The 72,089-nt window shown below is 42.8% G+C and overlaps 1 protein-coding gene across 2 annotated transcripts; it reads left to right on the top strand.

Annotated features, from left to right (window-relative positions):
* The first annotated feature begins 25,258 nt into the window (after positions 1-25,258).
* Positions 25,259-47,791, top strand: pcdh10a (protocadherin 10a). 2 transcript variants are annotated; one of them, XM_069704862.1, is made up of 5 exons: positions 25,259-28,396; positions 29,760-29,818; positions 30,428-30,534; positions 43,739-43,899; positions 46,206-47,791. In XM_069704862.1, exons 1-5 carry the CDS (start codon positions 25,850-25,852, stop codon positions 46,257-46,259), a joined length of 2,928 nt encoding a protein of 975 aa, XP_069560963.1. In that variant the 5' UTR covers positions 25,259-25,849; the 3' UTR covers positions 46,260-47,791. The 2 variants fall into 2 exon arrangements, with proteins under 2 accessions (XP_069560963.1, XP_069560962.1); XM_069704861.1 differs by having other exon boundaries at positions 43,739-44,152.
* Positions 47,792-72,089: the final 24,298 nt, after the last annotated feature.

Raw genomic sequence — 72,089 nt, 5'->3', positions numbered from 1 at the left:
CAACGACTCCTTCACCCCGGCTCTGATTGGATGAATAAAACAAGCAAACCTGCTGCTGTACTGCAATTGTTACTGGTTTAATCAAAAGAAGATTTTCTCTCAAAGGGAGAAAATACTTCTGGCTCACAACCAATGCTGGCAAGCCAGTGAAAACACAATTAGGTTTAGGTCATGTCATAACCCACTAACAATCAGTCTATCATTGAGCTTGACGATAGAGAAGATTTACCTTTTAAGACAACTAAAAATAAAATGGAAAATGAGTCTGATTAAAATTGCAATCATGTCAATAGCTGACTTGGTTCTAATCAAGATTGCTCCTTCTTCCACTTCTGTTTGTAACATGCAATTTCATTAAGTAGAAATAGCCTTGTTTGTTTAGGGGGCACTGTGTGGGCCAAATGTAAAGAAAAGGATGAAGGTACTTTGGGAATTGAAAACAGTATTTGGAGCTATTGTTATGTTCACACTGATTAACAGATGTTTACATTCACAGACTGAAAAGAGGAGAATTAAATGGGAGTCGTGCTTTTATGTGCTAAAAGGTTTTTGTCAGTAATGGTGATAAGTACAGGAGTGAAAATCAGCATATCAATTTGGTCCTACTTTAAAATAAAGTATGTTTTATAAGGGACTTCTAAACTGTAATGAATCAATTTATTGCCAGTTCATCAGTCATTTGGTTTGCAAATCTGTCCGAAGCCATCATTATAAACAATATTTAGGTTGCCACATTGTGGAAAATCCCCCCCCAGCATGACATTTTTCTCGTCGTTGGGCTAATTCATTGTAAGACCCCTCAGATAGATCGATTGACCGCTTAAACTAGGGAAAGCTACATTTCCCATGATTTATTAACAAGGTGACCGAATAACTTTTGGGATGTCATACAGTGAGAAACTTTTATAGCCACATTTTTACTGAATGAAAACACAGGCATATCAATCCTCTGGTCAAATTATATATACAAGTAAATACATGTTTTAGAAATCTTAATAGGCCGTTAGTAAATGGATTTAGGTCCAGATGCCTTGCAGTCAATTTTCAAAATATAAGCAATTAAAAGGAGGAGTCAACACAAAACATGTTGTTATCAAGGGAACATAACTGATGTATACTAACTTTTTGTTTTTTTAAGTCAAACTACCCATGTACGTGAACATACTCACTCATTATTAACCGATAATGACAGACAACCTACATTCCATAAATCACCTACATACTCAACGGGTCTGATCACTTTGAAGCTCGGTCACACAGATCCCACTTTGTCACACATTCGCACGGCAGTTTCTCGAATCTATCTGAGCAATTAGCCTCACAATGTGTGTGTCATGCGGCAGCTGCTCATTTCCAGGAACATAGATCACAGAGATCAGAGATGCGAGCCTGTGTGTTTTTGGTATGTGCATGAAGCTGCGATATAAAAAACGCAAACAAACACAGCAAGCAAACAATAATGTATCGGTAAAGCGACGGACAGTCCCGTTAATGGCCAACTGCATGCACCCACGTGTCCAAACATGTAAACAGACTGCCGCCACATTGAAAGTGATGTATTCATAAGAGGTAAATTCAACAAAATGTTTCTTCAGTACGTGCCTACATATAAACAGTATACATTTGTTCAATTGTTTGTCCGAGAAAGATAAAAAGCCCAAAAATTTGAAACGCACGATTTCAATGAAGTTTGCTTTGGAGACTCTGTTAACTCAAATAACTGGATGGTCCTAAACGCGAAGCAGCAGCCTTGGATCCATAATAATGGTTCTGTGTCGCAGTCATCCTCACATGCGAAAAACTCTTTGAAGAAATTATATCTCTGAGAAAATAGACCATCTCGTTTAAAAAGTTAAGACTTAACGTGGACCTTGACTTGCCAGTTTTGCTGTCGGAATCAACTGTGAAACGTGCTTGCGCCTGTTCGAGGTGGTCACAGGAAATGAAGTACAGACAAATAACACCACTAAAATAAAGGAATCAGGCGGCACCAGCGTAGTGCTGTGTTTGTTGTGAGTACTCTCACCTCCCAGGCACCCTGAACTACCAACTATAGACCTTTTTTAATGGCAGACATTTTGATGTGTAACAGTAGGTAACGCACTGGTGTGTCAACAATGGCCCAGTTCCAATAAGTGTCCCAGTAAGCTATGACAACGAGCTGACATGCACAAAAGCAGAACCGCAAAAGGTTTAGACCAGAGATTGTAAATAAAAGTGGACGTAGCTTCTGGCTCGAAAAAAATGATGGCCTTAAGCTGCAATACCACCGAGTGCCTCAAGAGGTTGGCTCCAAAAAATACTCCGCCTACGTAGACTCCTCAAAAAGATGTGTTTTTGGGGCCGTGTCTGTTTGGTTGACAGGCCTGTGGTGCAGTCAGGTTACGGCTATCGGTCGGCGGGATGTATTATCACCGGGTTTTCAAACAAACCGAGTCAGATCCACCGCTCGCTCCTCCCCAACTCGCCCCAAATACGGTCACTAAACCTCTCAGCACTAGCAAGATGGCACCGACCAAATTCCGAACTCAAGGGTTTATTATGGCCGTTCACAAACCGATGGCTGACGTCACTGCTGGTTGCCGTTTGGTTTAGACACACACTAAGCAGCTGGCTTCTCAATTATTCGGCCTCCAAATAACCAATTGCGTAACTGACATTTTCTGATGCCACCACGTTATAGTTTGTCAGTAATTCAAAAACGTCCAATGGTATAGGGTCTTCTCTTCCTGTCGTTTTGTCAAAATTAATGTGCAAATGAAACTCTGACTGTTGTCTCCAAATATCCAAAGATCCTGGGGCAGGATTCACAAAACTCATTTTGAAGTATACTGTTTGCACACAGATCACAATATGGATGCAGTGTCATGTTTCACAAAAGATTGGCGCTTGCAAGTAGGAGAAACATTTTTCAAATCCCACAAGGTTTTTTCATGTTTATGTATACCATAAAATGACTGTTTGTGTGTAATGTTCATTATAGCATTAACTCCACTCACATTTGCCTGAACAAAACAAACATACATTTTGTAGCAGATGTGGTGTTTTGATTAGTGACAGATGTCGAAAATAATAGCAGAAGAAATAATCACTTGTTTCAACTCACAGCTTGCGTTCAAATTTACTCAGAGGACCCAGATTTACTAAAATAAATGATTAACACGGTTAATCTCTCAGTCTGTTATTTAGTCTGTTTTTAAAGATAAATGTTTTTAAAGATAAACAAAAGACCGATTCCATATTCGAAATGATGCTTTCAACAGTTGTTCATTTAAACACTATTGTTGGATCTTTCCCCTCAATTCCTAACAACTCTCAACTGTTTCCCTTTCAAAATAAAGTTAACAGATGCCCTAGACATCAGGTTTCATTTCAAACAATCTTAATTACCTTAGATGTAAATTCCAATGTCAAAATTGCTTTGAATTGAAAATATTAAGCCTGAAGCTGACTTCTGGTAATGAAACCAAACACACAGTCAATCAAATTCTGTTCCAAAAAAAACTTTTCTTAAGAGCGCTTGTCGATTTAGGCCTTACCCAGCATTCATATCAAAGAAGTTTACAAGTCAGTATGAGCTATCAGCATATTGTCATATACATTTAAATACACATTTTACAAAGCAAAAGGTAACATATTTTGGTTATATTTTTGCTTATATAACATAATCATGTCTATGTAAAAATGTGATTGACTTGTTTGTTTTAAACATTGCTTCCTAGCTAGTGCTACAAGGAGCTCGCGAGTGCTGTTAAATAACTCTACACAATAAATCGACACGCATCACAGGACACAGTGAGTTCATTGCCTGCTCCGAGATGCTTTCTCCAGTTTGGAACTAGCATGTAAGAACTAACCAGGGCTGTCGTTTTTAATAGACTCCGCTGAAAAGACGACTGTGTTGTGCGAGTGACAGTCGGGATAAAGCATGATAATGAACATCCAAAGTGACAGTGAAGGGGCTGATTTAGACTCTTCACAGCCTCGATGAGAAATGCTGTTTATCCGTCAAGTGGACCTGAACATCTGCTCCTGATGAAAGCAGAGATGAGATGAGATGGAAAAGAAAGGCGGGAGAAAGGGTGCGAAGTAGCAACAACGCTAATTCATCTTGATGTGCTGGTTAATTCAGAGGAGCAACATGGCTGCGGTCGCTGTTTGTGAGGGTTTAAGATAAAGCAATTCAAAGGAGGCGATTCATTTCACATCAGTCATTTTAAGGAATTGTTTAAAGCCTGTTTGTTTCTAATGAATAGATCTGTGTAGTCAAATAAAACGCACATCAAATGGATGTAATTTGTTGATAGGAAGTGACGTACGTGGCTATATTGCATAAATACACTCCTCAGATGGGTCTCTTTTGTTTCTGTGAGATAAAGAGTGTTTTTCTTTTCATTTTTAATGGGGTATGTTCAATCCTTTTGATTGTGTTATCCCAGTCCTCCTGGACTTCAGCGCTGCCTTTCAGCCAGTGTGCCAGGCCATGCTGATTTACAGCGGCTGTGTTGCCGACATTGCCTTGGACTGATATGCCCCTTTTATCAGCAATAGACTCCACTCAGCCAACTAACTAACAAACCAGTCAAAGTGGTCTGATCCACTGTGTCAAACAGAAAATACTTTATTTTTCTTTACTTTGCTATGGACCCAACATGATGCAATTTATCTGCATCACTTTTAGTTTATTTTAAAAAGCATGATACTTTTGATATTTTGTTTGGGTCTGAACAAGCATCGCAGATTAAAGAAGATTAAAAGGAACAAAAAACTTGGCATAAAAGAGACAATCACGTTTTCATTACCCCTGTCTGTTACCAGTTTCTTCTCAATTACCCAACTGTAGCCACAGCTCACACTTCAGACAATTTTCACTCATCATTTTCAATTACCATGATTCACTGCCACCTTTTTGATTAAAACGTGTTTGTTTATTTGGCTGTAGTGCAAAGAACAAAAACTATCGGGGCTGAAGAACAAGCCCTTGAAAACAATTTACGCATTTGACCGAGCAGCAATCTCAAACTTCGAGCCAGTGAGCGTCACCAAGAGATAATGACGGTTGATCCACCCTGCACAAACATCGTACTATTTCAACAAATGCTCCAAACAAACTGACAAAATGTGTCTGCTGCCTTAGAAAATGACACATGTAATTTCCAATCTGATGCTTTTGTCTGAAGGACAGCGTCACGTGTCCGTACTGGGAGTTTAAAAAAAAAAAAATCCTGTACCGTTTCCTAACCTTCCACCACGACTCCGCCGTCAAGGACCAAGTTACTGACCATCTCTAACAAATTCTACTGGGAGACTAATTCCCCCAACCTTATACCCCATGCATCAATATTCAAAAAAATGTCTTACCACTATCCAGCCAGTAAAACGGCAAATGGACTGCACTTATAGCAAAAAAGCACTTAACAATTTTGCATTTCATCTCTGCAATCCCACACCAAGACGAGGTGTTGGCCAACCCATCCGGGACCAACTCAGTGTATTGCTCGAGGACACTTTGACTTGTTAGCCGGACCACCAAGCCAACGATTAATGGATGTCCCACTCTGTACTTCCTGAGCCACAGCCACCTCTAATGCAATATATTATCTAAATAATTAATAAGCTGAGAACATAAAGATGAGGTTGGGGAGAGTGTATCAGCAAAGACATACTAAGATTTATAGTAAGAGGAGACCTGCGTGAATATGTGTAGACGTCACCTGTAAACTAGTGAAAAAGCCACGATTGTGGAGGTTAAATAAATGTAATGGTTGCTGTTAGATTTAGAATAATTCAGAATATTATTATCATTATTTAAAGAGGCGCTTCTTGACTAAGTTTATGGCTCGATTGGGTCACAATGAAAAGAAAAAGGAAACAAACCTCTCAGGATTCGTAGAACCAACCGTCACTGACCTCTTTCCAATTAGGTTGTGTGCTGGTAATGTCACACTACTTTGAGCTTTGTGCCTACAAATTACATATATGTTCAAGAATCATGACTCTTGGCAATGAAAAAGTCACGTGACTTTGTTGTTAGCAGCAAATTCTACAAAAGCAGAGGGTTCAGGTAGACGGAAGGGTCAGCAAAAAACTGGACTTTAACATGGCAGACAGCTTCTGTTTTCCATTTGCAGCTGTCAAAATGTTATTCTATCTAACAAATATACAAGGTCGTCATCATCGCTGGTATCCATAGCCAGTAAACATCTTTAAATGTCAATACATTCACTCAGAAATCCAAAATTCACTCAGAAAGCTTTTTATCACTTCAGGAGCAGCAGCAGGAGCGGAAGTTGTTTTCTGTGCATCCTTGGTTGAACTGCACAGGAGCTCTAAACAGCTAATTAGACATAATATTTCCCAAATATTTAAACAAATATAAGGTAAATTAAAAAAAAAAATGGGGGGACTCGAGCTGTAGACTACAACTAATTAAGTTAAAAACATTGGACTTCAAGATGGCAAACTGTTGTTTGGTTTCTGTTTCCAACCAACTTTAAGAAAAAAAATAAAACCATGACCGAGATCGATCCTTGGCTTTCAACACAATGTTTATTACTGTAACCATGACAACAGAGATCCCCTAGTCTGGAGGTACTCTATTGAAATGAAACTTTTATCTTTAAGATCTAAAACCTAACCAAAACGTATAAAACAAATGCATGTAAGACTCAGAGAGAAGACACTGAAAAACGTTTGGTGGTGTCAGATCATTAAATGCTCGTAAGAAGGTTACAACTAATGACTTTGTTGTATAATTTTTAGGGCATGCTGGGAAAGAGGCACAGTAAACATAGGGCATAAGACGTTTGAGCAAATGACAAAATCCTGTTTACTGTTTATTTTGGGAAGAAGAAAAAGTCTCCACTCTTGCAAACCCTTTTTTTTTTTTTTTTTTTTTAAAGTCTGGCTTACACAGCTTGAACTGACATTTTGTGGAGAGCAGCGCCTCATTGTCTTCAGTACTTCTGAAAGCAGAATAAAGTGAAAAACCCTGTTAACAATCTCAGTTGGTGAGGAGAGAAGAAGAAGAAGAAGAAAAAAAAAGATCAGGAGTTATCAAAATCATTGAAGTGTGTCTCTAACCGGTGAGATTACCAGGCTGAAACTACCTTTGTATATTACCTGATAACACCTGGTTCTCCCGTGTATCGCTGACCCACAATCGTACTACTCTAACCTTTCGTGGGAGCTGATGAACCACAGAGCAACAGTCCCCTCATTCTGCCAATTTCAGTGTTTTCACTGAGAATGTAGTCAGCTATGTTTTACTGAGACTTGTTTTGTTTGTTTTTTACTAGTAAGAGTAGAAGCTGGAGTTGCTGCTAATGACGCTCTTAAGGTTGATTACTTATCTGATGGTGCTTTGGTCAGAGTTTTGTTCTTTTTTCTTTTTTTTTTTTTTTTTAAAGAAGCAGCTTGTTTTGAGGTTTCAAAGTCTCTCTACCTAAAATACAAACTGTGTCGGATCCGCAACGAGGCTCTGCAACTCCCCCCGCTCCCCTTCCCCGACCATCTCAACTCAATATTATCCCGAGCCCCATCATCGATTCCCTCGGTGCCGTTTACCGTCCACCCTTCACGCCATTTTCAGATGTCATTGTCACCCAGAAGAATCACAACCACCTGAGGATGAACTCACAGAAGACGCTAAAAAAAGGTCCTTGTATTTGAACCGACCACCTCGGGGCAGGTTGGGCAACCGCAGGGAAAAAAAATTGATATTGGAATCAGAGTTAACTTTGTTTAGTAGTGGAGGGGTTAGGCTTTATTTGGTGAAAGCCTACGGGCTATGTAAAGGAAAGAGGAGCAGGATTGAGGGATTTCTCCGCTGCAGGCCTGAAGGGGTTAAAACGTTCACTCCTCCAAGGTTGAGATGCAGGTTTGATTCGCCCCGGCGAGCCAGTGTGAGTGTACGACTGCCGATGGAAGCGCGTGCGTGTGTGTGTGCGCGCGCGCGCTCGCTTTTGTTATGTGTGTTATGGCAGGAAGGAGATGAAGTGTATCTGTCTGTGTGCGTGCGCGTGTTTTCTGTCTGCAATAAATAGACAGACACTTGAGCATCGCCCCCTGGCTCTTCTCGCTTTAGTGCATCTCAGACTAGCTAAGCCCCCCGGAGCCAAACATCTAACTGGATCTGTCAATATTGACACAGACGAAACACACTCTCTCCATGCCCGCCGTTGCAGAATATAATCCTTCATGTTCAGAAACTTCATGTTGGACTAAACCGCTTAAACCTACATGCACTTATATTTCCCAATACAGACAAATCCGTTGACCTGACGAAACTGTCCGAGGTGTTCTCGTATACAGCGAGAACTACAGTGCTCCTCTTCTGCCGTGCCGTGATACGTATGGTGAAAACAGGGGTTTCCGAGCCTCCCCAGAGGTGCATGGGAGAGTTGCGGTGAGTCAGCCTGCTTACCAACGCAAACCAACAGATGGAGCAGCTGTGACAGAGATCAGAGAGCTGATTATTTGCACTCTGTGTCAAAAAGCTTCATCAGTGAGTCATAACTCAGTCAAATCTAAACGCACGCAGTGTCAGATTCAGCGTGACTACACTTTTACCGAGGTTATCATCATCTCCGATGTTCATGGCGAGTAAACATCCACGAATGTCCATAAATCCACTTAGAAATCATGAAGGGAAAAATATAAAAATAAAACCATGAGTCACTGTCAAAGCCGTGATCTAAAAGAAGCTCCAAACAAGAAGATGCTTAAGGAAATGTCAGCTTGAAAGCCCTTCAAAACAGCCGTGATTGCTGCTTTCACAACAGCCCTGATGCAAAACGGAGAGATTCTGTGTCGGTTTAAAGCTTACCAATTTGAGCGGTCAGTGCACAGTCTGTGTGGTTTTAGAAAATTAAACTTATAAAGTGAAAGATGGCAAAAATCTAGACAAATCACGGGACTCTTAAAAAAAAAAAAAAAAACGACTTAAGAGAATTTCAAATAGGAACCAAAACGCAGACTGAAAAATAACGTGCATTAGAGCAGTAAGTGGTAACAGTAAGCACTTTGTATAATGTAACATTTTATAACTTTGATTTCTTTTATAAAAAGAGATGAAGTTATCCACATAAAGTTGCCTGTCCGGTTACAGTCCAGGCCTGCACACACCGGGATGACATTTACTGTCTCCGCCTGTCGGTCGGAGCATTATCCAATCAGACGGTGACATATGGTGAGCAATAGGGCCTTTGTCTTGTGAGATCTAAAGATAAGAATCGTATTTCCATTAAATCAATGAGCTGTGTGCGTTACTGCAATGAATAATGCATCGCTCCTTCAAAAACCCGGCTCCCGTCCTTTTTCCCCCCACTCTCCCCGTCTCGGCTCGCTGTTTGCGATGCTCGCCGTCGTACAGTGTCTCAAGTGTTTTCATACCTTTGCACTTCATAATAAAGCGAAGGTCTCGATCCCTCTGCTCTAGTGCTACTTCATTTTCTCTTAATGATCCCCCCGCAGGTTGACTGATGGGGACGGCAGGGGCGTGCACCGGAGACGTCGATGACGTGCCCTTTGAAATGATACACAGCCGGAGAAACAAATGCAGAGTGAACTGTCTCCGTTTCCGACTCTGTGGAAAGATATCTCGTGGATTTTGTTTGAAAGAAAAACTTATGTAATTCGCACACACCGGAGAGAAATCCTCGCGACACCCTGCATTAACCCATCTATTGTATCTTTTCCTTCTGCTGCCTGTCTCCTCTTCAACACGCTCACCTTCCCAGATCCATTAGCACCATTAAGTTCCATTCACTATCTCCCCTGCTGTGAACTTAAACCAAACCGACATCCTTTACGCCCGCTTCCTCTGACAGGGCTGCTCGACACACAATAGGCCCAAGTCCCACTTCCTTAATAACTCTCTGTATGGGAGTCTACAGGCGCGTGTAAAGCCCTATTGATCCCCTGTAGAGAGGCGAGACTAGCAGTCCACTGTGGTGTGCAGCGTTGACCTTGTCTCCCTCCATGTAATTAATTAAAACTTCACAGCAGGACTGACAGCTGATGGATCGCCCTCTTGTTGATTGTTACTGTTGTGGTAATCTCACTAACACGCGCGCACACACACACACACACACACACACACACACGCATAGACGCAGTCAGGCACGCCAAGGTGTGTCCATTCACACCATGTTGAGAAGTAGTAGGAAGCACTGAGGGGGAAAAGTGATTGCTGCGGTTTGTTAATGGGGACGCCGGCGCAGAGTGGTGTGTGTCATGTACAGGTGCGGTAACTGCATGTTCAATTGAATACCAGTTTGCTTGCCCTAATGCCATCCTCATCCTCACAGGGACCGAATGTGTGTGTGTGTGTGTGTGTGTGTGTGTGTGTGTGTGTGTGTGTGTGCGTGTGTGTGCGTGTGTGCGTGTGCGTGTGTGTGTATTCGCTCCCGTCCCACACATAACTGCCCTCTGTCTACCTGTGTCTTTGTACTCTATCCCTTACCCTCCCTTCATCCCACTCAGCCAACCAAAACTACAGTGTGTCAGCCCCATTTCATCATTTTTTGCACATTCTTTTTTTTTTTATTCTTTTTTTTTTTTTATTTTAAATAAGCCCTTTTTCTTTTCTTTTTTTGTTTTTACTCCCTCACTTGCTCCCCTCTCCAAGCCACCACTCAGGCCATTTGCACAGCAACTGATCTCATATCATCTTACAGAAAAATTGAGCCTTTGAATTAATATTGCAGATGATAAATTTAACATTAGTCTCCAGCAATCCAGCATAACTGTAGCTACTTGTGTGAAAATATGTGATTTTAAATACCCATTCATGCATTGTGTTTTGGAGGGGGGGGGTTGCTTCCTTTTTTTCTTCACTTCTTTCCTTAATCAGATGTGCCGAGACCGGAGCTTCCTTCAATCACACTTTCTCACGCAGTGTTGCTTTGATAAGGAGAGAGGATATCGAGATCCAAAAGAAAAGAGTCTGGCAGTAAACAGAACGACTCAAGATCTAACAGCCGTCTCTCGGCTTTATTCTTAATCAAAGTTTCTTCACTGTCTCCAATCTATACTAATTGACTGTCTTTAATATAGACGTGAACAGCGAGATTATGAGAAGGACGGCTGACGGTCTTCACAAATTTACTGACTCGTAATATAGGCATGGATGTTTAGGGTGAGAGAGACACCATTGCTGTGAACTATTTTTGATTGTCTCAGAGGAAGACTGTGACAAGATGTACAGAGTTAATTAGACCATCCCTTGGGCTATTTATGTGGCTAATTATGTGTGTTACTGTTTTACAACCTGACCTGCCTACAAGAAAATTGTATATATCGCCATGATACTAGGGATGAGTCAGGATTTTCACGTTTGAATAGTCGTTATAATATACAAAATTGATTAGTATACGCGATTGTCGTTCTTCACGATTTCTCCTGTTTTTACCGACACCTGGTTGGAATGCGTTACTCCCGCCAGAAGGCGGCGGTAATGCACCTAAAAGCTGTTCGTCATCCAACGTTAAACAACACAAGTCGAAGATCATGCGGCGACCAGACTCAAGAGTTTTGCGAGGTAAAACTTTGCGGCGCTATAAGACGAGGTGCGACGGTGACAAACATGCGAAGACGCTCTCAAAAAGTTCTGTGTGAAACTTCTTCGAAATGTAAATGAAGACGAGGTGCTGTGCGAACTCTGCAGGGAAAGCTAGCATTTAAGTATTCCACAATTAAGCACCGACATTATAGTGAAGCACCGAGCAGCCGATACCAACGAATCAATAATCAATCGGCAGACAAAGTGAGTTTGATGATGCACGTGCAGCGCAAACAACGGCCATTAACTCACCGATGAAGCTAAAGACCTGCTTCTTATCAGCACCGTCCAGGGCGACGGTTGCCAAAGTTGGATGGCACTTATTGAGCCTGAGTTAATTATCGAATAGTTCGCAGCCAATTTAGAATTGTATTTTTGCTTGAAATGCCTATCCCAACTTAACACATGATGCATTTATTGTGATAACTTTTTTTCTCCATGTGCCATCATCGGGTTAAAAACTTAGCTTGTTCAATAGTTTGTTTTTTGATTAAATACCATAACCACATGTTCAGTGCTAAATGGTGAGGGCTAGCAAGCTTGTAAGTTAAACTAGGACAAAAAATACTTGTCCTCAATACTTTACCACATTTTGCACGTATTAACCATACAACATCAGCATGTTAACACCGTCATTGTAAGAATTTAGCTCTAAGCACTGAAAGGCTGGAGTACAGCTTCACAGAGCCACTAGAATGGAAATAGACATAAATTAGTCCTGTTGAATGGTCACTAAAAAATGTCTTCCAATCGATTAGTCCAACAATATCGCAGTCTAATTATGGTAAAGAGCCAGAAATTGAACTTTGCCATGATTAGTCTGAAGTATAATTACGGCAAAGTTTAATTTATCAACTCAAATTGCTTGGGAGACGATAACGGGAAGTTCATATTCATGGTCAAACATACTAAAGCGTCAGACATGTTAGCAGTAAGAGTGACTCGTGCTTCCACACAAGTAAAAACATGTTCACACAGGGAATCAAGTGGGAGATCTTAAAAGTTATAAAAAGAGATCAAATGTTTTAGGCACCCGAGATGTTTAGATGTATCCTTAATGCAAAACCACCCACGTGTCTGATTGGTCCCAAATTCAGTTTGCAGCTTGGCAATGATGCAAAACATACAGCAAGGGTCATACAGAACTATCTTCAGATGGTATGAATAACCTGAGACATGGTCTCAACATCATGTACTCAATCTGGGATTACATCAAGAGACAGAAGACAAAGAGATAAACTAAATCCACAGAAGAAGAGTGTCCAGTCCTCCACCATATTTTGAAAAAAAAAATTCTGCCAAGTACATAAAAAAAACGGTGTGTAGACCGTAGACTATGAAAGTGTTCGTAGCTTCCAGGTCTGGAAAATAAGGCCGATGCGGAAGTGTCTTAAGCTGCAATACCACCGAGTGCCACTAGAGGTCGGCTCCAAAAAGCCTTCGGCTCCATAGACTCCCATTCAACTTCTCTCATGAAATTCGAAGTCAATAAATGTCTTTGTCAAGTTATCATGGTTTTGTTAGCTAAAGTCCCTGCTGCTTATTAGTTTTATGTCAGTACATCTGAAAATAATCCCGTCACTCATTAAGAAATAAACCTCAAAAAGTATTTTGGTGCTTTTGGGGGCTTGTCTGTTTGATTGACAGGCCTGTGGTTCAGTCAGGTTTCCGCTATCGGTAGTATCGTCGGGTTTCCAATTCGATCGAGTCAGATCTCCCGTTCGCTGCCTCCCCAGCTCGTCCAAATATGGTCACTTCTGGCTCCGAACTAGGATGGAACGGGTGACATCACTGTTGGTCGGTGTACATGTACTGAGGACAACTGATATGATTTGTCTTTTTTTCTGTTTACTTTACTTTGTATGCAGTCGATCGATAAATACAAATTATTCATGGCATCATTTTTGAAAACATTATCAGTTTACTTTTCGTGCATAAAACTTCTGCATATTTCTGTCTATGACCAGATTACAGTAAGACCCCAGTTTAAACACAACTCCGTGTTATCCGATTTCATAACAACACTGTTGTATTTTTGAACCAAGGCGGACGATTTTAGATACAATATGACTTTGTCTAAAATAAGAAACCCATTTAGTGACATATGAAACTGCAGCTTTGAGAGATTCTTATTGTCGGGAATGTTTGGGCTGACAGTGCAGACACGACAGGTTCTGTCATTAGAGACCACAGTTTCCCCGATGTTACAGCTAACCTACCACGCAGCTGGGGAGCACATCAACATATTTAGATGTATTTATTCTAGTTTCAGCTGACACAAGGTGTTTTTTTTTTGTGAATAGAATTGAGTTTTCTTTTTAAATAAAACAAGGCTTCCCATTGGTATTGCGTTTGAGAAATTGGTTTCCTGTACATAACAGGCAATGATCAGGATACTTAAAAAGCACTGACTGGGTTTATGAAGTATACTCTGCAACTGACAGGCTTTTCAATAAACCAATGACCGCTCCAGGAAACTCAAAGCTAAATTCTGGTCTTTACTTTTTCTTACAAATCTCGGAACAGATAAAGTATGCAGAAAAATATATTGAATTCCAATCATCTAGGCTCGCCTGGGTCTCCGAAAAGACATGCAAGTCGCGACTGTACAAACGATCTTTCCTTTTTTTTCAGCTGCGGAAATGTTGAGGAGAGGATTATGCAGCGAAAAGACTTAAGAGATTCCGCCTGGAATGTCAGCGAAACCACAACAATACCTCGGTGTCTCCCTCTCCGTCTTGGGGGAGCTGAGTTGAGCTAATTAGCCATAATATCAGCAAGCAAACTCTTCTCGCTTCATTGACACACACAACGGCCCCCTAATTGACTGCCAGGAGTTTTGAGGCTTTAATACGGCGAAGAAGCAAGCTGTACCTTGGTGATTATGAGGTTTGGGGATATATTGCATTACATACAGCACATTCTTGCAGAACCAATCCAATGTCACGAAGTTCGAATGCAACATTGCTTTGAACAAACAAAGATGCGCTCCAACATTCACAGAGGCCCAAAGGAAAGAGAAAACATTTGCCATAGTAGTTTGAAGCTGAAGGCATTTGTATTTTGGCAGATGTTCTGAATGCCAACAACACAAGGCCCTTCTGCTAACTTAAAGGCTCTATCACTGCTGGAATTTGCACATCCATTAGACCATGAATCCTTCAATTATCACAGCGGCAAGAGTATCTGGTTATATTTATCGTCGTAGCTTCTTGTCTTCCAGCTCAGATGGAGTGCTTAGCCGATATTATATGGACAGCCCTGAGAAATAGGCCCTTCTAGAACCCCCCCACACACACACACACACACACACACACACACACACACACACACACACACACACACACACAATAGAGATCGATCATAACGTATTATACCAACCACATAACAAAACAATTTCAGAACTGAATGAGGCCGGGGTGGGGGATGACTGGAGTTAGAGTGTGCGTGTGCGTGTGTGTGTGTGTGTGTGTGTGTGTGTGTGTGTGTGTGTGTGTGTGTGTGTGTGAGGAGTGGGGGTGGGGGGGCAAAGATATTGAACATAAACATCTATTTTCTGACTGGGGGTTTAGGGTGGGGCGGGCCGCCAGAGTAATTTAGAGGATTCATCCATTTTTAAAAGGGATTTGATAGAAACCAATCCCCCTTTGTGAATCTTTTAAACATTCCCCCCCTGACTCCGGCGACGAGGAGGGGGCCTCCCTCACATCGCCTCGCTGTCAATCAATCTCGCTGCTCTCCTGTCACTCTTGAGCCCACAGGTGCAAGCGAGAGTGACGTTACAGTATTTCTGCATGAATATTGACCGTTGTGTTTGTCGGAGTTGCCCGTGCTGCCTTCCACCGGATTAAATCTTTCATTTTCTCTTTGAGAGCGAGAAGGAAAGAGAAACAGAGAGAAAAGGAAAAAGAGAGAGTGGGAGGATTACGATAGTTGTGGAGGACGGCGGGGGGTTGGGGGCGCTCACCTAACCTCAGGGGGAGGGAAGGGCCGGTGCATTAGACAGAGAACAGATCAGTTCCAGCTAAAGATGAATACGAGCATATAGATTGGTCGACTGTCTGGGGAGACTCGGATATGCAGTTTTTGTGTACGCCAAAGTTGCGAGGGCCCGGAGGCAGTGAGTGAGGAGGGCAGGAAGGGAAGCAATCACTGCATAACCAAACAGACCCCAAGCGGAGCACATCAGAGCGAAAGGGCCAAACTGAGACAGATACAGATTGCTTATTGAGCTGTTTTTAGAGTGACGGTATTAACAGCAAATGGCTGAAAAGAAAAAAAGAAGTGTTTTTTTTTTCTCAGGATAGCTTTAACAGTTGATAGAATTTGTGTGTGTGTGGGGGGGGGGGTATAAGCAGTGATTGTACAGTAATTTGACTGCAGTGTTACAGTATGATGATATTATTATTGCATATTTATCGTCGATTACAATAAGCCTTGCCGCCGCCTCCGTACTCTCTCGCGCAATCGCCATCATCACGAGTGCGAGTATGCAACACATGAGGTGTTTATTTACCAGCGTTTCAGCATTGTGAGGAGAACAAGGAGGCCCTGAGCCAGTCTGAATATATCATGAAAGATACAGGCATCAATTTTGGGAAGAGATGATGTCATATTTTTAACAGAGTCCAAAAGGCGCCAAATAGGCAAGTGGGGTTGTTTTTTTTACAAGTCGTGTATAACGAGTGGTAACAGGTGTGAGATGTAAACAACAGAGTGTTTGTGTATGTAAATATTGTTGCGTGATTTTACATATGAAATACGGGAGCAAATCAAATCCGTATGCATAATATTTTATATTTTACATTATGACTCACTGCATTAAAACTATGCTCCCGCAACTTTATTTTAAAGATGTAAAAAAAAAAAAACACCAGTCTGTATTTGCTGTTAATTCAGAGTTTTATGTTTTTTTCCGGTGCTTTAAACGACACCAGTTTTGTGGTCTTCTGCTGCTTCTTTTTTTTTTTAAATGTTTTTTAGCATTACGCCAAGATGCAAGAGCTGAAAATTATCACTGACAGTTTACTGATGCATTTACAGAAATGGTGATGGATTCTCTCTATGAAAATAATCCAATTACCTAAAGTAGCATCCTCCTCTTCCATTTCTTATCGGCACCATCCGATGCTGTCATGCACAGATCCCAGATCGCCATCGCCCCCCTTCCCCCACCCGCTCATCTCACTTTAACACTTCAACCGCCCCACCCGTGCCTCCCTCCGTGCTTCGGCTCCCTTGCGCTCCCTCGCTCATCCTGCCCCCTAATGAACTGTCCACTCCTTCCTTTGGAGACCTCCTTCACTTCCTATCGTCCCTTTTTGCCCCCTCCTCTGCCACCATCCATCAGACTGAGTAATAGCTATCAGGGCAGGGAGTCACCCTGCAGCTGTCTGGGACCGACACTGATCACATACACAGTCACTTTGGGCTGAGGGCACAGCCATCCATTCTGCACGCGCTCCCGTCCGGGCTTACAGCACGCTGCAATTTCCAAGCTGGAGTCATTACACGAGCCCGAATGGTACAAATGAGGATGATTGCGCTCATCTGGTATCAAAGGGGTCTAATTTATTTTGTGTTTTAATACCAAACTATAACCTCCCTGTTTGTTGCATTTCACATGAGAAGACTGAATAGAAGCCATCAAGTAAGACATGGGATAGTTCTTAACAGCTGATTGTATTTGCTGTGTATCGATCAGTTTTTTTTCTTCTCAGCCTTGATTATTGCAACAAAGCCGAGGACCAGCTCTGACCCACACATTTACATTGTTTATTTATTGACCCGTTTCTCCTCTCTTTAACAGGTCCCCCCCCCCCCCCCCACCGGCATTTTACGACCCCGGCGCCTCAAATAAACCGAAGAGTTAACATCACAAAAATTAACAAGGCTCTTTTCTTTCTGCACTGATCACCAGGAGGACATTTAAACCTTGTTTCCAGGCCGTAATTGCGCGCCTAAATCCAAACAACACAGACCCGTGTTGACATGTTGAAAGGCACCATACCTCCCATTTACCAGTTTTGTCATTGGGCCACAACTCATTTTCTACTGCAGTCTCTGAAGTGCACTTCTTAAGCAGCGGCTGGGCACCGGCCTACCGAAGGGCATTGTAAGAGGCTTGAGGTATATCCTTTGGGTGCTAACCCCCGTAATGATATCTTAATTGCCTTTTTGTTCATATTATGAAATTTTAATGGCCTGCTGAGCTTTTACCTACAGACCGGGCCTTAGTCTGTTAGCCCTTCACATCACGACCGCTTATGATATCATTTGTTAAAAATGATGTCCCATTTGTCATGTCGGAGCCACTAAATTATAAATGCACCTCGAGTGAAGGGGGAATGACCACCTCTGTTGTTCTTGCTCATGAGGAATCAACTCAGAGTGAAGCAGAGCCAAATGTAGTTCACCAAAGTCTTTAAGTGTGGAGTGCAGATTCCTTCTGCTAATGTGAATTTATATATATATATATATATATATATATATATATATATATATATATATATATATATACATGCTGGATTCCATATGGAAAGTTTGCACTGATGCCAGATTGACATTTTGGGAAAATTAGATGAGAGGATCAATACAACTCTCGTGGCTGTCCGTTGCCACGGACGTCTCCAGATTAGCATGTGAAAGTGGAAGCTGTTTCTGACAAAGATAAAACAATCCGCCTACCATCACTTGTAAAGCTCGCTTACTGACCTTTTTCACAGCTGACATTTTAGCTTGTCATAGCAGGAAAAGAGGACATGTCACTGATAGGAGTAAAAATAGCTGAATACCATTCAGATGAGGGTCCAGGTATTGTGCACGCTGACTCTGTTACTAGGCTAACTGGGACATGGGGTATTGAAATATTTCCATTTGTTCTTTTCTTGCTTTGAAAACATGTCTCCCGTGAAATCAAATCTAGTAATATATGCTTGTACTCAAAGTATTATTTTTGATAAGACAGAGCCAAGCTATCAGCCCCTCCCACCTTACTTCCTTTACACTAATTAAGCGAGGCTAACCGGCTTGTTGGACGTAGATTTGTTCTTAGCAAACGGATATTTGAGTGGTATCGATCCTCCCATCTAATTCTTGGCAAGAGCACAAATGAGTTGTGTTTTCCAAATGTCATGTTGCTTTTAGAGGGATTCCCACCGTTTGCACAACAACTGAACGTCTTTAAGAGCCGGTGGCCTCCGGGATAAACTCACACCGATGCTTTCACATGATTAGATGACCTCCTATAACATAAATACTGGACCTTTATTACTTTTACATGGAAGATATTTTGGCACGTCGGATTGGAAAAGGAAAAGTTGTAATAAATAAAGCAAAAAAAAAAAAAAAAAAAAAAAAAAATCGACGGGTGAATTCCATTTAGCTGCTTCAGTTTTCACGCACTGAAAAAAAGTGAAACTTCTGTGTCATTGACTTAAAGTGAATTTGTACTTTAGTCCAAGTGAAAATTGTGGTTTCTGGTTTTCACCAGGGTTTTTCAGTTTGCCTAAATCTAAAACATACTCTCCTCAGAGTAAATGAAGAGCAATACTTTTACTTAAAGGGTATTTAAAAAAAAAAAAAAAAAAGTTTTTACTTTAAACCAGATGTTTTCATGTCACGTGACGTCACGTGAAGTCATTCTGCGTGGGGTTTTGCGGTCATTACCTCGCTTTGAAGTGAGCACCTTCTGCGGGATCAAAAAAACCTCCTTTAAACAAGGTAAGAGTTTGAATTTTGTTGTTTTGAAGGGAATGTGTGTTTTCTGTGAACATTTATGGTGAGTGGCAGCGTGGACAAATACTTTACAGACTGTCTTTGTATTTCGCACGTGTGGAAACTCCGTGGAACCGAGTTGACGACAGAAATGCACGTTACTGTAAGTGTCCTACACATTGGGAGTGAAAACGAGAGAATAACTTTTTAAAAGTTGCATTTAACGAACAAAGTAACGTGTCAGACGTGAGGCGGCTTCACCTGCCGCGTCTCTCCCACCAGCTGACCGTCTGCGGCCGCAGCCTGTCGTCTGTTTACCGCATGCGAGTCGTGTCATTTCAGTCATGCAGCACTTTTTGTTAATCCGACGGATGTTAAACGTGTCGGCTTCACGTCTAATGAAATGCGCACTGGTCACCTATATGTTAGAGTTCCGGATCCCCGGTCTGAAACGGCTGATAAACGACGCAGCCTCTCCTCAGCCATTCCCACCTGTAACAGCGGTGGAGAGGTGGGATGCAGGTGGAGCAGAGAAGCCCTGCAGCAGCAGAGGGAGGGAGGGAGGAAGGGAGGGAGGGAGGGAAGGAAGGAAGGAGGGAGGGAGGGAGGGATTGTAGTTCATTGTTTTTTTCTTCCGGTAGATATCTTTACCATTTTGCTCTTGAAACAGCATTTAGTAATGCCAAATATGAGTACATGTGAATTAAAGTTCTATTCTCTGATGCATAACCAAAAATGATGACTGTGGGTTAAGTTGCAGGACTGCATTAAAGTGCTGAGTAATGAGGAAAAAATAATATTCTTGCATCTGTCAGTATAATGGAGTATAGTACAGAACCACCGGTATACCTAAGGCTCAGTTAATACATTTGAATCTATTGTGACTAAGTAAGATCTCACCATTTTCTTTGTGTTTGCTGTTGTGCCTTAAAAAGTTATCAACTTTAGCCATAATTGCTGAAATTGGTAAGTACCATCATTAACAACTGTGAATATGATTTGCCTGTATATTTAAATATAATTTACAAATCCAAAATAGAAATGCTTTTAATTTACACAGATGTATACTTACCAACGTAGTATTTAAATGTAATTTCAGTTGAATTTGTAATGTAGTTTACATTAGAAACAGTATGAACATTTAACAGCAGGTTAGCTACACAACATGGCAACTGTCAAGCAGAAGAAACTGTTCTGCACGAGCGAGCATCTACTCTTTGTAAGTAAAATCCAATTCGAGCTTCCTTTTGTGGTTGTGGCTCACTTTCCACTGTCTTGAAGTGAAAGATGTACTACAAAAAAAACATTGTTGTACTGTAGAATTTGAGCTTGCCTCCCAAAAAAGGAAATGATTATTCCTTCTATGCGTACAGGCACTTAACGTAATGAAAGAAAAAGACAGCATTTTCTGCCTTTTTCAATGTAAGAATTGGACTCTAAAGGTGACATAATGCCTTCGCAGTTTAACATACACAAACATTGATCTCATAAATAATAAATATTTATTGGGAAATGTCTTTCTTATTCACCAGAAGTGTGAATCTGTGAGTGTGAATTGGTTATGGCCAATTTTGTACTGCAACTAGTCTATTTTTATTCTTGTTTTTACTCGACCCTTTTGGACGCGCTGGCCGGTCGGTGAAAAGGCCGGTCGGTGAAAAGGCCGGTCGGTGAAAAGGCCGGTCGGTGAAAAGGCCAGCCAGGGTGCACGTTATCCTGAACCCTGATAACACCAGGAGGCTCATTCTGCCTGATGGAAGTCCTGACAATGGATGAAGTCCGAAAAGTCTGTGAGTTCAAATGGAATTTAAGATTGCAGGACCAAGACGGACACTATGGAGATGCACAAGTGAACTTCACATCTTCTGCAGAACTTGAGGATTTGGCAACTGCATGGGTCGTCCCAATAGCTGACGATGGCAGCCAAGGATTTAATGCCACTGTCTATGATGATTTGGAGTCTACTGTCGGACGACACAGAGCTCCTCTCCAAACCCTCCAGCTCGGTCTCTACAAGAACTTCTGTTCCAGAGAGTTTCTGGGACCAACATTGTCCTCTGACACTGAACCGCACTTAGAACATGGAAATGTGGCGTATCGGTCAAACGTGTCACTGAGTTCAAAAAACAAAGATATTCTTGAAAAGGTAGCTGAAGAAATATTCAAGTACAACGATTACTTAACAGATGTCAACTTCCGATCTCGCACTTACAATGGTTCAATATAAGGTAACATTCATTATGGCTTTTGCATTGCTTATCTCGTGTTTTAAAGAAAAGATGTACCATGTTGTATGTTTGTTAGCATTGATGTGGTTAATGTTACAGAAGGCTTAAAAACAGATCAAAGACCAGCATTTACTCATTTTGTGTGTTTTTCCTCAAGTGTTGATGTGTGATACGCATACTAGCTACTGTAGCTCTACTGACTGCAAATGTCAGGTTTTATTTGTGTATTTTTGTTTTATTTTTTAATGCATAACAGAAGGAAATGCATATTTTAAAAACATCACAATAAAGATGGTCTTTTGAGGAGAGTTTACCTGTATTTGTTTATCGTGAGAAAACAAAATTTAATTAAAAAAACAAATTAAAAAAAAGAATGTCAGTTTCATAAGTGAAAATTCTGCTTTTATTATACAGAAGATACAGTCTCTGTTAATAGTACAAATTTGGGGGTAAAAAAACAACATATTATTATATTGACCGAAATTAAGTCACATTTTGCTTTTGACAAGAGAAAATGTATGTACTTAAGATATAGTTAAATTATAGTTTGTACTGAATCAAAAATTTGACTTGAGAAAAACGAATACATTCGCTTGTAACAGAATTTGGGTATTTGAATTAGTTTATTCTAAAGTAAACAAAAGTACTTGCAACAACATTTTTGTATTTTTATTAGTTAATTATAAAGTAAAAACTTTACTTAGATGTAATTGTAAATATATATTTTTTTCTAAAGTGAAACAATTGAGTTGTAACAAAGTGAAATATGGTCTTTATATTTAATCATAATTTTTTACTTTATATGAAAGTCAATTTTTTTTTTGTCTCGGGTAAAAGAAACATTTTACCGGTAATTTGGGAAAAACGAATACAATTAGCTGTAAATACTTTTTTTTTTAAAGTTGGTCCAAAGTATGATTTTTTTCAGCGCAGTATTGGCTTCACCATCGTGGAACCGTCGCGAACGTCACCTGAAACACCTGTGAGGGAGGAAGCCTACGAGTTCGTGGTTACAACATGCGAAGTCGTATGTTTTGGCGTTCAAGTGGTTTTAAGTTGTTAAAACATTGTTGCTGGGCAACGGCAAAAAGGACTGAGTCTCGAACCCGCAGGAAATATGAAGGCGCGGAGGGGAACGACGAGGCCGTCGGGAAGATCAATATTTTCCTCAGACGTGGGCTGTTATCTAAATTATGAAGGTAAACTCTGCGTGACTAAAATTAGCTTAAACTCCATCGAAAAAAAAAACCTAACTTTCCTCGACTCTTGCTGTTTCCGTAAACGTCAGCAAACACGTCACGGCTCGTGCACTCGACGCTCGTGGAACATTTTGAGCGCAGACGTCTCGAATACCACAAGAGGGCGCCGTTCGTATGGACTCTTCCAGCGTGCGCGGCGAATACGACCCCCTTTGAACGCAGCATACGTTCAGTCAGAGCAAATCTAATCAGCTCCAATAATAGAAAGCGCCTGCGGTCACGAACACGGCCGTTAACGTTACACCTCGAAGAGTTCTACGTTCCCAAAACAAGTTGTGGCTCACGTGCAAAGTTAAAAAAAGGTGCTTTGGAGATCTCATTTGTTGTAAATGTGTTCATTTGGTAACACGATAAGAACAACAAGCACCTCACTGTGCAGGCCGAGTGTTTCCTACAGTTCAAAAATGAAATTTGGTTTCATGACCAGAGTATTTGAACAAGGTTTCAAAGAAAGGCTCTGCTTAAGTGTGTATGTTCCATATGAACATTTACTGAAGGACTATACTTCAGAGCTATTAAGATTGATTTGATTTACATATTTCCATTTTATTGTAGCCTACTTTCTCTACATTTCTGAGAGAAATATTGTACTTACTATGCACTTTTAGACCCCCACATGTATATGAAGACATGAAATGAAACCCTATCAGTAATACTGATCATACAATATAAAATAATGTGACATAACTACTTCAAAAAACTTTAACTTGAAATGACGTGTTCATTGTGGTATTCATGTTTGGTTTTTTTTTTACTTAATCGGATCTTTTGGTTCCCTCTTAACACGATGTGGACAGATCAGAATCACAGTTTATCAAAAGGGGGAAAAAAAAAAAAAAGAAAGAAAGTGGGCAGACGCAAGGGGGCGACGTTGGTCTCTGAAACACCCTGACAGGAGCGGAGGGAGAGCGCGAGGAGGGGGGGGAGGAAGGAGGGGGAGAGGAGGGGTGGGGGTTGGGGGGGGGGGGGTGCTGTGCGCTTTGCTCTGAGATCCGACTCCAGTGTCAGCTCGATTCAGTCACACAGCTCCGGCTCAGACATGGCTGGAAATTCATCTAACGTGTCCTCTTTGTTTCTTCTGACTTGTATGGCGAGATGCAGAATCGCGGATCACTCGCTGTTTAATCCGCTGCACAATGGGCACGTCGTTTTGCATTACGGCCGATATTGTTGCGCTTCCGTCTATTACATTTGGAATTAGACGATTTATGCTAATTAGCCTCAATTACGCTCTTTTTCATCTTTTTGTCATCATCCTCCAAACGGTGCGCGAGTATCCAGACCCCCACTATTTATTTATTTGTTTGTTCGCGTCTCCCTCACAAACTATTCCATTTGCATATTTAATGTATTGCTTTATGAATTAAATTATTAAATTAGATGCAACTGCATCACAGTTAAGGCCAGCATGTGAGGGGGGTTAATGATGAGAATGGGAAGATAGGGGAACTAATAGGCTTCCAGCTATTAGCAACACGGTAGGACTTAAAGTAGAAACGCTTCATTTCACTGAATTAGAAGAAGTCATGTGTGATTCTGCTCTGATGGGAATCTCGGATCATACTGATGCTCGCTGCCACACGGGTACCAGAGATATTACTTTATTTATAATATGTTGCCCCCCCCCCCCCATCTCCTCTCCCTCCTAAACATCCACCTCCTATTGTGCCAGGACGTGTGCATCAGAGAGAGAGAGAGAGAGAGAGAGAGAGAGATGGTCGTGGCACTGTGGGGGTATTGCGTCACGAGCTGTCTTTACTTGCGCAGGCTTTACACACGGTGGTCTTCGGCTGTGGGCATCATGGGTACGTTCTGACTCATCCAGTGGGTATCTGAGCGCTTTGATGGCACAACTGTTGGAATAAGTGCGTCAAGGGCAATCTTAAGAGGGTCACAGCTCTTTATTTAGCAAACCGAGAGCCACCAGAGTCAATAATCACAGTCAAATAAATGCACTTTTTTTCTCAGAAATAACACTATGTGCACGGAAGCTGCAACATTATCTGCACACATCAGCCCTGTATGCTGACGACAACTGTCCCCCACCATTATTCAACTTTCTTAATTCACTGGATGTGTAAAACATTTAATTTCCCTGCTACCACTGAGGCTGGGCCCGGAGGAGAGGAGAGGAGAGGAGAGGAGAGGAGAGGAGAGGAGAGAAGAGAAGAGAAGAGAAGAGAAGAGAAGAGAAGAGAAGAGAAGAGAAGAGAAGAGAAGAGAGAGAAGAGAAGAGAAGAGAAGAGAAGAGAAGAGGAGAGGAGAGGAGAGGAGAGGAGAGGAGAGGAGAGGAGAGGAGAGGAGAGGAGAGGAGAGGAGAGGAGCGCAGCGGCACTTAACTGGTTTTGTTGTGAGGGTCCGATGTGTGCTCTGGCTGGCGTTGCGGAGCCCCAATCAGGTGCCATTACACCCGGTGTTTGAGAATATCATTGGCTGGTGGGGAAAGGAGCTGTGCGCAAAACCAACCCCGCCGCTCACACTCGCCTTACAGAAGCCGAGCTGAGAACATCATCCGCTTTGAGCGCTTAGGCGCAGTGATTACATCCTCACAGAGGAAGATAGGAGGAAGGCTTGTTATTCTCCACTCTTTTCTTTTTTTTTTTTTTTTTAATAGAAGTTACGTGTGTTATCGATGTCGCCGCTGCGTAAATAGGACTTTTTACCGTCTTTTTTTTCTGCTCGTGTGGGATTTCCTATTTTGTTTTGTGACTTTTTTTTTTTTTTTTTTTTTTTGTCTGTGAAGAAGGGGCAGTCTGTTCTGTGCACAGGGAGTGTTGGCTATGCGTCCTGGCTCCAGCCTGCAATGTTTTGCGCTCACGCCAAAACTCACAGACCGGTGCAGAATTGATTAAAACGGAGAAGCTCGGATCAAATGGCTGTGCTTCTCACAGCTGAAACGACACAATGTTCCACTGACCTGAAGCAGAGGAGAGGAATTTCAGAGTCAGACAGCCTTGTTGCTGTTTATTTCACTGCCTTTTTATGGACAGAGGAAATGGGAAATGCTCATTTCTTGTAGGAAAAAGGATTAACACTTTTTCCCCCCTCCCGTCTTTAAGTGCACTTGTACAGAGGCAGAGGAGATGATTTGGTTCTTTTTCCTGCTCTCCGTCCTGGATGGAGCGGTCTCTCAGCTTCACTACTCCGTGCCAGAGGAGCAGGAACCTGGCTCTGTGGTTGGGAATATTGCGGAGGATTTGGGGCTGGACATCACCAAACTTTCCACCCGCCGCTTCCAGACGGTGCCTAGTTCACGGACACCTTATCTGGAGGTGAACTTAGAGAACGGCGCGCTCGTGGTGAAGGAGAAAATCGACAGGGAAGAAATCTGTAAGCAGACTATTCCGTGCCTATTGCACCTAGAGGTGTTTCTGGAAAACCCGCTGGAGCTCTTTCGCGTGGAGATCGAGGTGATGGATATCAACGACAATCCACCCAGCTTTCCCGAGACGGACATTTCCGTGGAAATATCAGAGAGCGCGATTCCCGGGACACGTTTCCCGGTGGAGAATGCCTTCGACCCTGACGTGGGCTCAAACGCGCTCAGCACATATGCCATAACGAATAATAACTATTTTTACCTGGACGTGCAGACGCAGAGCGACGGGAACAAGTTCGCGGAGCTGGTCCTGGAGAAGCCGCTGGACCGAGAGCAGCAGGCGGTGCACCGCTACGTGCTGACGGCTGTGGACGGGGGCATCCCTCAGCGGACCGGAACGGCTCTCCTGGTCGTTAAAGTTCTGGACTCTAACGACAACGCGCCCACCTTTGACCAGTCGGTGTACACGGTCAACCTGCGGGAAAACTCCCCCGTGGGCACTCTGGTCATTCAGCTCAACGCCACGGACGTGGACGAGGGACAAAACGGGGAAATCGTTTATTCCTTCAGCAGTCACAACACCCCGCGGATAAAGGACTTATTCAATATTGATGGCAGGACGGGGAGGATCGAGGTGGCGGGCGAGGTGGACTACGAAGAGAGCAACACGCACCAGATTTATGTTCAGGCTAAAGATCTGGGGGCCAATGCGGTCCCCGCGCACTGCAAAGTGCTGGTCAAACTCGTGGACGTGAACGACAACACGCCGGAGATCGGTTTCAGCACTGTGACCGAGTCCGTGAGCGAGCAGGACGCCCCGGGCACCGTGATCGCACTTTTCAGCGTCGCCGACCGGGACTCCGGTGACAACGGCCAGATGAGCTGCGAGATCCTGGGAGACGTTCCTTTCAAGCTGAAATCCTCTTTCAAAAACTACTACACCATCGTGACGGACGGACCTCTGGACAGAGAGAACACCGATTCGTACACCATCACCGTGGTGGCCAAAGATAAAGGTCAGCCTTCACTCGCGACCAGCAAGTCCATTAAAGTGCACGTCTCGGATGAGAACGACAACGCGCCCCGTTTTACGCAGGCGGTTTATGATGTGTACGTGACTGAGAACAACGTGCCCGGTGCTTTCATTCACGCTGTGAGCGCGTTGGACCCCGATATAGGACAGAATGCGCTCATTACCTACTCCATATTGGAGTGTGACATACAGGGCATGTCTGTGGACACGTATGTATCCATAAACCAGGACACCGGCTACCTTTACGCGCTGCGCTCCTTTGATTACGAGCAGCTGAAGGAGTTTAGCTTTATGGTCCAGGCTAAGGACTCAGGTGCTGCTGAGCTCTTCTCCAACGCCACTGTGAATGTGATCATAGTTGACCAAAACGACAACGCTCCCTCTGTCATAGCCCCTATTGGTAAAAACGGCACAGCCAAAGAGCACCTGCCGCGCTCTGCCGAGCCTGGCTACCTGGTCACGCGCATCGTGGCCATGGATGCGGATGATGGTGAGAACGCACGCCTGTCCTACAGCATTCTGCGGGGCAACGAGATGGGGATGTTCCGCATGGACTGGAGGACAGGAGAGCTGAGGACGGCCCGCAGGATCTCTCCCAAGCGGGACCCGCAGGGCTACTACGACCTGCTGATCGAGGTGAGGGACCACGGGCAGCCCCCCCTCTCCTCCTCCGCCAGCGTGAGTGTAGTATTAGTGGACAGCGTGGTCGAAGGCCGCAGCGGGGATCGCGGCTCAGCCTCCAAGGCAAAAGAGACCTCCCTTGACCTCACCCTCATTCTCATCATCGCCCTGGGCTCCGTTTCCTTCATCTTTCTCCTGGCCATGATCGTGCTGGCCGTGCGCTGCCAAAAGGACAAGAAGCTCAACCTGTACACGTGCCTGCTCGCCGGCGACTGCTGCCTGTGCTGCGGCTCGTGCTGCAGCAGGCAGGCTCGTGGCCGGAAACAGAAGAAACTGAGCAAGTCCGACATCATGTTAGTTCAGAGCACCAACGTGACGTCAGGGGTCGGGCCCGTGGGTCAGGTGCCCGTGGAGGAGTCTGGTGTGGGCGGCGTGGGAGGGGGGTTCGGCTCGCACCACCACCAGAACCAGAACTCCTACTGCTACCAGGTGTGTCTGACACCGGAGTCCGCCAAAACGGATCTGATGTTCCTCAAACCGTGCAGCCCCTCGCGCAGCACGGACACGGATCACACCAACCCCTGCGGCGCCATAGTCACCGGTTACAGTGACCAACAGCCGGACATCATATCTAACGGCAGTATTCTCTCTAATGAGGTAAGAGAGGACTGAATCAGCTCCTGTTTCCCGGGGCACCACTTAACTCCCCATCAGATGCAGTCAAAAGTGCGCAAACCCCCCCCCCCTCCCTCCGCAATTTCAAGGGTTAACCTCGTTTTATAATTCCTCTGGACATCAGCAGCTGCGTCTCCTTTATGTCAAATCGTGTTACCCATTCAGGTCACGCGCAGCAAGGAAAAAAAAAAAAAAAAGTCTCAGAGAGATATCGGCAATTGACTTGGCTGTTCTGCTTTAGTGGCCTTTAATCATTGCCATGTGTAATGCTGATTGGACGTGTCAATTGGTAAATCTCAAGTGGCCTTTTAGTTTTATTCGCAATAGACTGCTGTCAGATCAACCTTTTACACCGTGCGCGACAGGCTGAGTGAGACTGTGTCTGGGAATTTTAGACCTCTGGGTTGAAAGACACTTTTGATTTGAATGTATTTATTCTGCATTGAGTGATAGTGACTTAACCCGACCCACATCTTAATTAAGACACCGGCGAGGGTGCACAGATGGAGGCAATCGTACAGAGGTAAATACACAAATCTGCATATTTTAGGTGATATATTGTGCAAGTTGTGGAACCTATAATCACAGTGATCGTTGAGAAATACAGTGGCAGGACGAGATCATAAATACATCAAAGTAGCAGGAACGTTGTGCAAAACAATATCTTCAAGAGCACATTTGACTGAGGTTTGGTTACAGGAGGACTTTAACTGCTTGTCGTTAAGCCTCCTCCCTCCCACAAAAAAATGCAGTTGACATTTCCTCAGCAGGTTCTAAAGTTTAGGTGGTAAACATCATCAGAGGAACGGAGGAGACGAAGTGACTTAACGGTCTTGATGTGCTCAGCTCGTGGAGCTGTGGAGTTGGACCCTTTTTTGTGTTGTTATTGTTGTTGTTGTTGTTGATTGCGGTGTGGCTGGAGCGCAGCCAGACAGCCAGTCACAGTCTTGCCTTTGCGCTGCGTTAAGTATTCCGTTCACGACCCGGAACGGCAGCACCGCGAACAAAGGTTGTTCAGTTTCAGCATCGGGCGGCTCAATCATTTACGCATTCATTCGCCTCCCCCCTACTCTCTCTCCCCCACCTACTCCCCCCCCCCCCACCTACTCTCTCTCCCCCCCCACCTACTCTCTCTCCCCCTCGCTCTCGCCTACTCACTCACCGAGTGGATGCGAGCAGCGTCCACCACCCCGCCTCGCGCTACCGCAGCTTCTCTTGAACACAGTTGACAACCAGAGAATGCACGTTTGATTCATTACGTGTTCCTCTTATTTAAACCTCCTTCTCTCGTGCATATTCATGTGTCTACTTGGTTTCACACGTGTGTTTCTGTGCGTTTCTCCAGACAAAACACCAACGAGCAGAGCTCAGCTACCTGGTGGACAGACCCAGACGTGTCAACAGGTAGCGACACACACACACACACACACACACACACACACACACACACACACACACACACACACACACACACACACACACACACACACACACACACACACACACGCACGCTGTGACACACATGCACGAGCACGCACTGAATTATCACCACATGAACAGAGCCTAGTGAGCCACATACCATCCAACAATCAGAGGACCTGTAACATCCAACAGGCCTCATGGATCCACATCCATAAAAATGAATATTATAGCCATCAATATGAATCCCATATCTTCCGCATTGTTAATTGTGGCTTTGAGAGGCTACATGGTTCCCAATGTATCCATAACCGCTCCTCTTCAATTTGGCACCAGTCCCATAACTGACAGACCGGCGTCTATTAAAGCTCTAATGCTGGATTTCATTACATGCCATGTGTAACATCCAATTTATCCTCTCGACGGCCACCGTGACTGTATTAATGGGGCGCTGCTTTCTGACTGTGCCTCTCTTTCTCTTTGCCCCTCTTTTCATCCCCCCTCCCCATCCTCTGACTTCATCTTCTGCTTCCCAACACTCTGCCTCAACCTCCTCACGACTCTCATACCCCCACGTCCCTCCTCCTCTTATAGTTCGGCTTTCCAAGAGGCCGACATCGTCAGCTCCAAAGACAGCGGTCATGGTGACAGCGAGCAGGGCGACAGTGACCACGATGCCACAAACCGGGGTCACTCAGCCGGTGAGTTCCTCCACATCACATAATTACACCGTCATTGCAGCCCTCACTCACTCACACACACACACACACACACACACACACACACACACACACACACACACACACACACACACACACACACACACACACACACACACACTCCCCCTGATCCTGTGTGTGTTTGCGATACTGAATGGGATAATGCCGAACTGTTGGTGCGGACCGGTGACTTTTAATTTCCTTAATTTGAGAGTGTGCGAAGGCCCGAGCTCGGAGGTTGCTGGCTGGCATGAACAGGCCCCAGAGGTGTTGATTGTATTTCACAGCCGGGTGAGGAGGAGACTATTTGGGAGGGAGGAGAGGAGGGGAGGGGGGCAAATCTCTTTTCTTTTCTTTCTTTTGCCTCTTTGCTTCCCCCCCTTCTCCCTTTCTAACCCCGCTGCTGGTTCGGCACCGAGTGGTGCTGAAAGGACAGCGACTCGCGGCGAGGCAGCGTGAGGCCTGCAGTGCTTTAGTGGCACAAATCAATAGGTTCACTCAAGTGAAAGGAAGCGGCGTGGAGGCTAAATTGATATAATGAGGAGCATTTCAATCAGCCTCACAGTCTGCGTGTTGTACTGCCTTTGTTGGTTATAGATCCAGCTGATCAAACACATTAGTAGCTTTAGCATTCTTTGTTTTCGTTGGCCAAGTCCTTGTGGGTTTGGCATCAGCTGAGGCAAAACGTAAAATATCAGAATTAGGGAGCGTTTCCACATTCAGTCTCTCACCTCGGGTGTATTTACCCACTCTCATTTCAGAAGATTTCTTTGGATGAGGCTTTAAGGTCTTATCATAAGCCGCTTCTTGCTCTTTCTGAAAGTCTATTAGGCCAGTACCTGTTTATTGATCAAAGCAGAGTCAGCCAAAAAGTGGAGCAATACAAAAATCTCATTTCATATTGAACTGCCCTTTCCTGCTGAGGGATTGTTCCGCACGGCACGTGTGAGACCCATGTCTAGACCGGAGCCTGCCAAATATCATGTCAGCGCCGGGAATACAAATAGAAGAGATCAGATAGGTGTTGTAGGATAGGAAATGGCCCCCTCATTAGGCTCCGCTATGTTTGACATTATTAATGAAGAGAGCCAAAATAGAGAGCCAGTGTGCAGCAGTGGAAGTGTCGCTCCCTGGCCTCACTCGTGAAACAGGCCGGGGAGGTCAAACTGAGCAAGACTGAAATGTAGAATTGGAAGCAGTCCAAAAAAGAAAAAGGAAAAGCTCCCTTATTTTCTTTATCAGGAACAAATTGTTTTGTGAAATAAATATTAACACAACATACATTCCGGAGTTGGCAACTCTCCATCAGATGTGAATATCTGGAACAGTCATGCAGAGTTGGGCTGTTTTTCAAGCATGTCCTGCACTACTAAACATCCGACTATAGAGGAGAAGACTCAAAGGAAGGAAACAGGAGCGTATATGGCTGATATGTGATAAGCATCCTAACATATTCAGCGAGCAGGTAGTCCCAGATTTCATTAGGAAATCAGCCCTGACGTTGATCTCCGTGCCTGAGTCTGTATTTCGACACTTATTCTATCTGGCAAAACTGTCTTGAATTCATTCCTGCTAGTTAGCTCGCACTAGTTTACAGGCCTGAATTTCTGAACCAGTAACATGTTTCCTCAGCTTTCAGTTGGCTCCGAGCGTGCTCATTTGGCTCCGGCCTGGGAGTGGACGCGGGTGGTGCTGTGCTCTGTATTTCATATGGGGAAACCAACATTTGTTCATCATGTTGGATTTAGAAAGGAACAGCTTACCACTCCATGGGAGGTAATATCACACGACTGGTATTTTGGAAAGAGGGACACTTGAGTTTCAGAGACTTCTGTAAACAAAACCAGACAGAGTGGGTGTGTGTGTGGCTGTAAACGTATACCATTATCTGATTTAATATGTAGGTGTATACGTGATCCCTCTCTGTAATCTGCTCGCGTGTGTGTGTGTGTGTGTGTGTGTTTTGTCGAGGAGAAAACAAGGCTCAGTGATGATGTCTGTGTTGAGAAGGCACTCTCCTTAGAGACGCAGCTCTGAGAAGCTTAAATGAGATTCAGTTTAAGAGGCGAGTGGTAGCTACTGCTTGGCAATCTGCCAGGTATGTATTTCCTCTGTACAGACATACTTGGTGCTCATTTATGCCTCCGTGATATATTGGGATTGGAACGTTATTGTCTCGTGTGGCTCGCATGCTGTGTCTGCTCATGTTATTGTAGGCTGCTGCTTATATGAGTTTTGTGCTGAATTCCTAAGTAGGCAGCCAAACGACAAAGCCAAGACCATCTATAGACAACGTGCATTTTTCTGTGTTTCAGTGTTTCCCCTACCGTTATCTTGTTTACAACAAACTACGAACTTACTCATAGAACTGCAGTTACGTTCAGTAACTACTATTTATTTACTTACCGCCTGTGCAATTGTTTCATTTCAGTTCTGTGTTAGATTCGCTCATGCATTTTTGTGAAAGTGACGCTAATTAGTCGCAGTAGAGCAGAAGGTAGACTGTGTATAAAAGTGCTTGTAGCTTCCAGGTCTGAAAAATGACTGTCTTCAGCTGCAACACCACCGAGTGCCACTAGAGGTCGGCTCCAAAAAGCCTCTGGCTCCATAGACTCCCATTCAAATTCTCTCATGAAATTCAAAGTTAATAAAATGTCTCCACCAGTTATCTCGGTGTTGTTAGCTAAAGTCACTCCTTATTAGTTTTCTGGCCGACCATCTGAAAATAATCCTTCATTCATTAGAAAACAAGCTTCAAAAAGCTGTGTTTTTTAGGGCTGTGTCTGTCAGTCAGGTTACGGCTATCGGTGGACGGGACGTAGTGTTGGGTTTCCAATCAGATCCACCGCCCACCCCGCCTACCTCGCCCAAATATGGTCACAACCAGTTCCAAACTGCTCCGAACTAGCAAGATGACGAAGGCCAAAATCCGAACTCGACAATCCATGACGGCCGTTCACAAACCGACAGGTGACGTCACTGTTGGACATGTGCTTGAATCCTGTGTGTGTGTGTGTGTGTGTGTGTGTGTGTGTGTGTGTGTGTGTGTGTGTGAAGGAGTACACACACACACACACACACACACACATTCTCTTCCTGGGTTTGTGGCAAGGTCTCATCCTTCATTCTGTCTCTCCCACACGTTGGCTCTCTGCAACACTCGGCTGATCAGTAATTCATTTCTAGAACCTTTGCATAGCAATTATCAAAGAGGTGTGTGTGTGTGTGTGTGTGTGTGTGTGTGTGTGTGTGTGTGTGTGTGTGTGTGTGTGTGTGTGTGTGTGTGGGGGGAGGAGGGTAGAGGCAGGGCTTCCTCACGGGACCACCGCGCGGTAAACTCTCCTTTTTGGTGCACCTCGGAATATTTCAAATCAAGAGGGGAAACCATTTCCAGTTGGCATATCATCAACTACACCTGCCGTAGCTTCCCGCTCGGCCGCCCGTCTGACACTTTAGAAAATAAGTCTCCTGACGTGGTTTTAAATCAAAGGGACGCTTGCCTGTGAGGCTGGGATAGTACCGGATAACTTAAAAAAGAAAAAAAAGAAAAAGGCAAATGGCTTTTTTCTGAAAAGCAGCGTGTCTGGATCGAGCTACCGGAGCACCTTTTACATCCCCACACTCTCAATCCTTTTAAATTAGGCACTGTTTTCTCCATCATTTCCTTCATCATCCTAATAGGAGATGACAGGAAGAGTGAGCCAGAAAAAAAGAAAACAAAAAGGTGACCGATATGAAGAGGATGAAATATTCAGCAGAGAAGAAAAAAAAAAAAGAAAAAGTGGCATCTCAGACACGTTCGATCAGCTGTGGAAGGCTGTGTGACGGGTGGGAGACTGGAAATGATCATTATCATGACGTTTGTTTTGGTGAGAACAACAGCCGTGACAAATGGGACAATTAAATCACTGTGGCAACGGTGTATTAGATGGCTGATTATGAATTAGTGGCGGGCACCGTGTTGCAGTTTCCCATGTCAGTGAGCTGTCAGAGGAATTTAGCACACAGAGTTTTGATACTCCCTCCTCACAGGCCTCGCTGACAGAACTGGGGGGGCTGAAGGACGACCGGTTGGTACAGAATTATGGATTTATGTCAAAATAATGTGGTATATTAATACAAATGCAGCCGGTGAGATCAATAGCAAAGTCTCAAGTTCAAGTTCAAAAGCTCTCGTAATAAAACTAACTTTAAAGGCCTTCAAAAGACAACAACTGCACTTAGTGATAAAATGACGAAAAAAGTAAAGAGGTCACTTGAAAGAAAAACTTGCGGTCAAAACAGTAACATCATCAGTTTGCCTGTGCATGTTCTCGATTAAGTTTGTATATAATCTGACTGAAAACTGTTAAAAAAATGTCTCCCAGAACAAAAAGTGTCGTCTCAGAAATGCTTGTTTTGCTGCTGACCGTTTATTCTGCGCCGAAAATCTGAAACGCTTGAACGTTCAGCGATATTTTCCAGTCAACGAGAGTTCAAAAATGTTAACGGATAGGAACTATCACCAGCCGTCCAATCATAGTGGCGGAGGGGGCGGGACAGACGTGGATAACCACGGACACTTGCCGCTGATTGGTCCGCCCTTCAGAGTGACTGTGCAAATGCTCATACGAGCCGCGTTACCCAGACAGTCCAAAACCAGAAGATATTCAGTTTAGTATCATACAGAACAAATAAAAGCAGCAAAGCGTCAAATTAAGGAAAAGCCCGATCGCTTCACAAGAATTAATGAGAGCAGAATGCTTTCAAAAATGTACAACCTCAAAAAGATCAGGGCTATGGTAGAAGTTTACAGGAATTACAGAGCAGATTCACAATGAGGCCCTCAAAACCCAGCAGCAGAGGAAAGAGCTGAAAGTAAAATGTACAACAACAAACACATGTTTTTTCACCCATTAAAAAAGCCATTTGCACTTTGTCTGTAACGGGTTGAGGTTTTATGTCTTCGTCTGACCCGACTAGTTTGTTGAATATGAGTAAAAGTAAATGACGGAGTAGAGAAAGGGACAGAGAGGTCTGGCAACAAGTTTGATTAACTAATTGAAGAGTACTTAGATTCTTCCAAAACAAGCTATTAAGAATGTTCCAGTTTCTGTGGCCTCTTTGTAGCTTTATAAAGGCTGACGGAAGAGAATATGCTGCGTAAAAATGAATGAAAACCACAACAAGAGCTGGTCCTGCAATGATTATCAAATACTCTCAAACATCTTGCCGAGCGTCCTGATGAATATCCTCTTGGGGAATAAATAGGATGTGCTCTTCTGAATGAACTAATTGTGTTTCCAACCCTGAAATGGATGAAAAAGAGGACACAAGTGTCCCTCATGGTCGCACATCTGAATCTGTTGGAAAGACAAGATAAAAAAGAAAAAGAAAAGGGAGAAAGATGCTTTTAATGGTTTTATGTGAAGCACTTTGAATTGCCTTGTTGTTGAAATGTGCTATACAAATAAACTTGCCTTGCCTTGCCTCCCTGTTGCCTCAGAGAAATAAAAAAACAAAACAAGAAAAAGGCCTCGGAAACTTGAATGTGAAGCAGGAAGACTAATGGAAATCTCAGCAAAGTCAACAGGAGTCATAAACATGCTTTGGCCATGAGTAACACACAGAACATCCGCTCTGTCCAGATAATTAATGTCAGGGAACATCTGCTCCGGCTAGCCTGAACCGTACGACGAGAGAGGAAAAAAAAAAAAAAAGCCCATAAAGTCTGATGTGAGGATGCTCCATGCAGTGGTCTTCTGATCTGTGGCCGGTAGCTACCCGTCCTCGTCTGTAATAACATACAGAACATCAGTTTGGTGCATGAATGCATCATACAAGGACACAAGCAAGGAGTCTGGACTGTTTGTAGTTTTGGCTTGTTCCTTAATGTCGACAGCAGCAAGTTGATCACTGAGATGTGGAGATGCGTAAATGCAACATCTGATGTTTTCTTAAATGACATTTCCTGTCTTTGTTACTTCCGAATTAAAGTGATTTAGCTACTCAATCTGAGCTCGCCCTTCCTGCTGCAATTAGCTCGTCAGACAGTGTCTCTGAAGGTGATAGGCTAATAAAAGGCTAAATGTATGCAACATGAAACCACCCTAAACTTTACTTATGTGAGAGTAAACGCTCTGCTGAGCAGCCTCGGTCAACAATCACAAACACGGTTGAGATCAAGAGTTTTGTTTTTCCTCTAAGAGCTAATTTGACAAACTAAAAGTGTTCGAGAGCTACTCATGTTAAGTAACATTTAATCACATAGCTGAGCTCCACCCAAACCGGCTGAATCAGCTTCTTTTATGTGAACAAAATGGAATTTCTTCATAACAACAGCTTCAATTCAACAGCATGCGCTTTTTTTTTCTTCTTTACATTTTGAATCGAAGGAGGTATTTTCTTGTATATACAATTACAGAGATGTTCCCTAAACGCCTGCTGCGGTACACGCAAGTCTTGTGTGGCCAAACTGGTTTGAAAGGGTTCAAATAAAGCGCTCTATTACAAGATATAACCGGGATAACCCAGTGTTGTATCTACGATTGGGACCCCCCCCCCTTCTGTGAGCTACTCAGAAACGTGTGGTGAGCTACTGGTAGATCCCGAGCTACAGGTTGGAGACCTCGGGTTTAGATGACGGGGCGACCGTCTGTTTACAGTCCTCCATCGTAGTCCTTGTGTGTTTTTTGCATTTCATTGTAGCATTGGTGAGTTAAATTTAAAACTACGTAACCTCAGAAATGAGGACCAGAAATAAGAAAATAAACCAAATAAAAATGTAAATGTTTTAATGGTGCAGTCAGGAGGTCTCGGTGTCCACAGTACATCCGAATGTGTACAGCTACTTGTTTAAAGTCCTACTTGACTCTCCGTGTTCGACATTACAAGAGATCGGATCCACTTCGGTTGCTATAGTGATGATATTGTGCCCTGAAGTAGAAGTAGTTGACATAAACAAACCAAAGTGGAAAAGTAATGAAATGGGCTGGTTTTGTTTACTGCATGGCGACGTAGGTTATATAAAAAACAATGAGACAGCATCAGTCCGCTCTGCTTTATTTCACGGAGCCAGTATCGCTGTCCAACGAGGAGACGGAGAGACGGACCAGCAGTGACTCACTAACGGCCATGTCTCTTTCACGAGGCATCGAAATAAAATTATGATATAATCTGATTAGAGCGGTCAGACTTCAAATGAATTTGCAAAACAAGCAATTTTCTGTTTCGACTTCCTCGGACCAATCAGATATGCACACGAATCCGATTCTGACTGCCAGCTGGAAGATAACCTTAAACTTCCCTGAGTTTTTCTAAAGCACACAAAACAAGGATCAACAAGGATCAATAAAGTGTTAATCCAGAAGCGCATAAAGTGACATTAATCAGACACTTATAGGCTAAGTAGCCATTTTGGCTCCTCTTTCCCAGCTCAGTTACTGTGTGACAAACATTGAAAATGGGAGCTGAGGCAGAAACTCTGTCTCTGTCTGTCATCGCTGGACGTGGTGGGAGCCATCTTGTTTTGTTTTGGCCCTGGGAGGTCTCTGGTTTACTCATCATGGCCTCACCGGCCAACTCGTGTAAGGAAGCTACACTACTCCCCTACCCTCCTGCACTGCTGTCCAAATATTGACGTTTTGTGTCTTGTACTCTCTCCGGGAGCGGTGGAGGACGAGATGAAACGCAGAGGTAGAAGGATAGAAGACACCCTCTACCTGAGGGATGAGGAAAGGGAAAAAAAAAGAGAAAAAGAAATAAAGAGAAGGAAGAAAGGAGCAGAGAGGATTAAATGTGACAGAAAAAGACAGAGAGGGACTGATGGAGACGGAGGGAGCGCAGCAGATAAATACAACCCCGCAAAGTGGATTCAAACGAGGCCTTGTGTTTTCCCGGGATTTGTTTTCTTTCATTTCTCCGCTCCCAACTTGCTGGATGTATGTCAGACAGCGCAATTAGTCAAATCACTCTGACGAGGGATTTCAGAAACACGCCGAGATGTAATGGGGGTGAGAAAAAAAAAGAAAAAAGAGGAAGTGGGGAGAAAAAAGAACAGAAGTGCTGATTGCTTATTAACAAGTAGATTGTTTTTGTATTGTACAGCATCGTTTACATCCCCTCCTGTCTGTCTGTCTGTGTGTGTGTGTGTGTGTGTGTGTGTGTGTGTGTGTGTGTGTGTGTGTGTGTGTGTGTGTGTGTGTGTGTGTGTGTGTGTGTGTGTGTGTGTGTGTGTGTGTGTGTGTGTGTGTGTGTGTGTGTGTGTGTGTTCTCTGGCTGATGAGGTCACAATGAGAGATAGGGCTGCTGGCAGGGCCTGTCATTGCCAGTCACTGTTTTGCTTGTTGTTTTGCTTCCTGCCCGAGGAGGAGAAGGTGCTTCACGGGGATCAACAGCCACTCGGTGTCATGTGTGTGCGCACCGCCTGTCTGTCTGTCTGTCTGTCTGTCTGTTTACTTGCGTACATATTTACATATCGCCACGTTAAGAGGGTATTTTTAAGCGTGTGTGTGTGTGTGTGTGTGTGTGTGTGTGTGTGTGCGCGCGCAAACATATGTGTTGACGTTGGCGTTTCTTAGTGAGTGAGCCGGCAGGCGAAAAAAAAAAAGAAAAAAAGAAAGATAAAAAAATAAATCACAGAGTAGTTTGGAAGTTGTGACATGAGTTTCTCCGGCGCCTGATATACGGTAAACAGAGACTGCTGCAGACTATATTTACACATCATCTCCGGAGCGCCGTGCGCCTGCTTAATAATATACCGATATATGAGCGGAAAATATGGAACAAACGGCGCTTTCTCTTAATCCTGCAGAGTTAACTTAGTTCCTCTCTGCATGCAGGTGTGGGTTTGTGTATCCACGTGCTTTCTGCAGAGTTGTGTTTGAGTTATTTTTTTATTTTTTTTATTTTTTGCACCTGTGCTTCGGCCTTTTCTGCTGATTTGTTTTTGCACATTTTCCAAGCGTGTGCATATTGTGGGTACTTTTATCCACCCGGAGATGATTGGAGGGCGCCCCGGAAAGGTCGATGTCCTCCTGTGTCCCGAGGAGGAAATTCATTTGCGAAAAAGTCCATTAAAAGGGCAAAAGGCCTACGAGGTGGGAATTAGCAGAAAACACCTTGATTTATAAGTGCCCAACCTTTACAGACACCATAAACATACATTAGCTCCCGGGGTGAAGCGGAGGCTACATTCAAGTAGATGCCACTCAAAACCTGAATCATCATTTGACTGCCGATCTCCTCGAGCACCCCACCCCACCCCGCCACCCCCACCCCCCCCACGCAACCGGCCCCATGTTGTAGATTTTTTTTTTTAGATAGCGTCGAATGCGTTTTTCTCCTCCACCGAGTCATGTTTTTGTTTTTTTTTCCTGCTCCTACGTAACCACATCCCTCCTGCGCTACGTGGTGATAAAAAAGAAACGAACCCTTTGGCAGCCAAAAGCACCGAGTGCTGCTTATTTTGTGGGGCAGACAGACGAGACGGAGCGGTGGGGGTGGATAAACAAACCGAAGAGACAGCTGATGTCTTAAAAAGATGATGAATAAAACATGAAATATTAAGTAAAATATTAAATCAGGTAGTTATCGGCTCTTATCCGCAGAGCTTTTTTTTCCCCCTAAATCTCCCTTTTTTCTGCAGTTTTACTCAAGTGAAAGCGAGATGCAGGTTCACGGTGATTTCTAAGTGTCCCATTGGAGAATGAGCCAACACTGTTGATTCTTATCTGATATAATCAACTCTTTCTGACATTGTCCACATTTATTTGTCTTAATAAGTTGGGAAAGACCCCACATGACCCTGAACAGTCACCTGATGAGCCGTTGATGACGTCTCGGTATGAGCGGGTTTAAAATACATAGAAGCTTATGTCGAATTGGATATTTTTAACTTCTCGTCTGGTAAATCCAAGTCCTCGCCCTCTCCGCCCGCCTCCGTCTCACCCCGCTCTCACCCCCATGTGCGAGGATCGGTTGCCTCCCCCCTCCCACCCCGTCCGTTCTGGCCGGTGCTCCTTCCATCTGTGCCCCCGCCCAGGTCTTCCCTCTGCTTCCTTATGGTTCCCGCAGTCTTGCCGATTCTCCCGCCTGCTGTCTCTGTCTGAAATCTGTGACTTCCCCCCCTGCCTCCCTTCCTCCCTTCCTCCCTCCCCCACACGTCTGTTTGGCCCTCTTGTCTCTTGTCTGCGAGCCTCATGTGTCTCCTCTGGCTCTCTGGTCGCTCCCCCGTGAGGCCCTGAATTAGCGGTCCACAAAACACACACACAAAATAGAAACTGTCACAGTGGAAGGTCTGAGCCAGCGGCATGCCTCTGCAGTTGGTAGTCGTGTGTGTGTGTGTGTGTGTGTGTGTGTGTGTGTGTGTGTGTGTGTGTGTGTGTGTGTGTGTGTGTGTGTGTGTGTGTGTGTGTGTGTGTGTGTGTGTGTGTGTGTGTGTGTTTTGGTGTGAGCGTCAACCAGCACTGACGTCAACCATCGGTTTGTGAACGGCTGTTATGAAGCCTCGAGTTCAAAATATGGCCTTCACCATCTCGCTGGTCCCGACCTGATTGGAAACCCAGCGATGCGACGTCACATAAACCCGACTGCACCACAGGCCTGTCAATCAAACAGACACGCCCCCGAAAACACGGCTGTTTGAAGCTTATTTTCTAATTAATGAGGGATTATTTTCAGATGGACGAACAGAAAACTAATAACAAGTGACTTTAGCTAACAACACTGAGATAACTGGTGGAGAACTTTTATTGACCGAGAATTTTATGAGACTAGTTGAATGGGAGTCTATGGAGCCGGAGGCTTTCTGGAGACAACCTCTGGTGGTACTCGGTGGTATTGCAGCTTAAGGAACTTCCGCATTCGTCCTCATTTTTCAGAATCGGAAGTTATGAACACTTTTATATACAGTCAATGTTCTGGTCCTAAATATTATTTTCAGAGTGTTTGATCTTTTATTGGTTAAGTTCAGGACAACACACCTTCACTTTGACATTTTGCAGACAAATTATTGTTATTAGTTTTTAAGGTTTTTGTGTTTGGTTTCTTTTGTTGCATTTCCCTTTTAAGAAATTATTTTAAAACTTGTTATCCGGCTTTCCATAGGAAGAAAAAAATCTAAGCAAAAATCCCCCAACAAATCCCATCTAAATCTCAGATTTATTGCTAATGCACCAACTCTATATAATTCCCGTTTACTTTCCTTGATAGAGATAATAGATTATGTCGGATTTCTATCTTCACTATAAGTAGATCTGCGCTTTACTGCATTATTTTACACAGATGTTTTCTTTAAGCATCTTTTTTTAGCCGACTATAGGCGTAACTAATTACTTTAAATCTGCTGAAACATGCAGAGTAGACGGGAGTACGTCTCTGCACTGAGTGACATCTGCAGGAGTGTGTGTCTCCTGACGGGCAAAAACAAGTTCACACACCGTCGACGGCGCTGCTGGTTCATGAACTCATTGTTTTTTTTAGTTAATACGGGCGACTTTACACTGTTTTTTGAAGTTTTGAGTTTTTTGTTAAATTGGCATCATTTTGTAGGAACGTGTCTGAAATACGCAGACTGGTACGGCGGCAGCTTCCAGTCTGACGGAACAAACAATGTGCACTCTTTTTTTTTTTTTTTACCAACCAGTGACACTTTCTTCTGTGCAGGTTTCAGATCATCTGTAATCCATGACAGGCTGATGTTTGGAGGATTAGTGTTAATATGCAAGGGGAGGGAGGGTGGCATGTGGAGGGGATGGGCAAAAATGTTTTCTTTCCAAAAAGCTCTTTTATACGATCATATTTCTTTATTTAAATAATTGTATTGATCTGTTCTGCTTATTAAAAGTGACCTACGGTATTCCCCATTGAGCCTGTGTCTCTGCAGCCTAATATGTATTGATATGTTACGTTGTTTGTGCCCGCTTTTAGTAAAAGAGGAGCAGTGGCGTTATCAGTGGGATGGATCGGTAGAATAGATTTGTGTAAGTAGACCCTTTGATCTGGAGCCCTCTCAGCCTTCGGGGAATTACAGATTACAGATTGTCCGCTTTCTTTGTTTCTGTCTTTCCTGATGAAACGCGACTCTTCCCCTCCTCTCGTCCTGAACTGATCGTCTCCCGCTTTGATCGCAACCATTCCAACGTCCGTTTTTTTTTCCCTTTTTTTTTTCAACGAAGTTACCAGTTTGACGGGAAAAAAGAAACAAAAAAACGGGAAAAACTGCTGCAGGGTCTCATTACTATGATGACTCTGTTCATGTATTTTGTTCTTTTATAATCTCTCGTATTCTTCTGCCCCCCCTCCCCCCACACACACTCTCTCTCTCTCTTTATGCTCTCTAAGAGAGTGTAATTAACATAACTGGTACCTCTTTCATTCTCTTCGTGTGTGTACGCGTGTTTGTTATTCTATTATATCATTTCAGATGTTAATTTGATCATTTCTTCTGTCGACGTTTTGTTTTTCCGCAGTAGCTGTCTCTCAATTACACACTTTGTCGAGGTTGTATGGCGGATGATTGACATTAGAAGTGTGATTAAACAGCCAGTGAATATTTTGTTGGAGGTTTTGTGGCACACTTCTTCAGATAATTATAATTTGTGTGTGTGTGTGTGTGTGTGTGTGTGTGTGTGTGTGTGTGTGTGTGTGTGTGTGTGTGTGTGTGTGTGTGTGTGTGTGTGTGTGTGTGTGTGTGTGTGTGAGTATGATGGAATATGGATTCACATTTTTGTCTCGGAGTTTCAAAATCAATTGTGAGTCTGAGGATGTTGACGTGGAGGAAGGAGGGGGTGGGGGGGCGGGGCAGGGAGGGCCGGTGGGGTGAGGGGGGATGAAATGTTTTCGCAACACCACATCACTTTGATTGCACATTTCATTCGGAATGAATAGGGTGAGGAGGAAAACAAACAATTCGCTTCATCAATGTTGGCCTTGTCTCTTTGATGAATAGCTTTTGCTGCACTTTTTCTGCTCGCGACATTGGCAAATGATTGCTAACTTGTGTTTCCCTCTTCTGGTTCTCCTTCCTCCATCTCGCTCTTTCCACTCCAAATATCCGTGCCGCTTTCTCCTCTCATGATCCCCTTCTCCATTTTTTTTTTTTAACTTATTATCCCTTCCATCGACGCAAATCCACATTTTCCGGCTTCTCTCCCTACCTCGCCACCACTTTCCATCCTCCGTCTGCGTCCCTCCCCTTCGCCTGCAGGCGCCGACCTGTTCTCCAACTGCACGGAGGAGTGTAAGGCCCTGGGTCACTCGGACCGCTGCTGGATGCCGTCCTTCGTGCCGTCGGACGGGCGCCAGGGGCCGGACTACCGCAGCAACCTGCACGTGCCCGGCATGGACGCCACGCTGCCCGACACTGAGGTACCCTCCTCCGTCAACCTCCCTGACCAACTCACCATGACCTCGTCCGCCGCCTCGTCCAACGATAGGTCATTCTCCACCTTTGGCAAGGACGGCCAAAGGTCACAGTCACACCACAGCCTTCACCATCACCTCCATCAGCAACAGCAGCAGCAGCAGCAGCAGCAGCAGCAGCAGCAGCAGTACAGCTCCAGCACGCTAGAGAGGAAAGAGTATGATAGGGGGACCCTACCATACAAACCCACCTTTCTCTGTGAGTATCAGTATGAAAAATCCCTGGAACCTTATGACTTCGGTCTGGTCCAGTACAGATACTAAAAAAGGAGGGGACCATGAATCTGTCTCTTGATTCTGATCTGGACTTTTTATGTTGTTCATCAACTTTGATTTCTTCTATTTTGAAGGAGTTTTGAAAAAACACGGCTTTATGTTTTGTTGTATTGTTTTTTTTAATGTAAATTATACTTTCTTTTGTCGAATGTAAAAATGTAATCTATGGCTAACTCCCCTTCTCCAAAACCCACCTAAAAAAAACAACCCTTTTTTTTATCTAACCCCACCCTAACCCCTTAATGCTGCTTGTAATCATGTGACTTATTCTAAAATAAACTCAATTTGAATTGGACTCCAGTTAATCTGCTGTGGCCCCTTTTTCTTTCTTTTATTTTTACGTTTCTCTAAATTCCCCCGCCCCCCCCTTCAAAAATCCTTTTTATCTGATGCTCATATAAGCAAAGGTCATCGACACAAGCACACTTCATGTTTCTACCAAAGCCATTTTCACACACCGACAATTAAAACTGCGGACAAAACACGATTGGAGCGCACAGAGAGGAAATAAAAGACAGATCATCTCATGATTTAAAGGACATCTTTTTCCATTTGCTGAACAGCCGTTCAGCTCGATGACTTCCCTACTGAATAGCTCAAAGGGTGAAATACACAACCCACGCTTCTTCTTCTTCTTCTTCTTCTTCTTCTTTTTCACAAGGACTGAAGCCCATTTTGTTCTAAAAAGGAATTCTTGAGCGTATATACTCGCCTGCCTGCCGATCAATGCCCGACATAAAGAAGGGTTGGTGAGTTGGGCTGTCAACCACAAGGTCAAGATTCTTCAGTTGGAAAAAGTCTCGCGCACAAGTTTCATGTGAGAAAGAAAGGAAACTATTACAGAAAAAGAGTAAATCTAATTTGACCACTGAAACATATTGATATCCTTTTGGTGTCAAATTGAATTTCTGAAAGTGATTCTTTAGTGAGAGAGGAGGTAAAAAAAAAAAAAAAAAAAGAGTGGCAGGACACTTCATGCTGCCGTCAATTGCTTTCCAAGCTCCCACATTACATGAATATTCTATTAGCTCTAAGAGTAGAGAATGGATTCGATATACACATTCAGTGGAGAAGTCATTTCCAGTCAAGTCACCGCCATGTTAACCCGCCATCCTCCATGATACTGCATGCCGACTGTGGGGCTGTCTAACAGGTAAACGATGAGCACCATAACCTGCTTCTTTTTTCTTTTCTTTCTTTCCTCCCCTCCCTGTTTGTAACTTAACAGAGCCAAGCAATCTTCCTCTTGCACATCAGGTCTGTGTGAAAAATAATTGGTATTTAGCCTTTAGGTGCTGGAGCCTGTTTTGCTCCAAATATAGCTGCCTGCACGTCTGCTCATCTCGTCTGCCTCGCAGGGTTAGGATAAATGCACTCCATATTCGCTCGGTCCAAAACTTTATTTTATTTCAATTTACTTTTTTTGATGTACGATTTTTTTTCTTTTTCTTTTTTCTGCTCTGTTGAAATAAATGGACCCCACAGCTCTGCCACAGCAAAGGGGTCTGCTGCTCATCAGTCTATGAAAACAGGAGAATACTCCCAGAGGCTGAGGCTCTAATAACCAAAGGGCATTATGTTCTACTTTTAAAAATAGCATTGTGTGCCACTATGGCAGCGCTCTGATCACCAGGGTTGCCTTGATAAAGCATTTATAAATGTTTAATGATCCATTTATAGATAATTAATGAAGCAATTAGAGCTCTTTGTATTTTTCTATGCATGCATTATGTAGACACCAAATTTTGAACATTCATCTTCACTGATGGACATGTTTTTTTTACCCAATTCCCAAATTAGTTTTACAATTATGCTGCGAGGACCGGCCTTCAGGGTGTATAAATAACTTCACAAGGAGTTCTTTGTGGCACGTATCCTTCAGGAGGATGATATTTCGAGCCGATTGTGTCACTAAAAAAGCCTCGAGGGAAAGGGTGTCATTTGTCTTAACGAGTGTGTTCTCTTGTCTCTTTCAGCCCGCAAAAGGATTTGCTAGCTCGTTCCACGTGGACCTGTCGGAGACAGCGTGAATTTCTGTACGAGACCACCAACACTGATGCTAAAGACAGCGAAATGGAACGAAACTAAATGTCAACCTGGACAACAGCAACCTTGGTTCAACTTCATTATCTTGGGTGGCGAACTGTAACGAAGCCTTGGCAGCGGCCGCGGAGGGAAGGGAGGAGAAATAAATACTGAGTAGCTGTAAACCTCGAGATAACTAAGGAGCAACCCAAGGCCTTATTTCTCTCAGCGGGACTGAGACCGGGGCCGAGACTCTCAACCATGATGAAGATTATAATGTCATCAGCAGACAGAAGAAAGGAACTGGAACAAATAGAGGAGTACAAAGCGAGCGAGCCGAAGACGGACCGATTATCTCACAGGAGGTGTTTTTTTTAGTTTTTTGGGGGGGTTTGGGTTTTTTTTTTGACTGAGGACTTAGCCTCTAGAAATCTGTGTGTGCCTGTTTACATGAAGAAGAGAAAAAAAACTAATGTTTCTGTACAAACTTCAACAACCAACGTCACATGGAACCCTTTAGCTATTTCTATGGTCACCACTAAGCCAGCTGTACAGAGACTGTGTGGGAGGGGGAGGGGAGGGACAGCGAAAGACTCAGCGAGAGACAATTAGACGGAGTGCGAGCAGGTGTTGTACAGGTATATACAAAAAAAAAAAAAATCGAAGGACGTGGGCAGAGATAATGTGCAGTACTATAAAATTCTGTATTTCCGGTTTTTTGACTTGACTGTCTTTATATAACTTCTCTTTTTTGTTTCCGTTGTTCTTACTGTGTGGTTAAAGTGTGCAGACTCTAAAAGTATTCCAACTTACAGTTACAGACGGGAAACGTGCGGTCCAGAAGCCGGGTTCAGTCCTCTTTTTCGAGTCGAGCCACCTCAGGAAGGAGATTCGAACAAAAACCCTGCAGAGGAAAAAAAAAAAAAAAAAAAAAGAAAAAAGCAGCTCATTGTTCAGTTGATCAAATAAAAAAACAAAAAAACACTAATGAATGTTCTCGTTTCTCGAAGTTGTAACTAACGGTTCAAAAAGTTCCTTCCTGAGCTGACTGCAGAGAAAGTGAAATTATCCTTTTGCGGGGGGGTGGGGGGTGTGGTTCCCCTTGACGCCTTTGGCCTATACATAAACAATCAGACACATTCAGTGGTTTATCATGTGTGCAAAGTGTTTACTGTGCTATTTTAAAAGCTTATAAATGAATATAAATCTATATATATAACTATATATATACAATATACTTTTTTCTGAAAACTGTGTAACCATTGGTTAGTTTCTACACCTCATAATGTCATTCAATCGAATAATACCAAGTGCTACAAAATCAAGACGTATATCGATTAAAACCGAAGGAGGCTCAGCCTCACGAGCGAACCCCTTCGCACCAACCACGGATTAAGTTGATGTTCTTATTTGATTGTTACTTTTCACCGTTTACAGATGCTGGGCCTTGTTGTGTGTAGCTAAGACACCAGTTGAGTTGTTTTGGCCTGTTGTGTATTTTTACTAGCAGAATATTTGATCATGTACAGGAAAAAGTGGGTGGGAAGGGATTGGGAAGGGTGGGGGGGGGGACGGACTATCACAATCCAGCAAGATATCAAAAGGTTTTTACAACGCTACCAGAAGAGAGGTAGACACAGATACATATGGACAAAATCAGGCAATACACAGTGAGGAGCGGAGTATTGCGCACACACACACGCACACACACACACACACACACACACACACACACACAAAGGTCAAGTGGTGATAAATAAACAGTGTCATTGAAGTTCTCTGAAGTGTGTTTTGTTGCGTTCCACATGGAATCAAATCGAATGCGGTTTGTCTTGTTTACCATCTTAGTTCAGCTCGTGAGCATGTTACCGTTGGCCAATTACCACCAACGAATAGCAGATTTATAGAAAGGTTAAAGGCCGAAATAACACATAACTTAACTACAAAGATCACCATCTTTCTCCTTTGTATTTGCGCAAAATTTCATGGCAATCCATTGGACGTTGGTTGAGATATAAAAAAAAAAAAGAAAAGAAAAAAAAAGAAACACAAATGTGTTACTTGGATTCATCGTCTGGGAACCAGCATTGACTGTAAGAAGAAAAAAAATTGGGGGATAATCAAAGCCAGTTGGACTCAAAGGGAATACGAATGTCTCGACCTAATTTCATGGCAATCCCTCCGATAGCTGAGGAGATATTTTACTTAAAACCAAAAATGAGAACTAGCTGCTGGTGGAAATGGAGGAAAAGACGGGGGATCAGCAAAATCATTAAGGTTTATCCTCTGTGGACCGTGAATGTCTGTACAAAAATCTCAAAGCAATCAATCGTTGGACGTTGCGGTGGCGAACAATTTTCATTAACTTTGAGTTAAGCGCTGCCGTCAGAAGAAAACATGACATGTAAACGTTCACGGCCGAAACCGCGAACTGTTTGACCAATCAAGGCAAAGGAAGCCTCGCAGCGCACTTCGGTTGCTTTCGCCGTTGTTTTTTTGTTTTTTTTTAGCCTAACGGATTTTCATGAAAAGACATGAAAAGACATTCGGCTATCCCGCAAGAATGTCATGGATTTTCAAGATGTAATCACCATGGTTTCGCTCTACTTTCCTCATTCCGTGACCTCAATAGCTCTTCAAAAAAAGAAAGAGAGAGAGAAAAAAAAAAAAAGACATCCCAATCCCACCCCTTCACTCCAGTGTGATCTTCACATGGCCTGGCACAAGTTCACAGACACAAAAAGAAGAAGAAGAAGAAGAAGAAGAAGAAGAAGAAGCACTGGAGTCTGGATATACTGCCTCAAATGAAGTCTTGGGGTCATGGGGGAGAAGCAGTCCTAAAAACAGAGATGCTCTGTTTGTGTCTATCACGAGATAGCTCTCTTTAAAGACGGCGGGGATGAATGTGACCGCCACATGTGACTGATCTGCTGGTTGCCATTTGTGAATAAATGAACAGCCTTTGGGGTTCTGATTAAAATCTCGCCCAGACACAATACAGCGTTTATGAGACTGAAAAATGGAGCATAGAACGAAAAAAAAAAAAAAAAAAAAAGAGAGGTCACGGATTGGTGAAAGCTTGGTAATGAGGTAAAATGGGTGTTTTATTTTGGTATAAAACAAGGTCAAACTTCAACATCTACGGTCAACAGTTTCCCCATTACTCTAAAAAATATTTTATGGTGACATTATTTTACCAGTTAATACGGTTATTGTTGATACGTTCTGAGCTTTTGCCATTTTCCCAGTATTGTACCTGTAATTTTGCCCAATAATTACCTCCATATAAAAATGTAATCAAAAGGTAACCGGGATTTTCTTGGGGATATTACTGCAATATTACCAGGTTATTTACATGTATAATTACAACAATATTGCTGCAGTATTTCCCTGTTGTATCCAAGACTGACATCCTTGTTACCATTTTTTTTTTATGGAGGAATGAATACAACATCAAATGCGATAAAGAGCTGTGGTCATATGAATACCCGAGTTTAAGTGCCAGTATCAGTTTATATATATATATATATATATATAATTTTTATTTTTACATTTGAATAAAAACACGTTAAACACGTCAGTGCATCAATGTTAAAGAACTTGATTTGTAAAAAAACAAGAAGCTAAGCGACAATTTCTGACGATGTGTTGACCGACGAAGTCCAGGAAAGTGTGTTTATAGCTGTTCCAAACCGTCACACTGTTCTCAACGAAGAGGCACTGAAGGCATCTGTCAGCAAAGGCTGCCTCTGACAAGAGGAGAGAAGCCTAATTAGTCTAACGTATTACGAATAAACAAGCTATTTCTCGGCTATTACAGGGAATCTTTATAGTTTTACTCCAATTCCACCCTGGTTTAGGTGTAAAGTGATGGTTGTCTGGTGTTGGGTATTTTAAATCATTTTTCATGGGCCAAAAACCTCAGTTGGAGGAAAACAGCATAAACATTTGGTAATATGTTTAATTTGCCAAAATGAAAATTTTTCAGTCAGTAAGTAAACAACTGTGAGAGTTCAGCTCAGACAGTTCACGATGCTGCAGATTTAGTTGCTTTGGTGCACTGAGATGTAGCCGTGAACGTGAGGACGTGGCTGTACAATCAAGCTTGAATTATTTGGAGGGTTTTCAGCCACCTGTAATGCAACCAAGAAAAAGAAAAAAAGAAAGTAAGGACAAACAGGTTGACCTCAGGGCAGGTAAGACGACCTGCAGGCCGGGAACGATCCTCTAACAGCGGCTGCGAGTTGACCTAATTATTCTTTAAGGCGCCTCCGCGGCAAACGGAGAGAATACGAGTCGTTACGAGTGAATCATCTTGTCCATCTCTTCTCTCCACACAAGGTTGAGTGAGGTGACCTAGCTTGTCTGTCTGAGCCTGCGAGCCTGTCCCTCATATTCTTCCCCTGGCAGACGCACTTCATTACTCTGGCTAAATAGACTTTCAAGAGACCCCATCAGCCATCATTTACACAGCTCGGCCCTATCGCCTTTCACCGCCGGCCGCCTCATCAGGCATACGCACCTCGCCGTTCACACAGGCGCTACACGGCACGCCCTCGTAGACATCCTCCTCTGCCCTTTTTTTTTTTTTTTTTTTTAATCCCTGGCCAACCCATCAGTCAGCAAGCAGACGCACACATGTGCGCGCGCGCACACACACACACACACACACACACACACACACACACACACACACACACACACACACACACACACACACACACACACACACACTCACGCATCCTTGGGCTCTATTCCCCAGCCACCTCATCAGGCCGGAGCAGACAGCTATTACAGTGTGTGCTCAGATGCCCATTTCTCCTCCCATCTCTTTCCTTATCTGCTGGCTGGATGGGTCTGCACCAACCTATTGACCCGAGACGTAGCCTCGCTGCCCCGCTGACCTGGACGTATTCTGTGTGCATTTAACAGGATGCCTGCTATCTCTCCACCCGCCCAAAACCCATCCAAAAAAAAACAACATAAAAAAACCTGTTCATTTTAGTCATTTCACCTCGGCGACGGGGAAGAGTTTCACATTGTGTTTGCCACCTGCGCCAAATGGCCGTCTAGATGATGTCACTATGTTAGGACATTACAACTTGTCGGCTCCAATCAAATTCACTTTACTTCCCTGAAATCATTTCACTCCAAACTGTAATATAAAACAGCATATAATAATCAAAGCTTTAAATATATAACTTATATAATATAAATAATGTTTGAATAACGCAGCCTTTATAAAATCCGCAGATTATTTTTTAATTAAATCACTTCCTGAAACGACTCCTCTAAATGTGAATGTTTTCAAAGTCAGAACAAAACATTTTTTAATTACACTTCTGATTAAACACAACATGATTAATTAATGTGCGGTCGGGCTCGGTAGAAAGTGACGAGTGTCATAAAGAGACGCCTTATTTTTATTCATGCTGTCTCTAGCCTTTCTCAGGTCTTATTAGAGATGCTGCTGACGGCCTCTTTTACATTCGGATAATTCCACGGCAACAGGAGACAGACTGTGCTGGAAAAGCCGCGCAGGTCAAAATTACCTCCATATGTGCTTCTCTTACCTGCTCTCAGATATGAGTAGGAGTTATGTACAACTTTCCTGATGACAGCTTCAGATTACACAATAAATCTGTCTGATAAAATGCTCATCATGTCAGATTAAGCGATTATACAGACGTAGATTCTTGGCAACCCACCGTGATGTCAACCATTGCTTTTTTTATTTATTTTTTATTAAAAGGCTGTTCTGAGGCTTTGAGTCTGGCATATTGGTTGTCACCAGCCAGACAAGTGATGATATTTAGACAAGCTCGGGAGGGAAAAGTGGTCGATCTCACCAAGAACCTGAGGCCACGACGCCTGCCCGCCAATACCAAAACTTCACTGCTCTCCATGTCATGTCAATCAAACCAGCCAATCCTACCTCTACTTAAAGCTTAACATCTAATTTAATATGGGAGTATTTTCAGTAGGACCACCAGAACACTGATCACAAGTGAATTTAGCTAATGATACCATATTGACCTTTATTTCATTACAGAAGTTCATCCTTTTTAAACGAGTCTATTGAAGCCAAACGTATTTTTTTTTTTTTTAATTTTGGAGCTAGCCCCTAGTGGATCTCGGTGGTATTTCACTTTAAGGTCTTTCCACGTTGACTTCACTTATCAGACCTGGAGACTACGTCCATTTTATCTGCAGTCGAAGGCTAAGACACATGGCAGCCTGCAGGTTGGTCGCTGAGCAGTTGTAACTTAACGTCTTTCCTTCCCTGCATTGATGCTAACAACTGACGACCAGAAACAGGGCGAACAATGCTGTAACTGATACCGGACGTGTTGTATTCGGACTCGTATTGGTTAATATCACAGAAACGTTGTTGTAGTCGTGGGAGGGATTGCAAAATGATCACCATTTTGGGACTTTGTCAGGTGTCCCGGAACCGGCATCAGTTATCATCAGCAACGACTCACAACACACGACGCGGGATAAAAACGAGGCTTATTTTCTGTCCTAAAACCCTACGTCTGTCGGGATGGGCTATTTTTGTTCTGATATTTTGCAGTCTGAATTAGCATAAGATGCCCTTTTCCAAAACGTCCTCCCAAAACCTTTCCGACACCCCTATAATACATTGTTTACATCTGTATTGTATATTCATGATTTGTATGCTTTAAGTTTTTGTTCCCTTTTGTAGATATTTAAATGAGTGTTGAAGAACATAGTACTTTGCATTATTGTTATGTTGATTTGAAAGCTGCACTGATTAATATCTCACATCATGAGAGATAAGAGCACATACAAATCTGATGAATCCACTTTATGCTACTCAGCACCAAACAGCAGACGGAAAATGTTAACTTGAGAACATGCTGCGTGGGGAGGCTTAAACAGCTGAGCGGCATTAACAACAGTTGGTGGACACCAAACTTAGCGAACGTAACTTACAAAGGGTTATTACGCATTTGGTTAACTCCACCCGACCTTTTCAAGAGTCAAAACCAATTCAAGACTCGTTCTTGATTTGTCTCATACATACCGTTCTTTGTAAGTCGAGATCATGTGCTGCCACAACAAAAAGTAACTTCTGTTTTGAGTTGAAGACAAATGCCAGCGGATAGTTTATTCACAAACTGTATGTAATCCGACAAATCCGAATACAAAGACAGGATATGTCACTCCTCTAGGCTCTGTCATTTAAGGGCAAAAAAAAAAAACAACAAAGGATTTTCAGGGCCTGGCTCACAATTGCCTTGCTTTTTTTTTTTTTTTTTTTTTTTCCTCAGTAGCACCACACACACACACACACACACACACACACACACACACACACACACACACACACACACACACACACACACACACACACACACACACACACACACACACACACACACACACACACACACACACACACACACTCACAGGGCCTGAAACGAGTTGCCCTCAGCCACCCTCTCATTCTATATTCTGGACAGGAAGTAGTGAGTTGGTAACCTGGGGTGACTGAATGAGGCCTCTGACTCACACCCTGACCTCAAGGGGGAACAACCCAGTGGAGGACAGACCTCAGCCTCCAGCGCTCGGCAAATACAACATGGCTGACAGAGACAAACAGACAAACCACAGAGCCTAGATGACTACTATAAAAGAACAAACATCACTAAGAGCAATAACTGCCTGGCTGCAGGGCAGCAAGGCAACAAAAAATAAAAAATAAAAAAAGAAGAGGGCTCGCTTAATGCTGGTATGTCAGTGAAAGACAAAAACAGCCTTCATGGATACACGGCCAAACAAAAGAGAATTTTTAAAGGTTGTTGAATTCAAATCAACAACGAAAAAAAACAAAAAAAAACAACAACAATGCCTGGAACTTGAGTACCAAACACAATGCTGCATAATAAGACAAAACTAATGGAGGGTGTGGAAGAGTGGGTAAATACTGGCAGCGGAAAAACAACAGCAAGTACCTGCCTCGTTCCCAGCTGTCACAAAAACAGCTCAAACCCGTAACAGCAAAAGGCTGAGCAGGAAAATACCGGACCAGCTGGAAAAAAATAAAAAAGGAGGTCGGTCTGAGGAAAAAAGACAAACGCTTGATTTGCTGACTCAAAGCCTGGCATTCATTTCAAGGAGATGTGTCAGGCGGAGGGAGAGAGAGGGTGTCGGTGAGGGGCATAAAGGTCCGCTGTAGGGGTGGTGTAACAACAAAGCTAGAAATCTCCAGAGACCAACCTTATCTGGCGCCTCGTCTCTGCCCCTTCTCCACCTCCCAACACCTCCCAACCCCGCAGATACAGGTGCAGAGGTGCCAAGTGAGCATGAGGGGAGGCTGTTTTTTTTTGGTGTGTTTTTTTTTTCTCTCCTTTCCAGTCATGCCCCCTCAGAAGGCGAGCACCTGGTCCCCATAGAGGAGAGGAGGAGTTGATCTCGTGATAGCTAACCTCTCTGTGTTTCTACCTCTTTGCCTGAATTTCTCTCGTTTCTTTTCCAACTTCCACAAAAGGCTCCCCTCTTCCTCTTCCTCTTCCTCTCCTCTCCTCTTCCTCCCGCCTTCCTCTCTTGTTCTGCTGTCTAACTCTCAGCTGTCAGACTGAGAAATGGCAGGCGAGACAGGGGTCTTCTGCCTGGGGAGATGGGCAAGGAAGGACGGAGGCCTCCGGACACACACGCATACGCACACACACACACACACACGCACGCGCACGCACACGCGCACGCACACGCACACGAGTTCTCACCTGCCAACCTGCACATAGTCGTCGTCGTGTAACTGCTCCATATTTTTTGACGGACACATTACTTTTAAGTAAACAGGTTATTTTGACTTTTTTTTTTTTCTTCACTTTTGCAGCCAATCAGCACTTTTTGATTTTTGGTGTTTTCCCGCACCGTCTTCCCCCGACTGCGGCTTCACACTTATATGTATATGAAAAACATTAGAAAAACAAAATTCTCCGGAGATGTTTTATGTTGATTGCAATCAAAATTGGATGATGAGGTTGGAACATAGTAATTGTGATGCAGTGATGAGTTGTTTCTTAGTATAGCAAACAAAAAAAACCCGAATGTTACATTTTAGTTAAAGTATGCAGTAAACACGGTTTAAATCAGTGTGATTGTATGATAAATAAGGATTGCAAATGTATTAGATATTTCAAAAGTATTTTACCATGGGTCTAATCAAGTTAGATTAAAAAGTATAGCTTGACATTTTGGAAAATCTGCTTTGTGCAAAAAAAGTTTCCTTTAAATATGAATCTGTAGCCAGCAGAAAATGTGCTTACCTTAGCAAAAAGGATAGAATTAGAGGGACTTTTCTAAAGCAAAAAAAAAAAAAAAGACCTGTCTCGCAGCCGCTCTAGATTTTGTTAATTAAGCTATACAGCCCTAATCAAAATGTCAAAACACAGAGTGTAGTTTTGGAGATTGTCCTGTGCTGGAGCTCTTTCTGGGCTGGGGAGTGGCGACTTCCTCGGTCATCACTGTGAAATCGCACGATTCCTCAAAGTTACTGCACCTGGCTGTCGAGAATCACCCGACGAAAATACTAACGCAACAAAAGATCTCAGACTTCTGTTACGCACACAAAAGCTTTATTTCTCCACAATTGTGTCTCCAAATGTGTCAAAATCTGTGTAAGAGAGCTTTTTCCTTTTGCCAAGACAATCCACCTGACAGCTATGGCACATCAAGATCCTGATTTAACAGCGTGATTATTAAACAGGTGTTCCTTAAAAAAAAAATAACTCTCGTGAAGAAACTTGAAAAAGAAACTTGTACTATTTGGCAACCAACATCACTGAGAACAATGATATACCTTTTGTGTGCATAGAAGAAGTCGGATCTTTTTCTTTGACTTGTGAAAAATGGAAGCGGGAAAAAAATGAATAGTTGCGTTTATATTTTCGTTGAGTATAACTCAACAACGTAATTTAGCTTTTTTGCTTCGGTAAGAGCCAAACTTTCTGTTTACAACTTGCTTACAGTCTACGTGCGAAACTGAACTTAATGCAAATGCAATGTTGCTTAAACCTTGTTTATAAAGCACACGTGACCGACTCACGACACTGCTCTTTCTCTGATAAGTGACAGACTAGGATTCATTAGATCAAATGGGAATATCTAACTGAGGGAGCTCACAGACTCTTCATTATCAGGGTGACATGCTGACAAGATCAAAGCAAATATATACACCGACTTTGAACTTTGTTCTGCAATATTTTTTTGACTCTGTTCAGAGTCAGTGTATGTAGACTTTACTTGTTACTCAATCATCAAAAAACAGGACCTGTGCTATTGATGATATGGCCTCGTCAGATCTGATGTAACCCAAAGCCCAAAATATATGCCTCCGAGCTGATCAAAGTCTCTATGTGCACAGATAACACAATATCAGTGGAGCTGCCTCACTGGGAGCGTTACGATAAAATGAGCTGCAAGGCTCGGTTCTTTCACTCTCACTTTTAGGAGCTGTACATTTGGCTCATGTAGTCTCCAATTTAGAAAACTCATGCCATATTTTAGGCATGGCCATATCAGGACTTTGCATTTGTTATAAAGATAAGCACAGGCTACTGCAGAAAAAAAAAATGCATGTTGTGTCGTGTTACAAAACTGTGACTGGATGCTGTGCCATTAAACTTATTTTTGCCAATAATTAGATGACAACTTTTGCCAGGAAGTGGTTAGCTTAGCTGAGCATAAAGACAGAAATTGGGGGCTTGGAAGTTCAAAATCGCACGTCGCAGCACTTCCAAAGCTCATTGATTAACACACTGAAGCTTGCTCATGTAATTCCTTCATGATAAGATATGTGGAATGACTGGAAATTACACCGTGATTATTAAATGGGTCAACAACATGATTGTTATTACCTTCACAACAAGTTTTAGTAAAAATTAAAAAAAAAGAAAGAAGCACATTCCGCAAAATGTGATTATTCCTCTCAGCTGCTGCTCTTCAGAAGCCCAGTGTAATATCTCAAGTGCTTTGTGTCACGATTCAATCGTTTTGTAATCCACCACCCCACACTGGTAATGACATTTGAGTTTTTTTCCAAATGTATTCTGTAAAATCTCACACCCACGGCAAAACGAAGGACATTTCAACGCGGCAACGCAGATTGTTTCTTTCTGATTTTGCATTCACTTTCGTGAACAGCGTTGCATTCTTGAAATACCGCACGGCAGCATCGAGACACAGTCGCTCAGCAGCAATGTGGAATTCCTCCTGGGCTCCTCAGCTTTTGGCTCAGGGCTCTTTCTTTCCTTCCCGAGGTGTCATCAGTGGGCCTTTGATGGAAAAACACGGTGGGGTAACAGAAAGGGAACAAATTTGAATTCCCTCCGAGTATTGTAATGTTAACAAATGCCAATGGGAGATGAAAGTGAGTCTTTGTTCAGCGAAGCATTTTTTTTTTTTTTCTCCAAGTCCTTTTTTTTTTTAACTTAGCGATTACGCTGGGAGGGAAATAAACCTGTCTTTGACAACTGCTTACGGAAGAAAAGTGGGATATTTGTATGTTGAGGCGAGCGACGTCGACTGAAAACGTATACATGAAGGAAAAGAGAGCGAGACAGTAGCAGCGAAGGGAGAAATTGAAATCTCACACCGTCACTGACAATGGGAAACCCCTTGTGTGACATCCCTGTGGCACTTTACTCCCACAAGAGACAAGTGGAAACAAGTCACATCCGTCCTCAGAGCGAGAGCGAGAGGGAAAAAAAACAACAAAGTGCAAGTCCTTGGTCGGCAGTTGAAGTGACGCGTGAACAGAAAACGACACGGGGACATGCAAAGTAAACACGCCTGCAGGACACATGAACACAGTGTTTCCCCTCCTGCTGTTTTCCAAAGAAACGAAACACAAAGGTACTCCCAGAACTGCGGTTACGTGCAGTAACTACTATTTCTTGACTTAATTCCTGTGAACCCGTTTCATTTCCGCTCAGTCGCTCGCGCTAATTTGTCTGTTTCTCCGCTCTGCTGCGTGTCGTCGTTTCACGGAGGTGGAAACGGGCGAACGTGACCGGAGTTCACGACAACGACGAGAAGGGAAACCTGCCTGACAGAGAGTTGAAAACAACAAACAAACAAACAAAAAAGAGCATCTTTCTCACAAAGTCCTTGTATTTACTCAGCCGCGCACACGAGAGGTTCCAATACATGCGCGCTGAATAAATTACATCTCTGAGGTCTCATCTTGTAAGAACTTATAAATGGAGCATTTATTCAGCGAGACACTGTGTGCATGTGTAAGTATATATATATGTGTGTGTGTGTGTGTGTGTGTGTGTGTGTGTGTGTATTTCCCACTGCCTCGTTTACATCGGCGTGCATTGTGGATGATTTCACAGACAGTAGAAGACCAGTGATTTCACACTGGAGGCCAAAGCCATCTATCACTATATTGTATTCCCTGCGCCGTTTCATTCTTGCACACAAAATTACACAATTCACAGGGTTTCACATTCGCAGCCGCTGACTCTCAGTGAAGAGTAAATGGCGGGAAAGACGACGAGACTTTCTCCTACTTATTAGCAGCGACTTGCGTCAGAGGTGATGGAAACAGCGCGACATTAAAAGGTACCGCTTTCAAACGAGGCTCCTCAGACCCCCGTCGAACAGAGTATCAGGACTCCCTTCATTACTGTAACTATACATCTCCCGCCATTTCCTCTCCGTATTGCCACTTAAGATATCTAGCAACAAGGAATGGGTTTACCTCTGGACAGCGTCTGGCTCTAAAAGGAGCTCTTTGTTGTTTTCATTGGAATCATGTGGTACAAGAAAAAAAAAAAAAAAAAGGGGCAGAAAGGAGGATCTGATCCGTTAAGTATTCTTGTAAAACTGTGAGAAAATGGGCTTAAGGAGCATTTTCATGTGTGTGTGTGTGTGTGTGTGATTTTATCTATTTCTTTTTTTTTGTCTGTGCACTGAATCCATGTTTCACCTTCTTCCTGTTTCCCACTCTGGATTTAATTTAATTCTGCCTCTGAGGTCCTGATGAGTGAACAACAGGGAGAGAGAGTGAGAGAGCGTCAAACGTGTCCTGACCCGGGTGGCAGAATTGGAGCAGCGTGGTTCGGCCTTTTTAGAGGATAATCAAGCATTCAGGGTTTTATCGACGAAACGCGAGCGCGCAAACAACAAACAACCCTGCGGGAGCACCGAGAGCGAAGAAACCCTACAGCCAACCAGAGGCAGGTCTCCAACGTTACATGTTGTATTTAATCCCATGAACCCCCCATAGGCCGAATGTTGGAGGAATTTTGTTGATGTCGTGGGTCGTCTGCACGCTCTGAGTGTGTGTGTGTGTGTGTGTGTGTGTGTGTGTGTGTGTGTGTGTGTGTGTGTGTGTGTGTGTGTGTGTGTGTGTGTGTGTGTGTGTGTGTGCGTGTGTGTGCGTGTGGCGTCTTCCCTCGAGCTACAGTTAAACCCCTGTGACATCAGCAGCCATGTCTTATTTCCCTATTACAAAGGTCCCACTATAACGCAGTGTGTCAGAGCAGGGAGTACTGTCTCACACACACAACATACTCATTAGCACACATGCTGCATCTCCCCCCCTCTCTCTCTCTCTCTCTCTCACACACACACACGCACACACACACACACACACACACACACACACACACGCGCACACGCACACACAGACTAGAGGGAGCGAGCAGGAGAGCAGAAAAAAAGGCACAAAAACAAATTAAACCAAGTGCAAGATAGGCCTTTCATTATAATTACCATATTCAATAAAACACAGATTAGATAAAGGAAGAGAAGCTGTGGGAAAGAGGAAAGGGTTTATGTGTGTGTGTGTGTGTGTGTGTGTGTGTGTGTGTGTGTGTGTGTGTGTGTGTGTGTGTGTGTGTGTGTGAATGTGAACGTATTTCTTAGACTTGAAAGATGAGTCGAAGATTGTGCATAATTTACACTGTAGTTTTCAAAGAGGCCGCTATTCCACAGATGGTACAAATTATGGTGGATGTGTACCTCCACTCGGTTTTCCTCGAGCATCTAAAGTCTCCCTAAAGTACTGAACCTTAAGTAATTAGAACATCCAATCAATTTTAAACTAATTTTAGGTTTGCCAGTTAGCTGCCTGTTTTGTGTCGGTAAATTATTTGTAAGATAGTTAACTTTTTAAATAAGTTGAGAATATTTACAACCAATGCAGGAACAGTCGTGACTTGGGCGGCATTTTTTTTTACATCTTTTATATCATATTCAAATGGATGAGGTTTGATTAAATAGTAAAAACGTCATCATCTGAAAGTTTCAACAAAAAGTTTCTAAATTACGCTAAATTCTTCATTTCTCTTTATTTCTGTGTTGATGCATCACGTAGTTACCGTGTCTTCTACATCTGATATTTTGGTGTATAAACGCGTCTTTCTTCTTCTCCATTAGGCTCGAAGGGGTGAGAACACCGTCGTACGCTGGGTTCAGAAACCTGTTTGGTATTCAGCAGTCTTCATATCTGTTGATGGACAGCATGTCTCCTCCCAACAACCGACAGCTGAGAGAAGTGAACTAAAGTGTGCACGGAGGCGTGACGGCTCTGAAAATAAAACTCAGAAAAACAAACAAGATAGAGAAATAAAGCCAGAGTTTTTTTTCAAATAAATTTTGTATTCAAGTGCTGCAGTTAAGGTTTGTCATTATAAACTGAGCTGTCTAGAAATGAACTGATTAACCATCTAGTCTATAAAATATGAGAAATAAAGTGAAAAATGAACACCACAGATTCAGAGCACTCAAGATGATGTTTTCTAATAGTTTTTTTTTTGTTTTTGTTCAACCAACAGTCGATTTGTGAAAGTGGAACCGGCAGCGACTTTAAATAACTTCATAAATTCATTTTGAAAACTCTTGAATTACAACATTGTGTTTTAATTATTTGCTGTTAAGTGTCTTTGAGTGTTTTCAAAAGGGTCGTGAAAATAGAATGCATTATCGTTGACTGTTTCAGCTGCTGTTCAAGTTTCAGTGTTGACACTGGTATTTCCAGCTTGTTATCAATTGAAATATGTATTGCATACTTCCTATAAGTCCTGAAAAATAAAGCTCATTCATTTTAGGAAAGGGTTGCAGGCAACACGTGATTCATTTTCTTTACGCCACCACGTTTGCATGAATAATGTGAGTGAGTATTTAAACCTTGCAGTGAAAAATGTACTAGATTAAACAGCCACTACGGACAAAATGTCCAGACATCTATGATTTGCTCATCAACTTTCCCCCATCACCTTCTGGAGAGTCTTTGAAAGTCTGCATAAACTTCAGGGGTAAAACTGGACTATGATCTGAATTTGTGATGAATCAGCTTTGGATTTTACCGGCCATAAATAGTTGTATCATCACAGGAAGGGGAAGAAATGTCACCTCACTTCACTTGTGTTTAGCTAGTGTGTACTGTCACATAATGTCTACGGTTTCTATTTCTTCTGGTTGATGTCATCATACGAGTCATGAAATTTTCATCAAGGGTGAATCATCCCAGAGAGTTATCAACCTCAGTTGAAACTACAAGTCGTGGTCAGAATACCTGAAAATAGAGTTGTTTCATTACCGTCCAATAAAAAACTATGTATCTCCAAAGTTGGGGCTTTTATACTTAAGAATGAACTATTTAAGGTTTAGGAAAACCCCTGTGTTTTGCAAGTTTTACAATTAAAAAGTAATTTGATTACACAAAAAAAAGCTAAAGTTGAAAACCGCTTTCCTTTGTCGTTAATCTGTCGTTTGGAGTCACAAGAAAGACGAGTTCGAGCTCAGTGCAGCAAGCCTTCTTCTGTCCTACTGTTCATTTGGCTATTTAACATGGATTTACCTGCTGTGTACATAAATTAAAAGTTGGCTATCTGATTATTCCCGTAGTTCCTTTGTGACTGTATTATCATCAACTGCTGCATAAATGATACTCCAAGTGCGGCAAAATAGATTTTTTTTTGTCAGTTAATAACACAGCTAGACTGAGCTGCCGGGGCTAATACTGACAGGCAGCTAACCCACTGAAGTGGAGCAGGACAGCAGAGTGCATTTCAGTAACTGGTTGGAGATTCAGGCTGCACACCAAGTTGGGCTCTGTGGGACCAAACAGCATCTGGACTGTCTGTGTATTTAAAATGCTACAAGTAAAATGAGGCAGCTCTCTCCATCTTTGGCTAAATCCGTCCAGTACACTTCCCCCCAAATTATCCCCATGAGGACACACAGAAAAAAAAGGAAGAGAAAATAGGAAAAAATATATCAAAGAAGAAACCCGTCAAATGCATGAACAGTGGAAATTGTTAAGATTCCACTTAGATAAAGTTAATTAATTCATTGAAGTCAAGGTTAAGTAAAACTCATGCATTAGGGGAATAAAGAGAACTGAAATAAAAAAAAATTTGGTGGTAATAATTATATACCAAAGCAACATGTATCGGACTCGAATGGAGAACGATGGTTTCAGTTTGTCAGATTGTTCAAAATGAAATGAAAACATGAATGTGGAGGGAAGCCTAAGTCTGGAAATGTTGTCCTGAATTACAAAGCATTCTTAAAATTTAGTATTTTAAGAACTAAGTACTAAATCCGGTGCCATACAAGTGTTGATGTCTGGTATGCTGCCTTATTCAGACACAAGGACCAGAGAGAGAAGAGAGTTTGATACAAAGGAAGAAAGAAAAAAGAGGAAGGTCGGCATACCTTATAACTGAATCATGAAGTGCCATGAGCAAAATTGGATGGCTTTGAAGAATTGAATAAACACAAACATTTGCTATTTTCTTATCTTTACTTGCGCAAATAATTTAATGGACAATTCATGATTTTATAAAAATCCAAAAGCTCTGGTACGAATCGATTCCAAATTAGTTCAGCTTTTGATAATTTTCCTTTTAAATGGCAAAACATCAAGTCAGATTTACTCCTTACAATGAACAGAATTCAGCTAGAAACAAAATATTACTACATATTCTACCAGGGGGGGCTTTTAGAAACGTGTTGGTATGTTGTGAATTGTTTGATTGCATAAAATAATGAATATGGTTCATGTTTCTTGTGTAACACTGTTTATATTGTTAAGCTGTAAATGAGCTTAGTTGACATTATTTACTTTTATTGTGAAAAGCATAACACAGGAAATGCTTTTACTTTGAAGAGCCAGGAAGCAGCATGGTACGTGGCTTCTTGACGCTAACTAAATTGATGATGACACGAAGAATACCAGATGTCGGGCGCAAGAGCGCGTTCTGTTCATTGTTCCAGTTTTTAATACTGCAGTTCAGACAGTGAAGTGTTCCGTTCAAACGAGACGTGTCTTGGTCCTCAGTAGAAACTCCGCTTCGCAACATGGTACAAATTCCCGATTACATCATCCGAGTTATCTCTGCCTGAGCAACTGGCATTGTGGGAAGTCTAAGATTTTTGAGAAGACAAGGAGCTAACTAAAAGAAGTAAGAAGACTTAAAATTAAAAACAAAAACAAATTAAAAATATATAATTTTAAGAATAAAAGCATGTCTGTTTTGACTTTGTGTTTCAGGACAGATGTTAGTGCTTTAAAAATGTGAGTCCAACAGAGCCAGAGGTCTTTTGGCGCCGGCGTCTCGCAGCCCTCAGTGGAATTACACTTTGAGGCTCTTGGTTATTATTTTTCAGACCCGGAGGCTACGTTCATTTTTTGATATACGTCTGTGAAGATTCTCAGTCATTCCTGGTCATGGTCATGGTCAAGTGTTATCCAAAGGCTCCTGGACTTTTTGGAGCTTTCTTTTTGAAGAAGTTTCACCTTGTTTTCCCCCTTGACTTTAAAAAAGAAAGGCTTATTCACATCTGTCCGACTGGTGGAGAGTTCCTGAGTACCACCCTGCGTTGTTAAGGTCACAAGAGTCATGGTATGGTTGGGTTTTGATCAGAACGAGCCAGACGCCGCTAACGCTTTACCTTGTATGAGCCTCGCAGGTTAGTAAATTCAGCTTTAAATGAACTGTATTAACTGAACCAACACCTAGAAACTACAACGCTAAAATTAGAGAGCTCTGAACTTTGTAGTTAGTCGATCCTCTCTTTCTGTGTGTGTGTGTGTGTGTGTGTGTGTGTGTGTGTGTGTGTGTGTGTGTGTGTGTGTGTGTGTGTGTGTGTGTGTGTGTGTGTGTGTACGTGCTTATGCATCCCTCCCCTCCCCTCCCTCCACATCCCTGTGGTGATGCAATCCAAGCCGATTTATTTATTTGCTCCTTAATTTGTCAAACAAGGTCAAACGCCCCGGTGACATTTTACCGAGACTCCTTTAGCCGTTGTTTACACCCCGTCCAGACACACAAACGCATTTTCATCACAGAGACCGACGCACCAGCTCACAGACGCACGCGGCCTTTTTATCTCCCAAACATTTACAAAGCTGTCGGTGCCCCCCTGCCAGCCAAAACCCAGCATGCCCTCCTTACGAAGTCAGTGAATTTCATGCAACAGCCGCTGCGACATCTGACTATCAGGTAAGAAGGACTGCACAGCCCCAAACTAATAAACCTTAATCATCTCCCTGAAAAGCATTCACAGCGAGACACTCAAGTCCACATGTACGTATGCCAAACCGTTTCCCATTCCAGAAATAACCGTCTCCGAATCTTCAGCCGCCTCCCGCGAGTACACCTGCGTAGGCTCACGCAGGCAGTGATAATAATAAAAGCATGCAAGCATAAAGGCAGATCCAGAACGCGCAAGTGTACACAGAGGCCTCTCCGAACGCACACAAATTGTGTTCAGAAGTAAACACTGCTGATCACTCGCACTCTCCTGGGTGGCTCATCGCGGCTGAGTCTCTTCCTCTGCGGGGTCTCCAACTGTGACTGAAGCAGAACTAATGCAGTTAGCCACGGAAGTCTGGCAGACGGAGTCATGAACGTTGTGCTGTACCTGTGTGTGCCCACCCCACACACACACACACACACACACACACACACACACACACACACACACACACACACACACACACACACACACACACACACACACACACACACACACACACACACACACACTGTGCATCCCATCAATTTCCCTGGCACTAATGGATAAGCATGTCTGGAAATGGCAACAGGACACTACATTGAAAAGAACACGCCGAGAGATTTCTCCTGTTATGTGTGTGGTGAATTTTACTTTTGTCACGACTGCAAGAGTTCAGCGGGGGAGACGGGGGGGACGGGGGAGATTTTGTCTGCCTTCGAACTCACGAGGAACCGCGGTGTATTTAGCTCGTAGAGGAGAAGGACAGTAGTGTTCACACACTCTCCGAGAGGCTGAATTTATAAATGGTCACCTCTTATCTGCGCAGGATTAGGGGAAAGGTCGTGTTTTTGACGAAGGTCAAACAAGAACAGCACTTGGACTAACAAGAAGGACTCTTTGGCCAACAGCAAGAGCACTTTCAGGGTACTTAGCCTGATCCGCACCAGTTCCCTCCTCAGGTGTTATATTAAGGCACAGAATTATGGAGAGAAATTTTACATGAGTACACACACATACCTGATAAATGAATGATTCAAAAAGAAGTAGTTTGGCATTTTGAGCCAAAAATGCGGCAAATCCTCCCTCCCCTGTGAACTTCACTGCAGTGCCGGAGACACAATTGTGTTTGAAGCGATTAGAAGTCCCCCCCCCCCCCCACACACACACACACACACACTCCCCCATTTCAATGTTGCAGTTGTATAAAGTTGTGGGAGCTCACAAGAGACAAGTTGAAAAATAACGATCAAAAGCTGAGCCACGGATATCAAGTCTTTTAAAGGCCAAACACACTGGATCCTTCATGTCCCAAAACGCAACCAACAACATCTGTTTGTTCCACTTTCCATATCTAAACGTCCTTGTCTATCAAACTTCAGGCTCCCAGTTTGAAACACAGAGCTTTTTGTTACCGATTCTTGACAGAAGTCTTCATGCCCAAACCTGACAAACATCACGAGGACTTCATTACGGCATGTTTGACTCGAGACAGCTCCGCCGCATCCACACAACACGTTGCACCGCTGTTTTCACTGGAGCACTTCTCCTCATGGGGGCTACGCTGACCTTTACATGTAAATCAGCGAGAAGAAAAAAAACAAACAAACATAGAAAAAAAATATCCAAGCTTTAGCTAGTAACTATCTTCAAAACCCAATGTTTTGGTCCAAAGAGACTTTCGTCAAATACAAACCACATGAGGGGAACATTTCTACAAATATTTCAGTGTCTCAGGAGAAGATAAAACCAACAATAGAAGTGGGAACGGCATGAAGGAGGATGTCAGAACAACCCAAGAGCAAAACCTAGATAATAAAGGACCAGTTCATCGAGAGGAGGAAAGGCATTCAGGAGATGAAACAAAAGCACAAAGCCCTGTTTATGTTCTACGTATTTATATATATTTCTTTTGCATATTTGTGGATTATGTAATTTTGCCAGTGAGTACAGTATTCTCTGTAACATCCTTTTACCCAATGTACTTCAAACTATAACAGTCTCTATTGTCAGTATAAACAGCCCATGGTGTAAGAATTGTTGGAACTCGAAGCATTTTAAGTTACAAAATGCCACAAAACATCTGTGGGCACTTTTTTTTTTTACACAGGATGAAAAACATGTCAATTACTATCTATGATGTCCTGAAGTTGTGCTCTGATAACAAACACAAACCACATTTAGAGCATCAGTTCTAAACAGAAAGAAATTAATTTCAGTTTGTGGTAGACTTTCGAAAAAATAAAAGATAAATGTAACACTATGCTGGTGTTTGAGTTTTAAAATGGAATAGAAAACCTAAAGCTCTGACACGGAGTCAGTGTTTTGAAGTACCTGCGAGAGGCACAGGATGCAGTGTGAAAAGTGACTCTGACACATGGCCGGTTTGAAAGATAGATATGTGTGGGACTAGAAAAAAAAAAAAAAGAAAGATTCAAATTCAGAAAAGCTCCACATAACTGGATTTCAAGCAGACAAATCTTCTTTTCTATCCCTCCATCTCCGAGGGAAAAAAAACAAACAAAAAAACAGAAGAGAGTTCACCATGAAAGCTTCGGTGGAGCTTTTGGGAAAGAGAAACACGGCAGTATCTATCACAATGCTGGAGAGTCTGTTCTGCGGCGACTGACTGATGACAGGAATCCATCTTAGTTTAGCGTGTTATCACGCTAACATTTGATAATTAGCACAACAAAAAGCACAGCTGCGACTGATGGAAATGTCATTAGCTGTGTTGGTGTTTAGCCACAAATCATAGTGGGAAAATGAAACAGTCGTCTGATGATAGTCTCGGAGGGGAAGTGAAATGATCAAAAGGGTGATTATAACTCATCATGGCGAGAACATATTCTAAATATCAAGAATCTTTTCAACAGCTATTGACACATATCACTCTCGACGACCAACTTTAACCTCACGGTACTGCTGGAAGGAAAGTCGAGGGTTCATCAAAGCTGTTGGGGTTCATCGTCTGGGGACCATGAACGTCTGCACCAATTGTCAAAGCCATTACTGTTACTGTTTTTTTTAATTATTATTATTCTATCGTTTGCACTTTGTATTTTATTTTATATTCAAATCTTAAAAAAAAAAATCTATTTTTATTTACTATCTGTATTTATCGTATCTTAAACTGTATATTTCTTCCTCATACTTTTATCTATGTGAAGCACTGAATTGTCCCCGTGTATTAAAATGTGCTACCCAAATAAAATCGCTTGGTATATTAGATGTTTCACAAGAAAAGGCACTGCATAAAAAATGTTCACCAAAGTATAAATTTAACAAGGATTCATCCTCTTGGCACCATGAACATTCGTACACAATTTATGGCAAATCTCTCAAAGTTATTAAAAGATTTGTCCTCCGAGGGCAACGAAAAGACCAACTCATTGACATTTCCATCCCTCCAGCCTCTCCACAAGTGTGGCTAAACTGCTATTTTACTCATCTGTGGAAACCCCGACAACAAAATGTACACGGCTGTCTGATGTGACGGAACAGTTAGCCGAGCTCTCACTCTCATACACCTTTAATAGGAATTTAAATTTGCAGTGAGACAATCTGCTCTGCGCCGTACATCAGTATTTATCACTGGTACTCTTCCATAGCGCATGCTAACAAATCACTTTGGAGGAGAGTTTAATTAACGACTCGTGCTACTTGTGACAAAATGAGTGTTTCCACACTCTATTAGCATGTGTGATAAATATATACCTGTCGGAGCACCGCTGAAGACATTTCATATTGAATATCATCTAACAGTGTGGTGGAAGATGCAGTTTGCGACGATACCTCAGTCTGATGCAGTACAAGTCTTTGCATGTAAATTCTTTGCGTAGTTAGGTCGATAGATCTGTTAATGTACGGAAATAAAAAAGGAAAATCTGAAAAATGTCCTCATCAAATGTGTTTTCTTATTGGACCAGGCACTTCTTTCAGTGCCAAGCAGTGAAACTGAGCAAAACGAGCTGGCAAAATAACTACATTTTCTAGGCTTCATTTTCAGAGACACAATCAATACGTTGATTCCAAATGCGTCCCGTGCAGGAGTTTCCTTTATCATAAAGAAAACGATGTGCCGATAACAACACCTGCCTGCCGTTTGTTTGCAGTCGTATGTCTATTCGAGAAAAAAAAAAAAAAAAAAAAAAAGCGTTTGGCTAAATGCACAGAACAAAGACATGCATATTATAGTTTATCAATGTGCTGCCTGGAGGCATCTATAACAGAAGAGCAATAAGAAGAAAACCAATCGCCTGATTTAAAAAAACAACAACTAGATTGCCTCAATCCAGACAGTTTACAGCGCTAATGATCTAAGAATAGAGCATTTCAGTGAAGTGTCGATCATTACGTTGGCACACGGAGGAACGGCCATGACAATCATTTACAAGTCATCATCTTTTAATGGACAGGTGACTCGTGTAACATGTGTGTGCACATATATATGTGTGTGTGTTTTCTCGGGTTTCAAAGCATATGAAACTCATCAGGGATCATTCCGTCCCTTGTGATTAGCAGAAGTTTCATGGCAATTCACAGAGCTCCATATAACACAAGCATTCTTTCTCACAAATTAATTAGCTTAAATTAGATGTCAAAATGGTTAATTATTATGATGAATGTTTTATTGCAATAATAGTGAGAGGAATTAGAACAATGTTAAATCGGGGCGCACACACTCAATGCACAGTTGTCAGGGAGAGTAATGGGTATAATTCATTTAATGGGAGCAAAAATACCCGCAGATTTTAATAGCAAGGACGGAGTAGATGTGTGTGAGAGCCGGCGAGAGTGAGGAGGAGAGAGAAAGAGAGACAGAGGAGGAATAATGAATGCATCGGAAAATGCAACTCATCTCCCTTTGTCGTACAGAGCTAAATGAGGAGAGGCTGGAGAGAGTCTCTCAGCGCGGCTGTATTTGCCTTGCTGAACACAGAAGCACACTTTGAATAGAAATGAAGACAAAGCCCTCTCATAGCAGAGCTATAAATTGATAATAAGTTACGCAGATGCTTTGACAACAGTCATAATAGTAAGAGGTAGTAATGACTGAGCCTTTATCACATCAAGCGCGGCTGAGTTTCATATCTGTTACAGTCGCTTCCAAAGTCTCAGATGTTTCAGCATCTCGGGTCCGGATGTCTGAACGCGGTTTTACTGTAATGAAAAGATTTAATCAGGCCAAGAGCTAGATCGCACTGTTCGACAAAGACACCCGAGTATTTCGGCTGCCAGTCCCTTTTTCTTATCCCATCACTCCAAGATATGAAAGGGCCCGTTTTAAAGTTTTTTTTTTGTAAGTTTTACAACGCGTGTTCTTTCCTGGAAATCATAAAGACGCCCGTGTATACAATTCTGCTCACCATTTTCAATCAAAGACTTTCAGCTCAAAGCGGTGTATGTTAAACCGGTAATAAACACATTAAAACGGCGTTAAAAGAAAAAACAACTTTGACAGACTTTGATTTGCGACCAAATCCTGCAGAAGTGGTGACGTCATCGTCACATGTAGCTACTTTGTGTTTATTGTTCCTTAGAAAGTGTGTTAGCGTGCTAAAATGCTAAGCCAGGTAACAATGGTAAACATTGTACTTGCTTAACATTGGCATGTTAGCATCGTCTCTGCGAGCTGAGATTTCTAAAACAAAACAGCATTAGATCGTCGCGCCAAGAAAGATGCTGTAGGTTGTTTGTAGCTAAAACATACAAAGCCACGGATAATAAAGACACTTGTCAAATCCTGATGGCTACATTACCCACAATGCAACTGATGGACCGCAATTTAGCCTTGAGCCACGAGCCACGAACAGAGAAGAGGAGTGGGCTGTTACAGATGTCTCATGAGCGCTCTTCTTTCAAACTGCAAAGATGTATTTTTTTCAAACTTCATCTCTGTCTGAGAGCCACAAAAGGCTTTTAACACATTTCTTGACCTACGCAGCCGTCCTCTCCCACACTGGGAATGAAACACTTACATTGAACCTCCAGTCAAACAGAGCAGTGGCGGATTTGAAAAGAAGGTGGCCCTATTGTGCAACTCACCTTTGTTTGCCCCAGTGATTGTAAGTCATCGAGATATTTTAATCAACCTTAACGTCGTTTTTAAAGTATTTTGATCAGAGCTTGACAGCCGCATGATGCAGAGGTTCGTCTTTGACAAGCCAACCTTCACCTCGTGTCTCATCACATACTATGCTATGCTCTCATCCGCTCTCCCCGATCACTTTACACTCAGGTAAAATTGCAATGTGGCCTCCATCCCACTCAAAAAGTCCTTAAAGTCTTAGCTTGCCAGACACAGCCTTGAGATGACTGACTATACACCACGAAGTGCACCATTATCAATTTGTTCAGTTTAGTTCAGCTGTTAGCGGCTCATTTTCTGTGTGCGGTGCACGGACGGATCACTTTTTCAGTGCATACAGTGAATTGATCGGGTTCCCTTTCAGAAACTCCAAACAATGGCAGTTCTGCAGCGGGATAATTGATGTTTTCCTTATTATTAAAAAAAACATACATGTAAGATGCATATTGAGCCTCGGTGACGCATTGTTTTTAATTTCTTACACAGAAAAGCAGATTAACTTTAATTTATCCAACTACAATCTAATCTTTAATTACATTTGCAAGAGACCGCTATTAACGGATGCAATTAGTTTACACAATTACCTCTTTAAAAGCACACCACTGTTGCCATGCATACAGTATTTTATCTAAAAGCGGCATTAAGACAACTTTAAAACAAAAATGTCCACCTTATCCGATTTGTCTGATCCCAGAATAAAAGTTCACGTTAGGTCTTAAAATCCTTTGTGTTAAAAAGTACACAATACAGTGTGTTTAATGAGACAGCATCTCAGGCAGTGTGTGTGTGTGTGTGTGTGTGTGTGTGTGCACTGAGGTGTGCGCGGTGCACGCATGTTAGGATCATCTGTCCGTGAGGTCATGTCAGCACAATCTTTGTGCTCGGGCTTCCTGACCTGACTTGTACCCCTTTACTGGTCCAAATAAGGTCTAAGCTGTCTGGCCTCGCCATATGCCGGCTAACAACAACACTTCTGCCATCAAGGACTTGTTCACCCCTGCCTCAAAATCCAGCCAGTTTTGACTCTGAGATACAGCACATGTTATCCTGTTTTTTTTTTTTCCCCCTAAGCGAGCAGAGCAGTGGAGGAGTCCTAGAAAAGAGCAATTATAAGGGGTTTGAAAAGCCAAGTGCAGCCCAAATTTGGTCGAGGTATGATACCTTTCTGTGACACTACTCCTACTACACTGTACTTCTTGGCCACGTTCCACATGTAAAGCTGGAAAAAGTAAAGAAC

This window comes from Brachyistius frenatus, unplaced genomic scaffold, assembly GCF_029030835.1.
Source record: "Brachyistius frenatus isolate BFR_SWC_R1_liver_20210118 unplaced genomic scaffold, ASM2903083v1 Contig_53, whole genome shotgun sequence".
Classification (NCBI taxonomy): domain Eukaryota; kingdom Metazoa; phylum Chordata; class Actinopteri; family Embiotocidae; genus Brachyistius; species Brachyistius frenatus.
The sequence above is the reverse complement of the archived record's forward strand: the minus strand, read 5'-3'. Positions and strand labels throughout refer to the sequence as shown.

Bases quoted from the DNA above. Each gene is read 5' to 3' on its own strand.
- pcdh10a (XM_069704861.1), top strand. From the start codon at position 25,850: ATGATTTGGTTCTTTTTCCTGCTCTCCGTCCTGGATGGAGCGGTCTCT. The intron at 28,397-29,759 runs GTAAGAGAGGAC...GCGTTTCTCCAG, and splicing joins GCAGTATTCTCTCTAATGAG to ACAAAACACCAACGAGCAGA. The intron at 29,819-30,427 runs GTAGCGACACAC...CTCCTCTTATAG, and splicing joins AGACCCAGACGTGTCAACAG to TTCGGCTTTCCAAGAGGCCG.